Source organism: Eumetopias jubatus, unplaced genomic scaffold (assembly GCF_037043125.1).
Source record: "Eumetopias jubatus isolate StellerSeaLion01/CBP00866 unplaced genomic scaffold, mEumJub1_p1.0 scaffold_1, whole genome shotgun sequence".
NCBI lineage: Eukaryota > Metazoa > Chordata > Mammalia > Carnivora > Otariidae > Eumetopias > Eumetopias jubatus.
Window position 1 is genome coordinate 18139522 of NW_028274807.1, and position 72089 is coordinate 18211610.

At 40.5% G+C, this 72089-nt stretch overlaps 1 protein-coding gene and 1 pseudogene across 1 annotated transcript; one reads left to right on the plus strand and one right to left on the minus strand.

Moving 5' to 3' along the window:
• Positions 1–13129: 13129 nt before the first annotated feature.
• On the minus strand, positions 13130–14125 carry LOC148164984 (uncharacterized; annotated as a pseudogene).
• A 41-nt stretch (positions 14126–14166) lies between these two features.
• On the plus strand, positions 14167–54926 carry ADAMTS5 (ADAM metallopeptidase with thrombospondin type 1 motif 5). The gene is made up of 8 exons (XM_028114078.2): positions 14167–15264; positions 26007–26139; positions 36873–37040; positions 45370–45653; positions 46855–47038; positions 47409–47584; positions 49427–49602; positions 54359–54926. The coding sequence occupies exons 1-8, from the start codon at positions 14167–14169 to the stop codon at positions 54924–54926; spliced, it is 2787 nt and encodes a 928-aa protein (XP_027969879.1).
• The last annotated feature ends 17163 nt before the right edge of the window (positions 54927–72089 follow it).

Sequence of the window (72089 nt, forward strand, 5' to 3'; positions counted from 1 at the left end):
TGCTATCGTGACTGTCACATGGAAAGTGCTCAGTAAATATTTGGCCATTGGTACCACTTGGTAAAAAATGAAAGAATGTTCACAAAGGCAAGCAGTAAAGCTTTACATCATGTATCCTACATGATTTTTATTGATTATTGGTAAGGAATACTTGAGACCAGGAGTCAAAGAGAACCCGGGCAGAGGGAGGCCATCTGAAGTCTTAAGTATTGGTTCATGTCAGAAAACAGACATTCCCAATAACGTAACTGTGCGTGGCCTCCTGCCAGAGTTCTGAGGAGTTGGCAGAACACTGAGCATGTGACTTATCGTAAGTCAAATCAACGTAAGTGAGGAACCACCTGTTGTTTAAAACAAGTGCCTCATTGAACTTGTTAGAGCATGAGAAAACTCAGGGAAAAAGTGGTATCTCTGATGTAAAACGCATAGTCCTCCCTCTACTTTCTAAGAATGCCCTTTGCCACACCTGTATCTGGTCCAAGCAGCTCTTCTAAGCTTCCTCTTTGGAGAAGACTGGGAAGTGGGAGCTGGGGCTTCCTATGGCAACACTTTACCTGGGCTCTGCCTTCTTCACAACACTGTGGATCACTCTACAAAATAAAATAGGGAGGTATTCCCTTTAGCTTCATGTATAAACTATACTAGAAAGCCCTATCCTACCTACTTAGCCTGAGTGCTGTCCCACGTATAGGTATTCAAACTTTAATTTAGTTTCTTAAACCAAACACCATCACCATTCACAAAACCTGTTTATTTTTTCTTTTCCTTCAACTTAGCTAAGGGAAATTCTCTCTCTCTCTCCTCTTTCTCCTCTGTCTCTCTGTCTCGCTCTCTCCCTCTCCCTACCCCCCTTCTCTCCATTTTTTATTGACAAATAACTGATGTACATCCCTCTATAAGTTTAAGGTATACAGCATGATGGTCTGAGTCATGATTACTGTGAAATGATAACTATAAGAGGTTTAGTTACCAGCCATCATCTTGGATAGATGTAATAAAAAGAAAAGAAAAAAAGTTTTCTCCTTGTGATTAGAACTTTTAGGATTTAATCCCTATATATCATACAGCAGTGTTAGCGATGGTCCTTATGCTATACATTATATCCCTAGTACTTAGTTATCTTATAAAGGGAAGTTTGTACCTTTTGCCCACTTTCCTCCAATTCCCCCCCAATTGAAAAATTTTCGCTTTTTAACACTAAAGCTAAATCCTGCTTGGATATTGCCACACATTAGCTGACAATTTTCTCTTTCTTCTCTCCTCACTGTTAAAGCTCACTAATTCTATCTCCATTTGAACCTGAATCAGCCTTCCTTCTCTCTCTTTTTTTTAAATTTATACTTAATTTTTGTTTCACTAAAAAGCCTCTGCACTCCTTATAAACTCCCATTTCTTTCAGTGAGTGAGTAGAGGACCCCTGACCATCCTGGCACCCTGATCTTGGACATCCAGTTTCCAGAACTGTAAGAAATAAGTGTTTGTTGTTTACCAGACACCTGGTTTGTAGTATTTTTTTGTCATAGCAGCCAAAATGGACTAAGACAGAGGCACACTAGATGAATTAAATCTTCAATACCTTCTTCCAAGCCACTGTCTTCAGCTGTATGCAGAGTATATGGCTGTATTGTATATAGTTTTATTTTCTGTGTATTGAGATGTTCTGGCATCTTAACAAAAAATTTAAAAAAGCCTTCCGACTAGGGAGGCACTGGGCACTGCCCATCCCAGGACCTGCCTTTGATATGCAAGCTGACCAATCCAGAGCCATACCTCCTCTATCTAGCTCATGAACTACAGGAAACCGCCTTAATCAGCCCATGGCCGTGCATCAGGCAACCAGGGACCTCACCTGTGGCCCAAAGCCTGATGAAATTATCCAAGCTAGATAATCCTAAACTCTTTACCCTGCCTTGCCCTGCTGTGGAAACACCAGTAAAGGCCTCAGTGCTTGCCATCTTCCGCTTCTGGGTCCTGACCAACACCTGGTATTCCCTCAGCTTCCCCTGCGAGGCAAGCCATGCCTATCATTCTTGGGAGAACTGGATTGTTAAACTGTTTTCCAAAGGCATAGACCTCTCAGTGTCCTCAGTCAGAACCAGGCACAGATTATTAGTTTTCTATTTTAAAAAGATGTTTTTTATTTCCAATATTTCTAATTTGTTCCTTTTTATACCCCCTTCTTCTTCTTTTTTATTGTACTTTAATGCTGTTTTATAATATCCTATTCTTTCACGTGGAAATTATGTATTCATTTACCTCTCCACATATCCTCAGAAACTTTAAAGTATTAATCAGCTGGTTCCATGAAATTCATTTCACTCCTGAAATTATATTCCTATTTTGACTGTTGATTGTGTTGGCTGTACACTTCAACATTTGATTTCCGTGTCTGTGTCACCCACACGCTTAGATAAGGATGTGTTTGTTTGTTCTTCGCTTTTCTTCCATGCTCACCCATGCTGGCTTAATGATCATTAGTCGCAACACCCTGATATTGCATATTTCAGTGTTCTCACTAGAGGCGGCCCTGGGGGCATCACAGATAAATTCACTAGTGCACTAGGTTCTCTGGTTCCATTTCTGAGCTTAGATCCGTAACTAACCTTACTATATAGCTTACTACAAACCATTGATGCAAAGAGCAGGTATTTGCCATTTTCTTAAACCCAATGTCATGATCTAGGCATGCTAGAGAGAGGATTTAAGTTGCAGCTACAAGCAGCAAGACTGACTCCAGACCTCCGTGTACGATAGAGCACTTTGGTTTTGCCCTTAGTTCCTTACAGAACCAGAGTCCTAGTTTCCACTGCCCACCCGTCCCGGAGTCCATAAAGCCTATGCCTCTATGACTTGGAATTTATTTCTGATCCAAAGAAACATCTCTTACAAAATGCCTATTTCTCTTTTTCTATTTTACCTTATCCATCTTGGTTACATTTTTGAGCAAAGGGATGTAAACATGTGTAAGTATAAACTTAGTATTAGTTTATGTACTCAGACATGTAACTCACGTAAGTTTTGTGTACTGTCTTGATCATAAGTCTGAACACCTTGTTAAAGATAACACTCTCCGGCGCCTGGGTGGCTTAGTCGTTAAGCATCTGCTTTCGGCTCAGGTCATGGTCCCAGGGTCCTGGGATTGGGTCCCACATTGGGCTCCCTGCTCGGCGGGAAGCCTGCTTCTCCCTCTCCCACTCTCCCTGCTTGTGTTCCCTCTCTCGCTATCTCTCTCTCTCTGTTAACAAATAAATAAAATCTTTAAAATAAAATAAAATAAAATAAAGATAACACTCTCTAAATCAAAAAGAATACAGCATACTTTTTTCAAAGAAAAAGCATAATTGAGCAAATAGTAAGTTCTGGACTATGACTTCATCTCCACTAGCAGCAGCATAAATACTGGGCTCCCATACTGGACTAAGCTTTGTACAGAAGACTCAGCATCTGTTGGGTTTAGAGACATGGGAGAGTGATAAATTATCACAACCCTCCCTTTCTGAACAAGCTGAGAAATAGGCCATAGACCCTGCTAAGGATCAAAATATAATTGTCCCATGGGACACCCGGGTGGTGCAGTCTGTTAAGCATCCCACTCAGTTTCAGCTCAGTTCATGATCTCAGTGTCATGAGATCAAGCCCCAAGTCAGGCTTTGCACTCAGCGCGAGGTCTCCTTGGGATTCTCTCTCCCTCTCCCTCTGCTCCTCCTGCTCACATACTCTCTCTCTCAAATAAATAAATCTTAAATATATATAATATATATATTTACCATACACACACACACACTTGATTCTCCTTCCTTCTGACTTCCTTGTTTAGTCTTTTGGACCTACATTTAAAAAGAATTACAAACAAGATATTTACCAATCTTGCTCCACACAACTTTGAGCACAGAGAACTCTGCCCCATAAAAAAAAAAAAAAAAAGAAAAGAAAAAAAAAAAGTTCATCTAGGCTTGCTGACATTGACCGTATTAATTACTCCCAACAGGGAAATCGGACCAATCCAGATTGGGCAAACCAGTTTTCTTTTTCATTTACCTACTAGCTGATCCTCTCTTTTTGCCTGGGGAGAAGTCAGTAGAGATGTAGAGTAAGCAACAGTGTCCTTCGATTTATATCCGAGAGCAGCACATTTCTCAATTTAATGAGTGTGTGACATATGTGGAGAGCTTCTGAAGAAGCAGGTCCAACGGGTCTGGGGCAAGGCCTGAGATTCTGCATTTCTAAAAGCTCCCAAGGCATGAAGACACGGGTTTCAAGTACCAAGTTCCTGGAGCAGTGTTTTTCAAATCCTTTCGGGAGATCCCCAAGATCAAAATTATTTTTATACTAATATAAAGGCATTACACTGGAGTTTTCCAGAAGGTACATGACATATGATGTTACAGTGATTGAATACAGAAGAAGGTATGAGAATCCAAATATAGTCTATAGAGAGATTTGCAAAAATATAAAACAATATCACTCACTTAACTAAATGTTTTTCACTTTGGAGAATATAGTTATTTTTCAAAAAGAATATATTATCTAAATTAGCATTGAATAGTTTTATTATTGTTATTAGTAAATGAGTCAACAAATATTTATTTTTAAGGTCTCATTTCTATTATCATAACTATTAGTAGATATAACCACATATTGAGGACTGTTCATAAACCAAATATTTAGAGGTTCTCAGTAATTTTTAAAGGGATAGCAGGCTCCAAAATATCTGAGATTCACTGCTTTATAGAGGGTAGAAATTTATTTTCCCTGTTTCAGCACAAAAATTAAGAAAGAGAAAGCATCCTACTCCATCCTATGAAGAAAACATTGAGAACACACACATTTTCAAATCCTACCTTAGCACAAAGTACTTGTGGACATTTTTGAAGGAAAAAAAATAGAAGACTTTGGCCATGCCTTATACTCTTTTTAATGGAATGTCAATAAACATTCAAGGGTTCTTATTCAAGTCCCTGAAGGTTGGGAAATGACAGAACAGGAAAACAAGTGAGTCTTAATCCCAAAATATGCTACATTGCCACAAAAGTAGATGAGTCAGTTTATCCTTGGCCTCTTTAAATTCCCATGTTTTCTTACCCATCTCGTGGATGAGCATTTGGGAAGGTATTTTCCTTATTGCACATACTATTTCTTCTTACAAGCTTCTCTTCAAAACATCTGTGGGGCAATGAGTGAAATAATGCAGTTGTTGATGTCACATGTGGCAAAAAATACAATGATTCTGGAAGTTTCAAATCAACATTTTACTCCAGGCATGCTTAATCCAACTGCCAGTGTCTTGTCTTCACCACCTGTAGCTTCACAGAAAAGTTTGCACTCCCTCGCCTTTCCCTTCAACCTCACTTTATTGGTGATTCGCTGTGGTGTACTTTTTGCGCATGAAAACACATTTTGCCATCTTGCAACTACCTCCTTTTTTTATCCCTCCAGGCAGCAGAGGTGAAACTGTTCACACGGTAGATCTGAGCCACCACTGGATTCTCCCTTCAACTTTTTCCATCTTCTTTTCTGTCTTAAAGGACAGACTTACTTAGGTTCTTGTGACTCCTACCAACAACAATAACGGTTAACCTCCTTTGAACAAAAAGTTGTAGGTTTGTTTCATTGGTTTTGACTTCAAGCAACAGAGATGTATTCTCTCACGTTCTGGAAACTAGAAGTCCAAAATCAAAGTGTCAGCAAGGACACTATCTCTGGAGGCACTAGGGGAGAATCCCTCCTTGCCTCTTCCTGGCTTCTCCTGGTTCCTTGGCCTTCCCTGGTTTGAGCTGCTGTGTCTCTCCAGCCTCTGTGTCATCTCCACATGGCCATCTTCCCTCTGTGTGTGTGTGTGTGTGTGTGTGTGTGTGTGTGTGTGTATCTGTGATTTTTTAGGACTCCAGTCACTGGACTTAAGGCCTCACCTAATCCCAGTATGACCTCATTTTAATTAATTATATCTACAAAAATCCTATTTCCGGATAAGGTCACATTGTGAGGTTTTAGATGGTTCCTTTTGAAGAAACAAAGAGTCGTAGTTTTAGTTTTTGCTCAATCTCTTTACGTTAGTTACTTGCTACGTGATAATGAGTATTCGACATGAAATAAATAAGACACAGAGCCAAAAATGCCAGAGAGTTGTATAGGCTGACTACAATTCAGACTATGAATTGCTGTGTACTATATACATAAGTTCTTCAGGGAACTAGCCAGTGATTGGAAATGTGAATACCATATCCACTAATCCTAAGGGTCTGAAAGATTACATCATGTGGTGGGAAAGACAAGAGTCATTGAGCCCTCTCTCAAGTTCCGACAACCACCTGAATTCTCGTCTGGATTTAGGGGTCTAGAACGCAAAAGTGTCTATTAAGCTGAGTTAGAGTCATGGTTCTTTTCATGAACTATAATTCTTTCTCTCTTCCTTCAACTTAGGCCAAGATTGTAAAGAATAAACAAGAATTATTGTTATTATTATTATTATTATTATTATTATTTTGGCTTTGTCTCTCCTCACTTAAATCCTGTGGGATTAAATGAGATTGATTTAACTGAAATCAATTAAGCACAGGTCTGTTTTGGAGGTGCTGGAGACATGTGTAAATGAGGGTAGCAGTCCTCACGCGCTGTGACAGAGTGTGGCATGTGTCAGGAGGGACAAAAAGACAAGCACATTATCAACTTTAATACTGTCAGGAGTATAAACACAAGAGGACATGAATGAGAAAGACACATTGGTTGTTTTCCGAAAGTTCTGTAGGGTTTATCTGTGGAATATAGGTGAGAGGTTTTCTCTTGCTATTCCTGACGTTTCCCTCTGTGAATGCCTCCATCTTATTTAGTCTTAATCTGCACTGTTTTCCTTCTTCAACTTTTTTAAAAGAAAGCCACTTTATCTGCTAACAGATGAAATGAAATAATGATAATGCAATTAATGCTTTGGCAGAAATAAATGAAAATCTGAAATGCAGAAAACAAATGCTAGAGGTTATATAATTACTTGTAAATATGTGTTTAGTAATTCACATCCAACTACTGGTAATTAATTCTAAAGTTATGTGTCAAAAGAACCCTTTCAGATGCCATTCAACAGAGTCACCTGAAACATTTGGGCTTAAACTGACCTGGGCCATCAAAGATCCAATAACCTTTGTGGGCAGATCTGGTGAGTGATGTGGGAAACAAAGGCAAAAGAAAAATTGAATTTCCTTACCACTTACAGCCTAATGACAAGTCCTTGAAATAGGCAGAGTGACCTTCCTCTAGAAACTCAGCTGCCTTGATGTTAATATTTTGCTAAAGGCAGAAGACAATTCTGGTCTGACTGCCCCCCCCCCAGTCCTATAAGTCTACTTTAACATATAAAGATTCCTTTTGAAACTTCCTTTATCTTTAAACCCCCACAATATACGTGTTGGCAATCATCCCCCAAGCATATGGCCCACTGATATACATCTAAAGGGTCTCATGACTATGGTTTTATTAGACAGTAATAAATGACCTTTTCCCAACAATAGCTAGCTCCCTCAAGGTCCTGGAAAACTTGCTTCCAAACTCCTTAGAGACTTACACTATCCCTAAGCCCCTCCCAACTTGAAAGTCTATAATGGGCCCCTCCTCACTACCCCAGTGCAGCTCTTTCTGCCCACAGGTCCTGTCCCCGGGCTTTAATAAAATCACCTTTTTGCACCAAAGATGTCTCAAGAATTCTTTTTTGGCCGTCAGCTTCAAACCTTAACATCTTTTCTACATCAGTGAGGACTTCCTCTAGGGGATGATTTTGAACACAGATTTGAGTCTTATGAGTGACAACTTCATCCTTTCCTACCCAGATCTGTTCTCTAAAAAATTGATGTCCCGCATGCCTGAAGGACAAGAGGAATCTTGGTTTTATCACATACCTGGACTGGAAAGGGGGTGCATGGATTGGAAGAGGATCCCAGAAGGAGAAAAAGAGAGAAGCAAAAGCAAGAGTCTGGCTTTGGGGAAGAATGCCGGAAAATGCGGTCAAAGATGAGTTCCTTGAACTAGAAATCAATCAAACTCTTACTTCCCTGTCTTTTCCGCTGTCTCAAGCTCATCTGCTCATATTTTCAAAGATCAGACATAGCAATCGTGCTGGGATTCTGGGGTGTTCCAGCTACTGGTGAAAGGAAGTTTCCCACAGGCTCAAGTCTGGTTGGCTGGAAAGAGAAAAGGGAGAGAGTTGGTGGTGATTGACATGCAAGAAGGATCCTCCCTGGGACTTAGAATCACATCTTCATTCAGGCAGTAAGTACTGGTGGCATTCTTGCTTGGTGCTTCCAAAATGATTCTGGGGATGGGAAGTGGAGTATAGGAAGAGCGACACCTCGTAAGTAAAAACTTCAATGCTTTTACCTGAACCCCTGTCTTCATGGAGGATCATCTGCTCTTCCATCTGTTAGTGTCTGACTGGGAAAGTTGTGTGTTAGAGAGATACGTATTAGTCCATGGACAGTCATGAAAAAATGATACTGGGTATCTCTCTTAAACCACCGAAGAGACTTGCAGTGACCTCAGCATCGTGGGTGGGAGGTAAGCTTATTGACTACACGTTTCCTGTTTCTATTTCCTGCCTGCCCAGGGGGGAGTGAGGCAGTAACCAATCAATTTTGTTTAGATTAACGGGTCAGTGTCTTACTTTACTGACCAGAATAAGGCAAAAACATTAACGCAGAGAGATTGAATAGAGACTGTGATATCACTCCAGAGCTTGAGTAAGGTGTTGTTAACCATGAAACCTTAACTTAAAAAAACAATTAATTGTTGCTATGAAACAACAACTCCTACCTACTGCAATTACTACTCATTATGGAATTCGAAATCTTTGCTTGAATTTGCCATCATGAAGGAAAAAATAAAAAACTCAAGTGTTTCAAATTACGTTAGGCTGGAAATTCCTGATTTTCCATGTGTTTCCAGTAAGGTTTGATTTCGAGATGATTTCCGGAAAATAAAAGGGGAAAAAAAAAAGAACCTGGGTAACTCATAAAAGCAAGTAATATGCGCATAATTGTGTGAGAAAGGCTAAAACAACATTTCACAGCTGGTCAGCATAAAGACTTGTCGGTTTTACTTTACAGATAACACCTGTATGTCTTAAATAATACACATGTACATTATTCATTTGAAGATTTTTATACAGTATAAACTTTCTGTATATAAGAAAAATAAAAATCTATCTTTTCAAAAATTTGTTTTTCATAATATTAAGTAAAACTGACTCTGAAGTGTATGCTATCCATCACAACAGAGAGAATGCTGTGTAATACATCCTAGGCAGATAGCAGAGACAATAGTTTTAATCAGGAATTGAAGCAAATTTCGCTACCAAAAAAAAAAAAATTATCTACTACGCCTGTCTCAAGAAAGTTTTCTTTGCAAAAGGCAAAGAGAAGTTGGTGTGATACCCCCCTCTTACTATTCCAGCTTTATTCTCAGGACTTTCTATGCATGGGTCAGTGTAGCCTAGAGGGGAAACTGAGTTAGGGGTGACTGTGTGTGCGTGCATGCATATGTTGATGTGTATTATGTGTCCAATGTGTGCGAGATTGTGGATTGGCGCGTCCAGGTGCATGTTAGACCATTGTGGGAAATAAGATTTGTAGAAGGAGGTAAAGGGTTGGGAAAGGAGAGAAGAACTGATCAGGTAGAGTTTCATCCTCTAAAAATTTAGGATTCATATCAAAGCTAACATAGTAAATACACTCCTTTCCATATTCCCTACTAGTACTCTTTGGTTTTGTTTTGCTTTGTGGTGAGAACATTTAACACAGAAATGTACCCTCAATACATTTTTAAGTGTACAATACAGTACTGTAAAATGTAGGCACGATGTCGATGATGTACAGCAGATCTCTAGAACTTATTCATGTGGCAGAACTGAAACTCTGTACTCTTTGAACAGCAATTCCCCATTTTCCCCTCTCCCTGGGCTCTGGCAGCCACCAATCTGCTCTCCACTTCTATGAGTTTGACGATTTTATAGGCGATAACATGGATGAACGTGGAGAACATTCTGCTAAGAGAAATGAGCCTGTCACAAAGAAACCAATACAGCATAATTGCACTGCACGAGGTGACTAAAATAACCTCTAGTTCTGAAGCAAGTCTTCTGAGAACTAGAACTTGCAAAGCTGAGTAGCGCCTGAGAGAGGGCTGGCCCGGTGTCTTTAAGGCATTCCTAAAGGGCCTTAACCCCCAGGGGGTGGGGGGAAGTTTCTGCTCCCTGCACCCACCACCAGACCTCAGAGGGAGATGATACTAAGGAAGCTCAAAAGTCAGCAAGGCCAGGGGTAGGGATCTTGATGCGGGAAAGGAAAATTATTGCACGGAGTTGAGAGGCTGTGATTCTCCTCCATGGGAGGTAAGGACCAGGTGTTTGGTTAGAGTGCAATGTTTTATTATCAGTTATTTCCTCAGTAAAATTATAGATGGGGAGGGGGAGGAAATGACACTTTAACAAATGAAAATTTGAGCAAACACTACTTAGGAGGATACACAAACCCTATGGACTGAAGCTGTCCTGGAAATACATCGCTCAGAGCACCTGTAGTTCTTCTTTTGCTCTTTTCCCTCCCTATTTGCATTTTCCAGCTTGCACTCCCAAGTATCTCCTGGTAGGATTGGTTCCATCTCTGAACTGTGAGCTGCTCTGAACGTTAGTCATGGCTTATTCATGTTTATGTGCCTCCAGAGAACTTCACACAGCAGGGCCGCCAGCCCTCAACAGATATTTGTTGAACTGGATAGATTTTAAGAGGTGTCGTAGATTGAACACCAATGGAGAGAGTAAAGTCTTCAGGATTCAGGAGAACTGGCCGCTAGTGGACTTTTTATCCGTGGGCAATCACTTTGGTCTCTATTCTTAGCTTCTTATTGGTAGATGGAGGAAGTTGCCTTACATGATCTCCAAGATAACTTCCTACTCTAACTGTCTGGCATAGAAAGTCTCGTTTCCTTTTCGGAAATGTAAAACTATATATCAGGTGTGATCACATCCTCCATAAATGCAGGAAAAAGTTCTCATGAAAAATGTACAAATACAACTGTTTTTTGGAATAATGAAAGACTGAAGTGGCAATTAGTCCACCTAAACACGACTGCTAATATATTTTAGCTTTCTACTGTAAAAAGAAAATAAAAACTTGGACGACTCTCATCCAGTGCAAATTACTTCCTTGGACTGACAAGACATTCATTGTTCTGGAACACAGCACTTCATCCTAATCCACTAGGGTAATATTTGAAAAGTATTACCAAATGAACTTCCTAAAGTATCCAAGTTACTCTCACAGAAAAATAAAAATTATACCCAAGGAGAAATTTTCTGAATATGTAAGAATTGACTCATTATATTTATAAGCTGTTTATGTGCCTTTCTTTGTGAATATGTGGTTCTAATAAGTATTTAGTACTTGATACTCATGATTGGAGCTTTATCTTCTTCTGTCCTGTTCTCCAATATAGTTCTAAACATTTGAATAATCTGAGTATAAATGTCATTATGTAATTAAATTTAGAGGCATAAAATCCAGAGGCATGATTCACTGAAAAATATAGTGGTTTTTGAAAAAGGAGAAAAACTTTCACTAAGAAGAAAATTCATCTGGAGTTTGCTCGCCATAGACATAAGGACCACAAGGCTTTAAGGTTACTGGAAGGACACAGAAGACTACTGGAATCTAGGTTCTCCTTCTTTAAATCCTCATCCTGAACATCTCTGGTTCCTCACAACATTCAACCAGTAGAACCAGCTTTGGGCAACTGACCACTTGGACACTGAGGGATTGTGGAATAAGAAGGGGATGATGGCCTTAAGCAACAGCAATTTCCTGCCAAGTCTGGAGGTAGTTCAGAATCCACTAGGGGTTGTTGGGTGGTCCCCAGTCTCAACAATCATTTCATTTATGCAAGTGAACTAATTCTCAGGATATGCTTCACTCTGCCTCCCAGATGACTGACTCCAGAGGGTTCTCTAGGCACTGGCCATTAGGCTTCATTGCTGGACAATTCTGAGATTCCCACCTGGGCTCACCACCACCCTGAGAACCTCGAATCACCCCAGGACCCTCTGATTCTCTCCCTGAAATAGTGATCAGGTCTTTTAGCAAGGATCTGGGAAAAACCACCTGCAGCTTAGGGTCCACAGAGGCACCCCTGCTCTCCTCCGCATCTCTGTAAATTAAAGGTAAGAAAGACAGAACTGTGCTAATCATTCCGGATTCACTTTTACTGATGTAATCACTAATTAGCCCTGAAGAATGAAGGAGGGTGGGAGGTCCTCCTGCAGTGACAATGCCACTCACCTACTAATAAGCACCGACCGGAACCCCCTGTGCCCCAGTCTTCTTCTTTTTTTTTTTTTTCTCCTAACAGGAATTTCTGAGAATGATAGTAAATCAAGGTCTGGAGCGATGAGTGGTTGTTTTCGGGTATCTAATTCTCCTTTAAGCAGGAGGAAGAACAGAAAGTGTAGGCACAAATTTTGCAAATCTTAGGGGAAAAAAAAGCTCAATTTTCTGCCACAGTTAACACTTTCTCGCCCTGCCTTCTTAAAGTAAAGCGAAGGAAGTTCCAATCACCCGGGATTAAGGGACAGATTGCGGGCACCGATGAAAGGCGCGCGGAGAAAGGGAGAGCCCTGGGCTCGCACACAAAGGAGCGGAGTTCCCAGGCGGCTGGCGGCCCTGCCCGGGGCACCGAAGCACTCAGGGCGCAGGGGCGCGCCAGGAAGCGCCTGCGGCTCCCCGGCTGCCCGGCCCCTCTGCTGGTGGCTGGGAGAAGTTAGTCACCCGGGGCCCGAACCCGACGAGCGTCCCAGCGCGCAGAGGCCGGGAAATGAGGAGGGAGGAAACCCGGTACCCGGGCGGCTGGAAGGAGGCGAGAAGAGCGCGGGGCGAGGGGGCGCACGGGAAGCTCAAAGCCCTCGGCTGGTAGATGGAGTTGCAAGGTCTTCGAGACCCGAGCGCAGGGGCGTGCGAAGAGGAAAAACTTGCGGCAGGAACTTCCTACCGAGGGGAAAGAAAAGCAGGAGAGAAGGAGGCAGGGAGAGACTTGAAATGTCTCAGTAACTTTAAAAACACACCAAAACACCCCTTGCAAGAGATGAGGTAAGCCGGGGTTAACCAACCCCGATTGGTTGTGAAATATCAGACAAACCCGGAGCCACTGTGGCTTTAAATGAGGCCAAGTTAATCTGTTTTTCTTACCCCAATACTTTTTTTTTTTTTTTCCCCTCGCCCTCGCTCCCTCCCTCGTCCCTCCTTCCACCTCGCCGGGTCCTTCTCGGTCTCCCTTTCCTAGATCACCCCCCTCGCCCGCCCTCCCCCATCTGATTAGGCGCGGACCGGGAAGGGCGGGAGGAGTGGGGGAAGCTCTCCCTTTAAGAGGCAGCTTGCAGTGACGAATTGTTGAAATTGCCATTGCAGGATGGCATGCCGCTATAAATTCATTGTTCCACCTCCTCGCATCTTCACAGCGCTCGCGCTGCTCTCGGCGCTCGCAGCGGCCGACTGGGGATGACCGCGGTCAGGAAGACACTGCATCCGAAGGAGCACGGACGCGCCGCTTCACTGGCTCCCCGCAGGCCGCCCCTTGCATTTTTTGTTTTAATTTTTATGGCTTTTTTTCTCTCTTTCTTCCCGTCCTCCTGGTTCCAGTAGAGTCAAGGAAACCCACAAAATAAGAAAGGAAGTGGGCTCCGGAGCTTGGAACCCCCGCCGCCGGCGGGTCCAGAACAGCAAGGGGCGGGAGGCAGCGCGCACCAGTTGCCCGCCTGGTGCGCTGCACCATCCTTACTTTTCTTCGTGCCGCGATAGTGGCTGCACTTGGGGTTGGATTTAGGTTGTTGTTGTTGTTGTTTTCCCCCTTTCCTCGTATTTGCGGAACCTCCACAACCCGGCTTTTCTCTTAATTTTTTCCCTTTTTTCCGGAGCACAAATCCAAACATTTTCCAAACCAACAAAGAAAAGTTCGCACGCTGGCACTGAGGCTGGGACAGGCTGGCGCTGCCGCCGGGTCCCCCTCCTTCCGACACTTGACTCAACCTTGCAAGCAAGTGTGTGTGTGCCCCCACCTCCCGCCCCGGTAACTTCCATAGCGAATAACAAATACCCATAAAGTCCCCGTCGCGCAGCCCCTCCCTGCGGGCAGCGCACTATGCTGCTCGGGTGGGCGTCCCTGCTGCTGTGCGCGCTCCGCCTGCCCCAGGTCGCGGTCGGCCGCGACGCGGCACCTGCCCAGGATAAAGCCGGGCAGCCTTGGGCTGCTGCAGCTGCCGCCCAGCCCCGCCAGCGGCAGGGGGAGGAGGCGCAGGAGCGGGCCGAGCCTCCGGGTCACCCGCACCCCCTGGCGCCGCAGCGCAGGAGCAGCGGGCTGGTGCAGAACATCGACCAGATCTACTCCGGCGGCGGCAAGGTGGGCTACCTCGTCTACGCGGGCGGCCGGAGGTTCCTGCTGGACCTGGAGCGGGATGGTTCGGTGGGCGCCGCTGGCTTTGTGCCTTCAGGAAGCGGGCCGAGGGAGACCCGGCGCCACGGGGACCACTGCTTCTACCGCGGTACGGTGGACGGCAGCCCCCGCTCCCTGGCGGTCTTTGACCTCTGCGGTGGTCTCGACGGCTTCTTCGCGGTTAAGCACGCGCGCTACACCCTGAAGCCGCTGTTGCGCGGGCCCTCGGCCGAGGCCGGGCGAGTGTACGGGGATGGGTCCTCGCGGATCCTGCACGTCTATACCCGCGAGGGCTTCAGCTTTGAGGCCTTGCCACCGCGCACTAGCTGCGAGACTCCCGCGTCCCCGCCGGGGCCTCGCGAGCGCCCCCCGGCGCACAGCAGCCCAGACGGACGCTGGGCGCTGGCCCCGCAGTTCCTGGACCAGTCGGCTCCCTCCTCCGACGGAGGCCAGGGACCCCAGACGTGGTGGCGGCGGCGGCGCCGCTCCATCTCCCGGGCCCGCCAGGTGGAGCTTCTCCTGGTGGCTGACGCGTCCATGGCGCGCATGTATGGTCGGGGCCTGCAGCATTACCTGCTGACCCTGGCCTCCATCGCCAACAGGCTGTACAGCCACGCCAGCATCGAGAACCACATCCGCCTGGCCGTGGTGAAGGTGGTGGTGCTGGGTGACAAAGACAAGAGCCTGGAGGTGAGCAAGAACGCGGCCACCACGCTCAAGAACTTTTGCAAGTGGCAGCACCAGCACAACCAGCTGGGGGATGACCACGAGGAGCACTATGACGCGGCCATCCTGTTTACGAGAGAGGTAAGTCCAACCTGCGTGGGTGGTCCAGGAGCTGGTGCAAGGAGGTAGGTGGAGGTCCAGTCTTGCTCACGGCCTCGCTTCTCCCACAGACCTCCTGCCTCTAAGGATGTGCTTCACTGCTCCTTGCAGGAAACCCAGCCAGCCTTCAGCCCTGCTCCGTAGTCAGGGTCTCCCAGCAGCAATTCCTGCCTTCAATGATTAGCACTGCACTGACAATCCATCAATCAGGCAGGCTGTTTCTAGTCTGAGACATGGTGTCCTAGATGCGTAAATGGATAAGAAGGGACTGGAATGTTTGGGAAAATGTACATAGCTAAATGGGAAGAGGGGGAAAGCAAGTTTGTCTTTGGAATGGGAGCTCTCTCTCTCTCTCTCTCTCTCTCTCTCTCTCTCTCTCTCTCTCCCCTCCCCCTCCCCCTTCCTTTCTTTCTTGTTTTGGTGGGGGAGTTCCTCTACTTGCCAGTGAACCTCAATATACAACTTTGTCCAACCTAATGGGAAGGGTTTTGTTGGTTCATCCATTGTAGTCACTTTGATCCACACCTTTCCTTTGTAAAGGTCCATACCTTCTTCCTTGAATCACTTCTGTGACATAAGTTGAGGAAAGACTTTCCAAAGGAAGGACTCTTTTTCCCAATCTGGCTTTTTAATGGAGTTCTTACATGTCCACCTGGTGGAATTTCAGTTTCCGGGAAGGAAGGAATTCAGGAGGGCAGGGAGGCAGGGAGGATATGGAAACTAATCCTGTCAGGTTCCTTAGCAACTCCTCTGCCTAGCCCAATAATGCACCACAAGCACTGCCGGTCCCTCCAGAGCTGCCAGGGAAGGGTCACATCCAGCTTGCATGTTTGGGGTTTGGATGAATATGTTTCTGAAGCCCCAGTGTGGAAAGATCTGGGCAAAGAGTCAAGACATGAGGAAGGAATGTTTGCCCAGGATTTCCCTCTTTTAAGGAAGATGGTTACAGGCAGGGAAAAAAACTGATCTTTATAGGCCCAGAGGTTCTGGGAGAAACACAGTATCTATTTGCTCAATCATTCCATCACCGCGCTAAGTGTGACTTTCAGACACAGAGTCTGGGCTGGTTTGGAGCCTTGGCTTGCTCAGAGCTCTGAGCCTACTTCATGACTCTCCTCTGATTGGCAGCTTTAAGTCATGCCTCTTGGAAACCTGGTAAGAGCTGCCTTTTAAAGCTCATTCTTTATTTTATTATTATTATTATTATTATTATTTGTAGTGTTTGGGATCCACCCAGGGTAGCTGAAGGATTCCGAAATTTTGAAGTGTCATGCAAAAGCGTGGTATGAAATGGGGCACCCAGAGCTAGGATAGGAAATGCACTGATGGCTTGTAGAAAGCTTCAGAATCACACAGCCCCACTACCTAATTCTCTGTTTTTACTGAGGCACTGCTGGTATGAAGGAAAAGTGTCGATAAATTTGGAATGGAGAAACACTTGTGGTCCATGGGGTGGTTACATAAATGTAAACCACATGTAAACAAGGGTGCCAGAGGGCAACAGTTTAGGAAGAAGCTGCCAGCCCACGATGCTGGGCACGATGGAAAATCTGCCTTCTCATTAAGTGATCTAAAAACCATCCTTTAATTTCTCTGCGCTACATAAATCTTTGACACGGACGAACATTTGTTTTTTAGCCTTTCATATGAAGTGGAGTTCTCCTGTAAAACTAGCCCTTTCTTCTTTGGTTTCCAAGTCTTTTTCTTTTCTTTCTTTTTTTTTTTTTTTTTTTTGGTAAGCAGTTTTCCACGTCTGGATTTCTTGCTTTGCTGCATCACAAGAAGCTGCCAAGAAGAAGGCTTCAGAGAGTTTGTGGAAGAAAGTTCTCTAAAGACAGAGGAAAAAATACTTTTGTAAGCACACTACTCCAAAGAGTAGGTCATTTTAATAGTTCAGTTTCATTTTTGAATACAAATGCACATTCTGCAACTCTTAAGACAAATAAAAATTCATAGAAGACCCCATTCCTGCCTACCTCCTGCCCCATCATTTTCCTTCTTCCCAGAAAAAAAGGAAAACTAGTCGGTGGTTCTGAATGATCTGTCTGCTGCTTTTTCTGGATTTGTGTTTTATTTGGATAGTTAGCAATTCTTATTTTCCAAGTTTTGAAACATATCAGTACATTTTAAGTAGATAAAAGCAAGGGAGAAAGAAATCAACGGTCTATCTTAATGTTAATAAGTATTATAATAACATACATTTTCCAAACTAGTCTGCACATGGAAAATATTTTACATGGGCCTTCCCTGGCCTCCCTGCCAAGCAGAAGGATACTTTTGGTAAAGCAAATCTCGTTTAGCTTGTGGTTGGCCCTCTGGTATATAAATCTAACTTGAAGGGAACCAAATATTTGAAAAAGCATGTGTATGGTGAACATATATACTTAATTTAAAAGAATGCTGTTAATTAGGGGGCTGAGAAAAATATTACAAGACCCTTTCGCAGCACTCATTAAGAGTACTTCAAAATGTAAAGTTAAGCTCCATCTAATACTTCAGACTGTGGAAAATGAGAGGACTAGAGCAGAAATAATCTGAGCTCTTCTACCATAGAAATCAGATATCTTAAGACCTAAAAAAAATGTTCATGACTATTTTTTTCTTCAATGAGAAATACCCTGAGTTGGCACCAGGATCCTACTTTTACAACTCTGTTTTGAATGTAAGAAGTACGTTGCTTAGCAGCCAGACGCCAAGCCATCAAATCCATGTTTTGATGGGCTCTGAGCACTGTTCAAATTTTGTGTCCAGATGTCTTCTCTTAAATTGCTTGTTTTTTGGGCATGAAGCAAACGTGTGAGGATATGTTTTCCACCCCTATTTACTAGCCCAGGCCACCTTGAACGTTGTGTCTGGGAGTCAGCAGAATAGTGCTAGTAATTCTTTTATCAAACTAACACACTTCACCGAACCCCAGCACTCTAATTAGAGAAACTTAGCACCAGCCAATTTTCTGGAATAGGAGCCGTTTTCATTCTGAAATAGCACTCATGCTGGAATTCACACCACTTCTGCCATCAAACAGTAGAAATCTGATCTCCTCGGGATTTAATTTTGCTTTCCAGAATCCTTTCCTTGTCCCTGGCTTCCTCTTTTATTTTAAAATAGGTTCTTCAAAGACATACTCTTAAACCCACTTTGGAGATCACGCATTCTTCTTTAGAAACAAAAGCCCTACCTGGCGGATGATAAAATCGGAGATTGTTTAACGTCCCCTCATCCCAAACCTCACATGAATCAAAAGCATTGGACTGAAAATGAACCAGCTACAGACTATGCAAAATACAAGGTCTACTCACTTTCATTAACTATGACTGTGCCAGTTAAAAGGCAATTGTCTCTAACACCTCTCTTTATGGTCTGCCTCTCTTTATGTTCTGGGCCCCACAGAGAGCATTTCTCCTCTACCCGCCAGCGCTTTGTTAGGTTGTGACAATAGAGAGCCCTGAAGGGGGAGACCAGAAGCTAGGAGGAAGAAGAAGGATGTACCGCTTATTTGCTTGCTGACTAGATCGACTAATCCAATTGCATATTTGAGTTCAAATCCCATTTAAAGTCTGAAGTGAACTCTTAGCCAGTATTCCTAGCCTATAGATCGATCCCAATCAATAAAAATCTAAATAACTCAGAAATGGGAAGACTGGGAGCAGATTAAACAGCTCTAGTTGACATTTTAAAAACACATGTGAATTGCAAGCTGCTAAGAGAATAGATCTTAAAGGTTCTCATCACAAAAAAAAAATTGTAACTATGCATAGTGATGGATATTAAAGAGACTTATCGTGGTGATCATTTCACCACATAGACATATATCAAATCATCATGTTGTACCTAAAACCCATATAATAAGTCAATTATACCTCAATGGATAAATAAATAAATAAATAAATAAATAAAGTGAAGAATATTCTGAAAAATCTAATGTCCGTTACAGACAATATACCACAACACACAGGAGGATGTACGTCATGATCGTCTCTCTCTCTCTCTCTCTCTCTCTCTCACACACACTTTTGGTGCATAGCTAGGACTGCCCCCTATGTGTGAGGCACTCGTTTATGCCGCTGAAGGCAGCAAGACAGAATATACCTGTTCCCTGCACCGGGGCTCGTCACTAGGGGAAAGGAAGCAGATGCACGCACGAGTCTCTCTAATGTTTGGAAAACTGGGGTAAATGTTGTGACTAAGTTGTAAACAAAGTCTGTGAAAAGAGAGGGGAGGAGTAATCAATTCTACCAATGGATCTTTATATAGGCTTCACTACAGATGTACAATTGAATTGGCACTCAAAGCTTTTATTTGGATTCAACCAGCTTTTATTGAGCATTTCTTAGGTGCTATCCATAATCATAAACCACTTTACAATTAATCCAGTCTATTATCTGCACCCATACTATCATCATAATTGGACAGATAAGGACATTCATGAAAAGAGATAGTCTGCTAAGAGTAATGACTGCCAAATGGCAGAGAGAGAATGTAGTCTTGTCTAGTGCTCTCTAAACAAAATATTATATCTAATTTATTCAGACAGAATAATAAACAGAGAGGGATTCAGAAATTTGAAATGTGACCCCTTTCATAAGAATCTGTTCCAGGAAACAGGCAAGGAAATGGATAATTGTTATATAGCATGATGATTTTTATGATACATGTGGTCGTTAGATATCATGGAAAGACATTAGAAGGTTGACTAACCTGTCTGGGTTCAATTTGGAAGAAGGTCTAGGAGTTAGCCAGGCCCATAAGGAGGGCATAGGCTTGCAGACATGCCCAGCTATCCTGTGCAATGGCCCAGAGGCAACATGTGAAATGTAGGGGGTTAGGAGTGTTAGCTAGACAATATGAGGACAGAAGGGTGACAAGTACAGTCTAGAGAAGATGATAGCAACTAGATTATAGAAGAAATTGTGTGGAGAGAGAGGAGTTCTCTTCTTTTAAGGACACTAATCCTATTGGATCAGGGCCCCACCCTTAATGATCTCATTTAATCTTCACTAGCTTCTTAAGGGTAAGTTTTCAGCATATGAATCAAGTTTTGGTGGGGGAGACACAAGTCAGTCCAAAGCACCCTGCTTAAGAGTTTAAATTGTAAATTAAATCCAGTGGGAATCTATGGAAAGAAAACAGCAGTGACCAGAAGTATGTTCCAGAATGAGCCTTCCAACATGAGTCGTTGAATTCAACCCAGGGGGAGCCTTTGCAGGCTATTTGAGTAACCTCCAGGAAGAGACTTGAGATGGTCAAAATTAAAGCATTAGCATGAGAAATTGAGAAGCAGGGACCAAATCAAGAAATTTTAAAATGAGGTGGATGTGAGTTCATTAAGCATTTCCAGCAAAAGGAATGTTTGGGCTAAGATTTGGCACCAAAGAGTTGATAAGATATGCAGGAAAGAGTGCACAAGAGGGGTCATAACTGTGCAGTGAAGGCTGACAGGAAGCCTGGCTTGCATTGTGCAAGGTTGAATGCATGGTGCAGGCTAATCAGATCGGGGCTCTAGAACGCAACTGACTGCAGCATACAGGCAGGGGAGTTATAGGAGACAAAGGGACCACTTAAAAGCCTCAGATGACAGTGCAAGCAGGAAGGAATAATGGAAGGAAACGAGAAGGAGTAAACAGTTACCTGCGACATTTGGTAGATGGAATCAGTGACTTACAGTGGCGAATCAGATGTGGCAGGAGAGAGAGAGAGGTACAGGAAAAGATGTCCAGGTTTCTTATCCAACACTTGCATTTTCTTCTTTTTTGGAATATCTTTCTCAGCACACTTTGTGAGTTTTGTATGCTTCTCAATTATTGAGTCTTACCAAACACACCATAGAGATAAAGACCATGCCGTAGTATTTGTCTCAGTAAAGGAATTTACTTGGCCAGGCACAGATTATAAATGTAAAAGATAACAGTAATGTCAAGAAAAGCATGTGTGATGATTTACCAGTATCCTGGTGAAGGTGGTTCAGGAATTGGGATGTTTAGATATAGGTCTGAATTTTGACTTCCCCAGTCTCAAGCTTGCAACTTTGGACATTTACCACCCCTGAGCTTTAATTTCTCCAACTATAAATTGAAGTGTTTTCATTTAATACCAACACAGGTAGAACTGGAAAGATGTAGAGATCAACTGATCCAAATTCCTTATGTTAATGATGAGGGAACTTTGTCTCAAAGCGTGTAAACAACTTACGTAATGACTCTTACTAATAGCGTTAGAATTAAAAAGTGATCTACTTTGTATTCACTGTGTCTAATCGGCTTCCATTCCTGTTCTCCAAAATGATTCTTCCAGGCATCTCCACTCAGCAATCCCTAACTCGCTGCCTCCCTCTCGCCCTTCTTACTTCATGTTTACAGACAAAATGTCCCATCTTGGAACTCTGGGCCCAGACTGTCTTTCCAGCTTCCCCTGATTGCCTTCCACCCAACAAATCCTGTATTCTCCAGTCATGACAAACTTTCTGTCATTCTCCCAAAATAGAACCTACCTTTTACCATCCCCTGATGTATTGATCAGTCTTTCCTAGTTAGGATCCCTTCCTCTAAAACTGTCAGACTTCTATTCATCCCTCGATATCTAGTTACCTCCTTCGAGATATTTTATTGATTCACTCAGGGAGAGCTTGTCGGTTCCTCTTCTGCAGTCCCTCAAAAATCTGTTCATAATAGCATGTCATAATCTGCTTCCCTCTTGGCATATCTGTTCTGCTCACTAGACCGTGATGTTTCTTAAGGTCAAGATCAGATCATATTTATTTATCACAGTGTCAGCAGATTGTGGGTACACATTAACTGTGTTAGGAATAAGTGAATCTGGATCCCTTGGTCCCTAATCCAGCTGGGCTCTGTATGTTCGATATTACCTGGTTGTATTCAGAAGCATGGATAGAGATTGTATGATATGGGTCATTATAATAATCAGACTAATAGACCGGATTAATATAGTTTCTCTTGAGATCTAAATCAAGACCTCTGTGATCGGGGATTGCTGTATAGGTAGCCAGAAAGATAGATGACACCTCAAGAATTGGATGCACAAGATAAATGTAAAATATGGTGTGTAAGTGTATGTGTTTTTTGTTTTTATATTTTTATGCAATCCCAGTTTTTTAAAATATTTTATTTACTTATTTGAGAGAAAGAGTGAGAGAGAGGGAACAGGAGCAGAGTGAGGGGCAGAGAGTGAAGCAGATTCCCCACTGAGCAGGGAGCCTGATGAGGGGCTCATGACCTGAGCAGAAGGCAGACACTTAACTGACTGAACCATTGTATGTTTGTATAATACATATAACTTAAATATGTAACACACCAGATTAATTCTTCTATCACTAATCCCTCTTCATAGGAGTTGGGAAGAGAGACAGACATCTAAGACTAGTTAAACCCTCTTCTGTGTCCTTCTCTTGAATTCCATGCTTTACCATGCTTACGAGATGGGAATATCTATGGAAACAGAAGTTGCTGTTATTTAACTTCAGATTCCATTGTACAAGGTATTCTTGATTAATTTGGACTTCTATTGTTGCAGTTGTGATGACATCTGCTCTTCTCCCCTTGTGTTTCTTTTGGCTCCTTCCCTCAGTGTGTTTATGCTGCTTGAAAGACCAGCCTACCAGTCAAGGCTAGAAATCCTACAGCCTCTATTACTCATTCTACTCTGTGCATTCTCATGTGTGCTTGGTTCATTTTCCCCACCCAGTACTGACCACTGGGATTTGCTAAGTTGCACAGTCTTCTGGGCAACTGCTTCTCATGGTAGCATACTTCACTGGATCCCTGCCCCCTACTCCATCCAAAAGAATAGATCTGGGTGCTACGAGGCCTTCTAAATTACATGATGAATCACAGATATTGACATATTCATAGTCCTCTAAATGGCTACACCCGGTGAATGGTCACCATGTCAACGACCTCCTCGTCAAGTCTTCATTGGTCTTGCTGACCATCTCAGCTTTGTTTTTGAGTTACATACATACTTTTACAACCCTTCCATTTTACTGAATCTTCCTTTGCATTGCTATCTACACCATAGTGAGAAGATATTGATCTTGCATGAAAAGAACCATCTTTAACATAACAAAGATGTAACTTACCTTCTATCTACACTGACCAAGCAGAAAAACTGTAAGCACTTGTAATTTAATTAGCTTTTCTGTGGACAGTGTATGTGATTCACATTTTCCCAGTATTCACCTGCCTCCAGATCCATAAGATGGATGGATGGATGATAGATCAATAGATAGATAGATAGATAGATAGATAGATAGATAGATAGATAGATGCTATTGCCACTTTAGTTTCCTTACTCCTGTTCTGAATTAAAAAAAAATCCTACAAACTTTAAATAAGGTTTGCACCTGTAAATGTTGTTATAAATCTCCACCAGTAAATAGACATGAGTGTGATGTGCTGTATTCTTAATAATTCGATGCACAGGTTGAGTTTTAATCCATTGAAATGAACCTTGGATCGCAAAGAAATACAGACATTCATTGTAAATCTTGGGAATGAAACTATAACAGGGCTGTCAGGGTTTGAAATTCTGTGAATGAAATTGAGAGGTTGCCAGTTTACATAATTATTGTTACAAAAATATATAGAATATGGCCATGTCGTCAAGGGGTTTTTTTCAGTGTGGTTAAAAAAAAAACTGCTTCTGTTCACAATTTTGTCACATGCACACATTTCTATGGCAAAGGGCCAAATGCATTTAATGTAATTCAAGGGTAACAAGGACAGTTGATAGCCTCTAATGAGCAACTGCTACCAGCAACAGAGAGATACTAAGAATCCAGTTTAAACTCTATTCAGAACAGGAGGGCCATTTCCATTCACTGTGGTTCTTCATCTGAGCTTATAAATGACATATGGAATAAGAAGGGGAAACAATTCTTGCATTTTATTATTTGAAGATAACGAACCCCAAATCGTGAAGATAAACATAAATCTTGGTTTAAAAAAATGTGTGCAGAAATAACCTACGGTGTCTAGCAATGACAACTGAGTCTTTAGTCTTAAAGTTACTGAAATGATCGGAGAAAAACTGGATTAAAAACGTATTGTACTATATTATTATCTCAAAGACTGATTATTATGCGAAAGCGTGTTCCAATTTCAATTTTAAAAACTACTGATTTGTTCTCAACAGCTGTAATTTGAGATCCCACGGATGACATATGAGGATACACAGGAAACTTGGGGAAGCTATTGCTGGTTTGGTGACTTGATTCACCAAGGCTACTCGGCCGAGATTTCCACTGTCTGAAGCTATAATAACATGGTGGCAGCAATGTAATTCATCACAGCTGGGATCTCATAATACATAGAACACAATAAGGACCTGAAAATGTACTAGAGAGATCATAGGGTATATCTTTTAGATATTCTTTACCTTGGTTAGATTTGTATGCAGCAACATAGGGAAGAGTTAGAAGAGTATGTTGACATTGAGTAGGTGACATTGGTTATGTACTAATAACATCTTGCACTGACTTCGGAGAATCTGTTGAGATCTTGCTAGCATACTGCGTATTAAGGTGTGCAAGGTCTACATTGCATCTGACTGTATGTCACAATTCACCTCCATTAAGCAAATGTTCGTTGAGTTTGTAGCATAAGCCAGACATTGTGGTAGTTGGGGATACAAAGATGGTAGCTGTAATCTTTCATAATAATTGATGTTTTTTTAAAAAATTCTTTCCTTCGACGATTATTCACTTACGGCTTACTAGGATATTGTCTTGCTTTTTTGGATGTAAATGTACATGATGTTAATTAATTTTCATTGAAAACAGTAGTCAAGCATAAGAAGTTCTAATGTCTCTTAATGCTCAAATAGCATATAAGGGAAAGCTGTTCATTATAAATCTATCATGTCAAAAATTTTGGTTTATTTTTTCTCTTTATGCTTCATAACTTAAAATTATCTTGTGATGTCTCTTTCATCCAAATTGATCATTTTTAATGAACATTTTAAGGGGGTGTAATCATGTTTTTCTTTGAGAATCTCTTAAGAGCTCTACGACTTCTCACCAAAAAAATGCACACACTCACTTATACAAACACAATATACTCCATATATTTTCTGTGGATTGATCAAATTGAGAAATCTACATCTTCAATCTACATGAAATGCTATGAGTAAGAGCGTATACATTTTTGAAGACACAACCTATGAAATTACAGCTCCATTTGGAAATTGGGAGATGATCTTTCCAGGAATTACACTTTTGGATTACAATTTAGTTTCCCGTTTGAATTACTGATACACTGATATTTTGCCACAAATAGGTGGTTGCAGTTTGCCCCAGTGATGGAAAATAAATTATTAGGCCAGGCTTCTGATAAATTTAACATGAATTCAAGCCAGAATATTAGGGCTTTAGTAAGCCGGACTCTATGTGAAAGTGATCCCAGACAAATGTGCCTGCAGATACGCAGCAGAGCTTTGGGAAAGCTGCAGCGGCTGTTGTAAGGGACCAACCGCAATCCTAGGACATCTTTTTTAAATGTAATTGAGTCCCATCATCCTTCTGTGCCTCTGGGAGCCAGAGAAGCATAGAAGAGTCGATGCCGTTAGTTTATCTTTGGACCATTTCCAGAGCTGAACAGGTGATACCATAAACATAGCCCACTCTTGCCGTTTGGAGTGAGCAAGTGGCTCTACAAGGTGGCTCCTTCTGGATGTAAATTGATTTTAATGATTTCTTTCTTTCTCCCGGGCAGGATTTATGTGGGCATCATTCATGTGACACCCTGGGAATGGCAGACGTCGGGACCATATGTTCTCCGGAGCGCAGCTGTGCCGTGATTGAAGATGATGGCCTCCATGCAGCATTCACTGTGGCTCACGAAATTGGTATGCAGCGCCTTTTCCCTTCCCTCGCCAAATCAAACACTCCTAACAGCTGCAACAGGAACCAAAATACTTGGCAATTAATTCCAGATTTCTCCAGGTTCAGATGGACTGTTGGGGATTACATTTGTTTACATTTGCACTTTTAGGGTTAACTAGTTAGGGAGGAGGAAGGCAAAGCCAGGCACACAGTAGATGTTTCCTTTTTGACAGTGTCATTTGAGAGTTTAAAAGAAATTTGCTACTGATCCTGTCTTCTTAAGCATCCGGCCATGACTCTTAGATGGAATTTGTCACAGTTGATTATGGAATGCAGGGATGTCCCTCTTAAAAGTTACTCGAGGCTCTAGTGACTCATCCAGGGCTAATCAGTTTGCACAGAAATTTGTCAGGTTTATTCCATTGTGAGTGATCAGAGCTCCTGTCAAAGGTAAACAATAGCTCATGGTAAACAGTCCTGTCTCCTTTTTTAATAGCAAAGACAGTGAAACCAAGACCCTCAGGCAACAGGGTTTGTCTTCCAATGTCCCCTGATTTGTGTGTCCTAAGAAACACATCTGAATCTTACAATTAGAAATTTAGGACTGAGTTCGTTGTTGAAAAATATCCCACCAGTTAGGAAATGTGTTTCCCAGGCGATGACCCAGGCTCGGTGTATGAGTACTTTAGTACTTAGGTTTAGACATTAGAATCAGACACATTTGGGCTCAATTCTTGCTAGAATACTTTCTACTGGTCTTATTATTTAAACTCTCAAAGCTTGTTTTCATATCTGAAATACAGGAATAATGGTGCCGATTTCATGGAGTTATTTGAGGGACCAAATTGGGTAGGTTATAGATCCCGGTTGTTATTTAGACCCACATACACTTCTGTTTTTGCTTTTTAGTTAACTAGTTCATTTCATTTTAAATGTATGTGTCACCTTTTATCATCATCCTTTCGGGAGCAAAGTACGGTCTGATACCTTTTTTTGCTGTATTTCTATTAAACGGATTTAGTTTTTAACCTAAAACCATAATTTTTAAACAAAAATTAAAGCTTCTTTTTCACATTCCTGGTAGTAGTAGGCAGAGAACATTTCACAAGGGGTAGATTTCTAGCTGCTATGTTTTCTTTGGAAAGTTAAAATAACTTCAAAGCAAAGATGTCATTGTGTAAGGCAATTTACATGTTATTAATTAGACTTCTTTAGCCTCAAGATGGAGCCCCGTCTCTGCCTCAATGGTCTCTGTTTGGTCTCATGCAAGAGATTCAGACATCCAGTCTCAGTCTCTCATCTATAAAGTGGGCTAATAATGAGGTGTGACTCTCTGGTGTGCTGCTCTAGAAGACCTGGCATATCCTAAAAGCTTTTTTAAAACAATAAGCCACCTGAGCTTCTGGCCTGGGAATATGTTTTCACTTATCTCTCATTCATACCTATTAAACTGATAATAAAACAGCCAGATATAGATCCTTAGTATTTCTTACCCATCTATGTCGGTGCACGAGTCAGTGGAAGAAACACAAGAGCTGCCCAAGGCAACATTCAGAATGTGCAGTGGAAGCTAAGAAGAATTAGCCCAAATCCTTGAGAGGATTGTAATTGAGCAGAGATGATTTCAAAAGTACACCAGTAATTAATCACCATTATTCAGAGTGATGGACGTTCCAAAAGAAAGGTCCTGAATCCCTGGGTAGGCAGAGGCTGGTTCGTTTTGGACTGGGTAAGCAACACGGTTGATTTGTGGCATCATCCATCCATAAGATGATGAGCCCTAAATCCTGATCTCTCAGGAAGGGATTACAGAGGTCTTGAGGGAAGGGCTATCTTTTCCTTCAATCCTGCAGTGATCTGCTCTCACACATTGTTAGCATTGGGGAGGTTTCTCTGTAAGAATACCACTGTGGCAGTAAATGCAACTTCTCTCGGGCTGCACTGACTTTCAAGACAGCTGGGCTGGAATGAAGAACCTTCTAGCATCACCTTTCCCGGCCCTCCTGAATTCCTAAACCAGGGGTTGACACCGGCCGACCCAGCAGTCTGAGAGGTAGGAAGACGGTTGCTGATGAGAACAAATGTTTTATTAAAACGGTGTATGTACAGTAAGACCTTTTCCTAACAGTGCAGGATTGGACAGAGTTTTACAAGGGAACGATGCAGGAGAAATGCAGGCTTCTATGTGAAAAATCAAACCTGAATCTTTGATCCATGACTCTGCCCTGGGTCCCCTTTAATTTCTTGGTTGGGCCAGCTCTATTTAATTCTTTAGAATTCTTTATGAGCCGTTCTTCATTCAAACACTGCCTACTTAATTTGTCTTTCTGCATTACGTATAGCCGAATCAGAGAAATTTAAGGTCTGGGGGTGCGGGATATGGACTTAATTTCCCCTTCATAAGGGGATCTGGCTTTCATTTGCTTTATTTTCTAGTTGCTTTATTATTCTTTAATTTCACTTTTTGCCTAAATATTGTGAGCATGTGTTATAAAGTACGAGCCTTAAAGACATTAGAGACGATAACCTCGCAAAATATTTCCTAATCATCTGTCTATGATTACCGTCCTGCCTCTGCAGCGACTGTGATCTTTGGTAATGCTTCTGGCTGATCTGTTTCCAGCGCTTTATTTTTAGATTGTTGCATGAAACCATGGGTCTGAGCTAACGATGCTCTGGATTCTAATTCCACTCCATTCTTATGTAATTTCCTCTCTTCCCTTTTATTAGACACTTACCACTTCCCAGATTGGGAGGTTATATATACAGGCCACGGACGGTGACAAAGTGACCTCAGTCTTGCCCGAGTGCGTTGACTCTGCTTGAGCCCATTGCCAAATGTGCAATCTGCTTCGTGTACACAGCGCAAATATATGACTGTGCTCAAAATGTAAACAGTGGAGAAAATTTCCAGGCTGTTCCCGTAATTTTTCTACTTTATTTCTCCTATATGGAGTAAGAGGATATATTTGATTAAGAATAAGGCTTTTATCAAAGGACTTAAAGTCTCTCATGCAATGCCCCACTTTGCTTCTTTCGGCACATAGTGGTTTAAAATACAAAGTCATTGTATCTGAATCAAAACTTCCCTTTGGTCTTTTACCCCCTCTATCTGAAAAATGTCCTAACTTGCAAATGAACATGTAAGATAAATAGCAGCAAGTCTGAAGTACCTATCTTATACCTTTTTTATCCATCCTGGAAAAATCAGGATGGTTTCAAGGAACAATTCTGAAAAGTGACTCTTTTCCTAGACCACATATTAATTGTTTTCCTGCTAATTGTTTCTAAAAAAAAAAAAAAAAGATGGGGCGCCTGGGTGGCTCAGTCGTGAGCGTCTGCCTTCAGCTCAGTCATGATCCCAGGGTCCTGGGATCGAGCCCCGCATCGGGCTCCCTGCTCGGCGGGGAGCCTGCTTCTCCCTCTGCCGGCTGCTCCCCCTGCCTGTGCTCTTGCTCTCTCTCGTGCTCTCTCTGTCAAATAAATAAGATCTTAAAAAACAAACAAACAAACAAATAAATAAATAAATAAAAAGAGCTAGACTCTGAAGGTATATCATCAACTGATGCCGATACAGGCTTCTGGAAAAAAAGATTTTGATAAGTATAGACTACATAGGCAGTAATAATTTGTCTGCCCCCTTGCTCTTATGTATATGTAAACATTAACTAAACCATTAGGACATTTTAAAAAGTGGCTTTAAACCATCAAGAACACAGTCCCCATCCCTGTGCCTTGGGTGGAGTTAAGAAATGTGGTTATGGTCATTTTACAATCCAAGTGTGAACTATAGAAAGTTTTCAGATGAATGTAAGTTTACATTTTGAGTTTATATTTTTAACTTGTCAAACTTTTATTATTGGCTTGTAACAATAAAGATTTCACCTGCTGCCCACATGGTTCTTCAAAATAATAATTTTATTGATGTTGGGCCAGCTTCTAATATGCTAGGGGGAACAATCTGATTTTATTTAGACTAATGAAATCCATAATTTGCAAACTTGCTGAAGCTTGGCTTTATAGTAGTTAATTATAAAATGTGCTAAGTGATTCTCTCCACCATGAAAGACTCCAAAGTGCTTCCTAAGCTAAAGTCAGGCAACTTAGAAAGTCGAGCTTGGGTGGCTCAGTCGAAGCATCTGACTTTGGCTCTGGTCATGATCTCGGGGTCCTGGGATTGGATCAAGACCTGCATCGGGCTCCCCGCTCAGTGGGGAGTCTGCTTCTCCCTCTCCCTCTGCCCCTTCCCCCCTTAACTGCCCCCCCGCTCTCTCTCTCTCACTCGTGTTTTCTCTCTAAAATAAATACATAAAATCTTCAAAAATAAAAAAAAGTCAAGGCCAAATATTCAGCCGGAGGCTAAGGATGTGGCTGAGAGGCAACCCCATGGCTGCCCATATTTTGCTGTGGTTAGGAGTTCTCTGGTTGTGCTGATCCGTGTGTGACTGTACTCCCATGGATGATTAGATTAAACAAGGCTGGGTCTTGAAAAGATGCAGAGGCCCTAGAAACACTGTAGACCGAAGCCAATGCCCAGAATCAGATGTCAGGACTGGCTGTGAGATGTGAAGTGAAAGGAAACTAGGATTAAACTTGGTATTTACCCCCAAACCTAAAGCTTTAATCAACATGAGCTGAGCCTTTTTTTTTTTTTTTTCTGTCTAGCCTGGAGCCATGTTACACTGTGTCTTTCTTGGCCCCCAGATGAAAGGTGGGAATGGGTCTATACTAATATGTCCAGCAGCACTGAGAAATGTAGTGTTTAGTGTCAGTTCTGTATTTTTTAAATCCTATCCCAATTTCCATTCCTCTTGCGGAGGCCAAGAGATTGTCTGCCACACGTGTGGAAATCCAAGTTAAAGGTTGCATAAAAAGTAAATATATTACAAACGTAATGCATGATATTTTTTCCTCTAATGAGCAGTCAATTAACCCTTCTCTCCCAAATCGAGAGTGTCTAGTAATATCAAAATTTGTCAAAGCTACTTGAGATTAGAGTACCTGTAAGTAAAAGTATAACAAAGCCAGGATATCAGTGAGAACAATAAAGTTAGCTCACAATCCCTGGGCCTTTTGATATTTGTCAAGCACATTTTCTAAGCACTTTGCATCTTTTATGTCATTCAGTCCTCACAAAATGCTATGGGGTCAGTACTCTCAATGAGACACCCAAGAGAGGAAAAAACTGACACACAGAGATACAAGTGTTAGTAAGAAGTTTCTAAACCTATCTGAGGTCAACAACTAGTATACTGCTAGGGTAAGATTTGAACCCAATTCACCTAGCTCTAAAGCCCAAGATCTTCCTGCTACCCTATAATAGTTTGTTAGTGTTCATTTTCCAGGAGATAATCCTGAATTTGATTCAAAAGGAGATAGACACAGCTAGCTATAAGGTGAAAAATTAAGTTTTCTTCCTTCCAGTTTATATAACTGATACAACATTTACTTACCATTTATGTTTAATGTTTTGAAATGGGAGTTTAAGGATTTTATCACTTCTACATAAGGATTTGCGTTTGAATAGATATGCATGATCCAATATTTGGAGCTTCTGGTTCTCTTCTTCAAGGATTCTGGATTCTGATCCCATGTGAGCTGTTGGCTCCCTCTTCAACCCCTGGCAAGACCTTCTTACACCTCAATAATCCCAGCTGGAAAATTAGGTAAAATAAAAACATGACTTCATTAAGAAACAGATGCTTCATCTGAGCAGTGCTTTCTTAAGTAAACACATTACAGAGCTTCTTGTGACTATTTTTTTAGGATGTAGTGCTGTGTCCGTTTGTTCATTGGTCAGTTTGGGGTCAAGAGACAAGAGTTTGAAATTTTGTTTAATTTTCAGACCAAAGTTTAGAAAAACAAGCAAATTTCCTTCCTGAGGTTAATGTGATAAGTCAGCCCTCATGGTATAGTAATACTTGAGCTGAATAAGGAGCTGGACCAGTATTTTCCTTTATAGTAATGTGTCTTCACCTGGTATACATGATCTCAGATTTTCTAACGTGATTCATTTGTGAATTTAAGGAGGCAAGATACTTTTTAAGTCTATATTGTGAATATCAGAGATGAAGTGTGTTTAATGAAATGTCACCCATTGACCTTTAAAAGGACGATTATCATACTAGAGAAATTACCGGGTGACTAATTATTTGCTAATTCCGAGATAACGATATAATTCAGACTCTTACCCTATAGATTTTGCTTTGACATAATTTACTGTGAAACTCATGTCCTTAATGTAATCCAAAGAAATTCCTTCCTGATGTCATTTTGTGTGATGGGCACTCATTAGCAAGGCTGTTGTATTTGTGATATGATTTAATATCTGTTAAGAATAGATCAGTATTTTCTCCAAAAGTGCAATTTACACCTTGATTTTTAATAATGATTTCAAAAAGCAAGATAGAGTTCTGAGGTCTGCATCACATGGGAAAATACTGGATTACACAGTTTCATTATTCTCTGAGTTTCCCTGACTCCTGCAATACCTTTTATTTTCTTACTGTGTATGTAAACACAAATGCCATTAACAAGTGCACCCACCACTCGAGTGCCTTTGTTCCTTCATTGCCTCAGGATTTGAGGTGAGAAGTTTCCAATTACATCAATCAAGAATTAAAGATTGACTAAGATAGCATCCTGAGCAAGATTGCTTAAAGCAAACTGCTCTTCAATCTTTTGCATGTGACTAATTACAAAATACTAATACCTGCAAATAAAAATATGAGTACAAATACAAATACTAATTCTTCCAAATGCAAATACTAATTGTTCCTTAGAGCGAGACCTTGGGGCCTCTACTTGAAACCCTGACAGGAAATTGTCGCCTTAAATCTAGTATTGGAGGGAGAGATGAACCATGAGAGACTATAACAAACAGGGTTTTGGAGGGGAGGGGGGAGAGGGGATTGGTTCACCCGGTGATGGGTATTAAGGAGGGCATGCACTACACGGAGCACTGGGTGTTATACGAAAACAATGGATCGTGGATCACCACATCAAAAACTAATGATGTACTGTATGGTGACTAACAGAACATAATAAAATTTAAAGAAAAATCTAGTATCTGCATTGTCTCTTCTCAGGAGGGGTTTTACTATCTGAGCTTGGCTGAGCTCCTTCAAAACTCTTACCTTCAAAACTGCTCTGACTCCCCTTCACTCTTCTTTTCTACATGGATTCGAGAAAGAAATATCTGAATTGCCTTTCTCTGTGCGTTTCCTGACTCTGTCACCCCGCCTCCTCCAAGGACCTCACCCCTCAACTAACTCTGCTCTGTATTTTTCCAAAAACTCATCCTGAAATATATCTCGATAAAACAAGTTAGTTTAGGGGGTGTAAATATTGTCTCCAACAATTCATTATATTCTTCATGTACTGTCTTAATCTGCGGCACGCATTTGTGTAAATCCCATTTGTGCTAATCCCGCTAGAGCCTGCTTAGCGGAGAAACGCTTAGTCTCCCACCCACCCCTGTAATTTTAAACATCTCTGTGGGTGATTGATCAGCCAACTCTCACTGGAAAAGGCGGATGTCCTAGGAGATCGGTAACATCATGATACATTCTGATTAAGCCTTTCACAACACCTACTTGAACTGTATTACTGTCAGCGACAACATTATATTTTAAATTTCCTGGATTTTTCAGTTCATGAGCTTTTAGGATCGTGGTGTGTTTTCTCTAATGTGAGTGTCCTTTTAAAATAGCTTGTGGTTTTATATGTCCCTTGCCATTTCAGGGCTCAAAGATATGGGCATTTCAGACTGACATTAGATGTCTTAGCATCCTGACTGGGTGATCACATTTGAAAATAACCACCTCTTTTGCTGTCCCCAGCCCTTAGTATGGCTGTCACGTCTCTCCTGAAGAGCATCCAAACATTCCTCACATTGATCTTCCATTTTATTCCTGTCCAGCTCCTGAAGGGAAGTCACATGGGTTTCTCTCACTGTGCCCTGGTTCCAGCTACTGGAACCAGCTGCCTGTTTCCGTGGGTGCTTAAATGTTCTTCGCGTTGACCATGACTCCCGTTGTCCTTGAGAGAGCATGCCTCTCCCAGCCAGCTGACAGACTTTCTTCATGGAAAACAAAACATTCCTCCAAAGAGTCTGTCTCTCAGTTGACCCTTAGGCAGCCCATTCCTGACTCACTTTTGCAGATCTGACAAAATTCACATCTTCTTTTAGCTCTTGCTGAGGTGGAACTAGGATTTGTTCATTCTCAGAATGGCAATCTTTTCCAGTTGCCATATAAAAATTTCTTACATGCATCTTTGGCAGCAATTAAGTTACATTGATAAATTAGTACATTTAGGTAGTATAAAATTCATGATATTATGCCAAGTCACATGCCAAAAGATTCATAAAACTATACCAAAATATGTTTAAATAAACAGCTTTGCTTATATCATTGAAATCTATACAAAATTAGATGCCTCGCCATTCTGTATGAAAGAAAAAATTGAGGTACTCTGCCAGGTTTCTCAAAGCGAATCTGATGTTTGCTACATGGCCTGTATTTTAAATCAGAAATCTGAAACTTACCTTCCAAATGAAGTGAAAATCACTTGGATGCTATAATAAAAATTCATCTAGGAGCACCTGGTGGTTCAGTTGGTTAAGCATCTGCCTTCAGCTCAGGTCATGATTCCGGCCCTATGTCAGGCTCCCTGCTCTATAGGGAGTCTGTCTCTCCCTCTCTCTCTCTGTACCTCCCCCCTGCTCATGCTCTCTCTCTCTCAATCTCTCGCTCTCTCTCAAATAAATAAAATCTTAAAAATACTCATCTGGAAAGTGCTATTTTTTAGATACATTTGGAGGAAAAGACTGTTGCTTCATTAAATAAATATGAATATCTTATGAACTAGAGTGCAAAATCACATTTTTCTCATAAAACCTGGATTCAAATAAATGTTATGTGGCAGAGGTCGCCTTAGGCCACTTTCCCTCTCTCTTTTCTATGCCAGGGAAAAAAGCCCAAGTGCGAAATTTCCACACAAATCCCACAGTGTCAGCCGATAAAGGTTCAACGGTGGAAAAGTTCAAGAAGCATGGGATGCCTTCTCAACACGTGTTAGATGTACTAAGTAACTTTAAGCCATTTTGAACAGGGCATGATGAAAGGTTCTGTTTTTTTCTGAGCTGTGGGTTGCAGGAAAAAAATCAACATACCACCCAAAACTTGGACAAAGTCCTGCCAGTCTTTTGCATGTGATTTGGGACATACTTCACAAACTCTGATGCACATTTGTGCTACTGAGCAAATAAAATGTGAGAGCAGGAGGGTTCCCCATCGAAAACTTGCTAGGCTGGCAAATGCTATTGAAGTAAATAACTGCATAAATACCATAAAAATGTGGAGCTTTGGAAGGTCACCGAGCCCTAGCCACTTAAGTTCAGCCACAACAGCAAGCAGCTCCTCAGTGGACAATTTTGTTATGAGGTGTTGGTGATTTAACAAGTTGGCCAAAAGTAGTTGGAATGTGGCGTGAAAGATTTCATCTCGGTTGAGTTTTACTGTTGCATGCTGGACTTTCTTTTTTGGCAGAATGGCCAAAAGCCCCTGCTTTTGGCATACAGGAGCCTAAAGAGAATGCATTAATCACTTTTCTGTAGTATTTTATATACCCTTTTTAATGCTTTGTGTATGATTCTATAAAGCTTTATCCAAAAAAAAAAGAAAAAAAAGCAACTAAGTTCTACTTGTCTGCTTTTTTAGAGTCTCTACAAACTACTGTCCTGGAATTTTTTTTAATTGGCATTTCAGATTTACTGGTGAATGTCATTTTATCCTTAGACTGTATGAAAATTAATCTTATATGATAAAAAACAATTTTGATAATAAGAATGTGGTTAGGATACCTAGCTTGATAGACTGGAAATGCAGTGTGGGATTACAGAAACCATGTGTGGTGGGCCGAAGCAGAAACACCCGCCTCGCTGAGTGCTTTTGGACAATGACTTACCTTTCTAGTATTTGTTTTCTCTTCAAGCTCTAACACTCCATGATGGGCTTCTTAGGATTTTAGACATTTCTTCAATGTAAATGGGTATGTTTTCAAAATATGTTACTTATTTGTGGGATTAATCAACATGCAGAAATTTCCAAATGAAAGAATTGAAAGGGTGAAAGCAAGCTTACCTTTGCCTGGAATCGGCGAGTTCATTTCTCTTTCTTTTCCCCCCTAGTCATCTCTCGGATAGCTAGCTACCTATTAACTTGGCCAAGAAAATAGAAGTCACTGATATTCAAAAACCATCTATTAAGTGTTTGCAACTTGCAGAACATTGAGTTAAACACAGAGATTTCAACAGTGGATGGAGGAGATGCTCTCTGATCTCATGGGGCTCATGGTTGATCAGAGAAGGCGGAAAATTAGACAAGTAATCAAAATAATATGTAGTGAGGCTATGACATAATCCCACAGTTGCCTTGCAAATTCTGGATTCTAAATAAGGCCTGTTTCTACATGTCATTGAGCATGTGTGATCCAGATGGATTATGGGAACATCCACTCCGTAGTGTAATTTCTCAGTTTTCCCCTGAATGTTCACCCAAAGTGACTGCTCTGACTACACACAGCTTTAATTTCCCTGGGGGTCCAATCTGTGCATGAGAAGGCAGTTAAAATGGACTCATGTACAGTTTGGAGGGGGGGCCCGAGGTGGGAAACCAAGTGCTCATGTAATTGTCATGGAAAAGTAGAAATGCAAAATCACCCATGATTGCATTCCTTCTCTTCTCTGCTTTAGGACATCTCCTTGGCCTCTCCCATGATGATTCCAAATTCTGTGAAGAGAATTTTGGTTCCACCGAAGATAAGCGCTTAATGTCTTCCATCCTAACCAGCATCGATGCATCCAAGCCCTGGTCCAAGTGCACCTCAGCCACCATCACAGAATTCTTGGATGATGGCCACGGTACGTATCATTTAAGACAACACAGGCTCAGTAACAACACTTGGCAGGGGGGTGGGGGGGGTGGGATCATTACCAGTGCTACTTTATGACATCCTCACGAAGCAGCAGGCCCCCTGAGACAGTGGTTGTTTAGATAGGGTCAGGGAAGGAGCAGAGGGACGGTCTGTTGGTATAGAATGCCAACGTCCTTGGTGGTATTATAACTATGGTATTTTTGCTTTGGAATTGAGAAGTTCAAAAGAGAAGCAGTGTGGGAGACCACACAGAATGCCTAGCCAGTGCCCTGAAAGCCTGGCTTTTATTCCGCCTTTCACCACTAGCTTCCTGTGAGAATGTTGGCAGACATCTTGTTTCCCTGCTATTAATATGACTCTCAGAATTATTTGTTACATGCCTATTATAGGGGTGTGGTTAAAATGTAGGTGACAATTCTGTCGGATCCTCTTCATGGCAACAGAAAACCAGGAAAGGAAGCTCTTTAGATTTGCATTCACTGGAAGAATCTGGCTTTATCCTGACAGCAGATTCTCCTGAAAGGAGAGTGAAAACTGCAGAACAGAAAAAGAAAAATCAATCTGAATAGTGGGAAAACACTTTAAGAACTTCAAAAGAAAATCTTTGGCTTTGTCCACTAGATACAGTTCAAAAGCATAACCTACTTTATTAAATTCTGCAAATCGAGGATTAGTCCTGTAAATTATATAAAAATACCAAAGAAGTCGCGGTTTTTAGAAATAATAAATTCTGACCGTTAAGTAATCTTCAAAACAAGCTGTTGCTAATTTCCTAGCATCCCTTATGACTTGAAACTGCTAGAGGCACAGGAGGATAGATTCATTAGAATTGAAGTGGTTCAACTACACACACCATGTAGTTCAAGTTTCTCATGTTATAGAAATGGACATACTCTCATTCCTTTTTTTTCTCTCTTTCCAAAACTGGCGGTTGAACCGAATATGAACAGAAATTTTTGATCGTAATAATTGTCCATAAGATTATCTCATGTTGTATGGTTTAAAGTTGGCTAAAGGGAGTCTGTGATAGTTGTTTTTCCTAGTTCCACAAGGTTTATGGCCTAATATTTCATAATATCTTAGTGCGGTGGCCACCTTGAACTTTGGCTGCGTAATGTCAAAACAATTGTTGAATTCAACTCTTCTCAGACAAAAAAGAATTCTGTCACACAGTTCTTTGGTCTCTCGGAGGAAAAAATCCGTTCATTAACTCAGTTTTGCTACATTAGTGGTGAACTGGTAATGTTTTAACTACTTTAAACTTTTTTAAAATACCCTATTCCTGAAAACAATCCATGCCTAGCCTAGTTTACAATTTCCCTAAATATAAACTGTTCTCTGTTTATTGAAAGGACATCCCAATAGCTCAAAGATTTAGAAAAAAAAAATCTAAGAATCAATGTATTGGGCTCTTCCTTTAGACTAACAATAAGTGATAATTTTCTGTGTAGCTCGCTTTACAATGCTGATTTAATGCTGATAAAGTCCTGTAATGAATGTTTACCTAATTATCTCCCTGTCCACATTAATCAAGTCAAATATCTAATAAAAGCCCTTTTGGGTGGAGCCCTACTCTCCACTCCTAATACTGCTTTTGCTGCTTTTATTCAGGTTTTCTGAAAAAGAAACATTAATATTTTATTTCAGTATCACACATTACACATTCCAAAAGTTTGAGCTAAACTTTGAATCCCTAAATGAATGGATTTAGTTGCTAAGGCAGCAAATACTTATGGCTAAAATGGGACCAATTTTTTTTTTCCTGTGCAAGTATTAGGTCAACTAATTGCAATGCTGTGCAGAATTTTGTTCCTTATTGCCATAATTTTGGAATGATTCGTTTATTTCATGTTTGTGGAATTCATGATCTTACTTTTTGTGCAGTAAATGTGCTTTCAGTATTGTCTTCATTTCTTAGCATTACTTCTGTATTTAAGAGTCCACACTCAGCTTTTTAAAATTTTGCAACAAATTTGCATATTTTATACATCTCACTATATCCATTCCAGAGATCCTCATGGTAGATAACAACCAAAGAACATACATTTAGTAGACATAGATTTTATTCACTGGCACTAATACAATCTTTTCTGAGTTTCCCATGTACATGTTAAATAAGTTGATTAAATTAGCAAAATTCTTGGAACAACAAATTCTTAAGGAGCCTACTTATTAATTAACTCATTTCATCAAGGTTAGACTCTCTCACTTTTTTATATGTTGGTTAGGCAGTCTTGTGTTATAACAAACACACACACAAACACACACACACAGTGATTTTATCAGTAGCCTATAATGAATAAAGTCATTTCAGAATACGGAGAGCCAAACAAGGCAATAGAACCAAAGTTAGGGTTAGCAAAGCTCAATTATGCTCATTTCAAAACAGCACTCAGAGATACTGAAACAGTGGTACGCTTAAGCACTGTCATTTAAATGTGAATTCAAATAATTTAGTAACTTTTACCCTGCCACCAAAAAACTGACTTAAGTCAGTTTAAGTGAAAGTGTGGTGATAGGAACTAGTAAGCACGATTTTTGAGATGGTTGAGGCTCTGACATTTCATCTTCAGAGCTTAGGAGAGAACCGGGGAGAACATCAAAGTCCTAGAGGAAAGGAAAACAAACAAACACATCTTTCTTGGAAGACTGGACTGATACCAAAAAACCATATGATAAAACCCTTTTACTTTGCTGGTAGGAAATGACTCAGACTTCCATCCTGAGCCCATTCATTCAGAGTTAATAGAAATGGTTCTACTATTTTTCTGTACTAATTTTCTAGGCCATAACAATTTTAAGCAATGAAAGAGTCATGGCACGGGGGTCTGGGGGTGCACTTTAGACAGTGAGACAGAGAGCGAGGAGGGGTATCATTTGACAATAAGGGAGAAACCAGAAAAGCTGTCATGTGTAGCCCTGAATCATTGAAAGCTCAGAGGTCTGGCTCCTTTTCCCAAAGGGTCAAAAGTGGTATCACACCACCATGATCCCTGAAGGTATCTCTGTATTTCCACATGATACCATCATCGATACTCAGAAAAAAACGTGATTTGCAATTATTGAGGAAACTTAAATTGTGGCACTAATATAAAGACAGCAAAGCCATTGCTGTGGTGAAGGAAGATACTCTCACAAAACTTACAGAATTTTTCGATGGGACCTAAAGAGTACCTTATCTGGAAAATCCATTTATGGCTAATAGCTCATCTGTCTCCCGCTCACCTCTGGCGGCGCTAGAGAAATGACGTCTTAAAGCACAATTAAATTCAAATCATTTGATTTGTTTTTAAAATTATTAGCCATAAGTAGCTGGACATTTGTAGCACTCTCCCACTGCCAAATTTAAATTCATTAATATGGAGTGTTTCCTGATTTAGTTCCAAGAACTATGTAGCAATTCGGTTATGGTTGAAAAGTCCACGTGCACACACTAAAATAACTGTGCTTGCAGATTTGCGATTCAGAAAAGGAGAGCCATGTCTCAGGGGAAACATTGCCCCCCCCCCGCCCCCCCCGCCACCAGCCTTGCCAAGATACTTGTAGACATTCTGCAGTGTTTATACAAGTTAGTTCTAGGCAAGCTGGAGAGGCCTCAGAAATAAAGGTAAGAACTGGCAGGGAAATTGTGCAGTGAAAGCAGGTTATTGAATTTCCTTTCTCAAATGTTAATAACCTTGAAGCCAAGAAAGATAGCCACATCTGCTATATCCCTAAGTCCACGGTGCCACAATGAGAAGGGCCACCTCCCAAACAGGCACAGCCCAAGAACCCTCTTGACGCAGACTGCTAAGGAAAATCTAGAAACAACTTTGGAATATTAACGTGCAGCATGTTTAAAGAGCTAAGTTTACACCCATCCACTAAACACAGAACTCTGGAGATAAAATGCTATTAGAAACCCAGTTCCCTGAATCCTTTGTCTGTGGAGACTATAGGCTGGTAATAAATAAGATCTTAACATTCAGTTTTTAAGGTAGTACTCATTCACAGTAAATGTGCCTTTGGAAGAATCTGCAAATAAGACATATATTTTAAGGACGTGGTGACCTGTGTTTTTAAAAAAACTATGCTTCATCCTTTAACAAGGAGACGTTTCCATCTAATTTCCTTGGCATTACCTTTGCTAAAAGGGCCCTTAAAGCTTGTGACGGTTTCACAAACAGATCCCTCCCCCCCCCCCGCCCCCGATTGCTTTTGGTTCAGCAACCATGCTCTGTACATTTCAATGCCCTTAAATTTTCTCTGCTACCTGGCCCGTAATGCATCAGTTTCTCTTTTATGTTAGCCGTTCAAATAAAGACCTAAAGAACTTTGAGTTGCCAGGCCAGGGAGATATGTTTGGAAGTAAAAGGGGACAGTTTGCAATGGACGAGTTTCATTAGGAATAGAAATTGATTTCTGATATGCTGTGGATATTTGGGCCGATGCCTAATTTCGTGCATGTGTACTGGACAGGAAGAGAGGACAGAAATAACCATAGTGTTGGAAACAGAGAAGAAAATATGAAAAGACTAGAGAACAACTAACTTTGATCTGATAATTTTCATTAATCATGAAAATGAAGGACAAACAGTGCTGGCCGTCAGATACAAAAAAGGCAGCGATTTTTCTGTTCCATTTCCCGGAGGTCTGGCGTGACTTCCATCACCCTTAGTGCACTCTGTGGCCGTGGGGTGACTTCCGCTTTCTTTCCTTTGTTTCTCCATCACACATCATTGCCTTTTACTTTTTAATTTTTCACCTTTAAGCATTTAACTGAACACGGTAAAACAAATATGCATTATGGGCACACTTCTGTTGTCTTTCTTTTGGAAACTATCCATTTTTATACATAGGAAACGTTAAAACAAAAGAAAAGAAGGAAGCAGGGAGGAAAAGAAAAAACAAGTTGGCAATTTGTGAAAAAGAACAAGCAGGCAAAATGTAGGTAGCAAAGCCCAGATAGAAGTGAAAAATATGTGAACTAGATAGGAAGAAATGGTTGAAATTAAAGGCCAAGCAGATTAAGAAAAGTCAGTAGGAGACTGGCTGCTTTTAGAGCTCAATGCAAATGATACTGAAAGATTGACAGATCTGTCTCTTTCACTCTTCCCCCAAACTGTAACATTAAAAAAAAAAAAAAATGGACAATGTATATCCAGTTCACTATTAGATTTTAAATATTTCACACCATGAGATTCAGAATCGGGCTCTAGATTCATTTTTTTTTTTTATTTTTGTTCCATAGTACAACAATGGAAGGCATTCCATTTGCGAGAGACATCTATACCTATTTTATTGCAAAAGGACATAATTCAATGTATAGATGAAATTGATAGGCTGTATGTTTCAGGGTAAATAGAAACTAATGCAGCAACAAATCCTGATGAGAACATTGGAATAATAAGTTAATGGCAATTCTGAAATAAATCATTTGATTATTAGCAGGAAGTCATCCCCAGGTGACCTCTAAGGGAAAACCATAGAGCTGAGATACAGTATCTTTCAAAGCAAAGCAAATGTGTGATTCATTTTTAAAACTTACACTTTGGACCTGAGACTAATGTAACATCATGGGTCAGCTATAGTCAAATCAACAAAAGCAAAACAAAACTTATACTTTGGTATTAAGCTTTTTAAAGAGATGCCACATCTTGAAGTCTCCTTGTTATAAGTTGATTTCAAATTGAATTCAACATTTCTTTCTGCTCATCATGTCCTAATGAGGTAGAATGTGGTCAGTGACTATAAGTCCACAAAGCGGTGGTGAGTTATTTTGGCTCGAAACAAACAAGGTGGACCCATGCCGCGTGCACCCACACAAGTTAGAAACTTCTTGGCAAATCCTTAAGTGACGCAGTCTTAATGGTTCTGTGCTTTTTAGTAAAAGTTTCTTAAAACAGCACTTGTGAAGAATTGGAGAGCATTCTTGCTGTCTCAGAGATTTGTTGACAGTCTTGTAACATCAGCAATCTGTCAAGCCTTCCCTGGTTTATAGAGTCTTCTTTTTTTTTATTTTATGTAACAGTGAGATAACACTTCTCACGGAGTTCTCGGTGCTTCATCTTACCGTCTCCTAAACAAAGCTTAGTGAAGGTTTACTGTCATTCTTTCCTATTGACTCGATGTTGTTTTTCTTTTAACTTGATGTTTTTCTCCCAAAGTTCCCTTTGGCTGGATACTTACTTTTAATGCTTTTTCTGGCTTGCCTTCAGAAGCTTTACCTCTTCAAAGATTCTGGCTCAGAAATTAAATAGGAACTCTGCTCTGTATTCATTTTCATATAATGCTTCCATCACAGATTGACAAGTTCTAAGGCATTCACTTTGAAGAAACTTGAATATAGTTGTGAAAATGTTTGCAGTATACTTAAAACATGCTGACTATTCCATGTCTCAGTGGAAAGTAGGATTGAAATGTGATTTTCTTTTGTTAGGTAAAGAGAATGACTCTAATATATCTAAAATTGTTGAATACGTTGAGCATAGTATCAACTGTGATTGTTTTGTATTTTTCTGGTCACCCTCTATATCTCTTATTTTTACCCTTATAGTGTCACAATGAGAAGAGAAACATTTCACAGAGCTTGAAAATCAGTTAGAGAGACGTTAACTGACTTGGTCAAGAACACTCAGCCACTTAGGGTTTCACCAGAATTAGACTTTAGACTGGGTGTTTCTGCCATTAGGCACGGTATCCACCCTTTAAAGGATCCCTCCACACACCTTCCCGGTCAGCAATAAAACAAGAGATCTATCCACATGCAGAGCAGAAGCGAGATGGTATATGATGAGGAAAGCAGGCTCTGAGCATAAACCCCTAATAGCTCTGTGACCTTGGCTCAGTGACCTGTTTTTTCATTTCTCAGTTTCCTTATTTGTAAAATAAGGAAAGTACTAGAATCTGCTCTGTAGAGTTCTTGTGAGGATTAAATAAGTGAATACATTTAAGAAAGGGAGAATAGTGTAAATGTGTAACAAATATTTGTTATTTTTAGTACTCTGAATAGTTAATGAGCAAATCCCAAAATCCCAAATAAACAAAAATGGGCAGAAACTGATGGGCAATGTGCATGCTCCCATAGGCTCAGAGAAAATTCATGGTGTTAACCACAGGTCAGGGATTCTTAGGGAAGCTTTTGAGGGGAGGGGAGGCACGTACCATCTTCTGAATTTGCATTGCCCGCATGCGTGCTCACTTCTATTGATCCCCCCAAACTCACTCCTTTATACCCCCCGTATTATGTAAGGAGAACACCAACTTATTGGTGTGACATACTTCGAGCACCCAACAACTACTAGTTGCATTAAAGAACAGACCCAAACAGCGACAAAGAAGAAGGATTAAAAGATGAGCTTCATCCCCCAAAGATAATGTCTTTTCTTTGCCCACTGCTCCTTTACTCTGTGACTCTTGAATTCTTTACTATATTTCACATAAGTCTAGAGGAAATGTTTCTCCACTTTATTGGGAGACCCTGGGGGGTGGGGGTGGATCTGGGTCATTTTTGTGTTTTCCCAATATCTAGTGTGTTTCCTAGAACATTGTAGGTGTGACCAAATGCTTATTGAGGGCAAGAAGGAATGAGGTCTGGCCTTGTTATTATTTATGGAATTAATGGGGAGGAGACTTGGGTGGGCACATGAGGAAGAGAAAAGCTGAAAGTGAAGAAGCCTATAAATAGAGCACATGGATAAACTGTTTCTTAGAGTTGTAAATGCTTATTTACTATTATTGTTGTTGCTGTTGTTGTTATGACCATTATATAATTTCCTGGAGGTCCATCCCGATTTCTCCTAGTCCCTCAGCACAATGGCTATTTTCATAACTAATTATTACAAAATAATTTTGTTTGATCATCCCACTGCCATCATTAGCTATGCCCCAGAGCACATAGCCCATTGAAAATCCCAGAGGCGGGGCACCTGGGTGGCTCAGTCGTTAAGCGTCTTCCTTCGGCTCAGGTCAAGATCCCAGGATCCCGGGATCGAGACCCGCATGGGGCTCCCTGCTCAGCAGGAAGCCTGCTTCTCCCTCTCCCACTCCCCCTGCTTGTGTTCCCTCTCTTGCTGTGTCTCTCTCTGTCAAATAAATCAAATCTTAAAAAAAAAAAAAAAGAAAAGAAAGAAAAGAAAATCACGGAGGGGGTTGGTGAACGCAAAGAGGTGCTGCCCTCTGTCCGGAGGAGGAGTCCCTCCTCCAGGGCTTCAGCCTGCAGATCTGTGGGTGCATGACGCTCCCACAGCACCTGGAGCACTGCATTTTCAGATCCACGATTTTCTTAATTTGAAACCGAAACACGGAACAGTGGTCCATCTCGGTTATTCTTCTAGGTAACTGTTTGCTAGATCTACCACGCAAGCAGATCCTGGGCCCCGAAGAACTGCCAGGACAGATGTACGACGCCACGCAGCAGTGCAACCTGACCTTTGGGCCCGAGTACTCCGTGTGCCCCGGCATGGACGTCTGCGCCCGCCTCTGGTGCGCCGTCGTGCGCCAGGGCCAGATGGTGTGTCTCACCAAGAAACTGCCAGCTGTGGAGGGGACACCATGTGGGAAAGGGAGGATCTGCCTACAGGGCAAGTGTGTGGACAAAACCAAGAAAAAATATTATTCAGTAAGTGATTTGCTTGTCACGCCATGCCTGGCGACACGGGATCTGAGGTCCATTCCTATGACATATGTGGGTACCATCTCAGAAAGGCTTTCTTTCCTGGTTCAAATATGTTTCCTCGAGAGGCCCAAGCAAAGCATTTGCTGGCTCTCCTCTGAGTTTCAAAGTCCCGAGGAGAGCACTGACACAGGGCACAATGCTCATGTCTTTCAAGACTACCGCATGGGGCGCCTGGGTGGCTCAGACAAGGTTAAGCGTCTGCCTTCGGCTCGTGTCGTGATCCCGGGGTCCTGGGATCAAGCCCCGCATAGGGCTCCCTGCTCAGCTGGGAACCTGTTTCTCCCTCTGCCTGCCGCTCCCCGTCCTTGTGCTCTCTGTGTCAAATAAAAAATAAAAAAATCTTTAAAAAAAAAAGATTACCCCACAACTGTGCACTCTCGGATACTCTGACAGCAGCCCCAGGAAGTTCTTCACCCAGTCCTTCAGCAAAGGAGTTTATAATATTCTTCCCTCTGGAAGTCTCTCCGCTTCCTGCTACCATGTTTCCAGAATGATAGACCTAGAGTCTTTTATTCCCCCGTGGCGTGGGCGCTCGTGATGTTTGCCTGGGGGGGGTGGGTGCACTTCAATATCTGTCACATTCCCTCTCTACGGAAAAGGACTCTGGTCTAATGAGGACTGAAGCCCAACTCAGGTCAAATACATTTATGCATGTGAGGGAGGGTCTGTCTGATGGGATGTGTGATATCAACAAAACGATGCACAACATCAGTGCCAAACAGGGAGAAAAAAAACGTAAATAGAACCAACTCTTCCAGGCATCATGCGAAATCTTTAGCATCATATATTTTGTCAAAGGTGAAGGATCAGAGTTGACAGAAAGTTAGCTATGGTTCAAGTGGTTAACAGAAATGCACCGTGTCAGAAAGCGCAGAGAAACCTGTGTGCTCAGTACTGCCAGGGAAACATTCAGATCCTGGTGCCGGGGGACAGCAGGGAGCAGAAGAGATGACTCGCTTAGAATTGGAATTACACAATAATTCCAGAATGTCCAATATCTGTAGCCATGTTCAATTCAGTGAAAATTTATATCTGTGATGGGGTTGTCACTAAGACATTGAATGCGGGTGATTTCCAAATGTGCATTTTGAAAGTTCTTTTTTTCTCCCTTCTGTGTTAAAATGTCTTCTGTTTTCTATTTCAGACATCAAGCCATGGCAACTGGGGATCCTGGGGGTCCTGGGGCCAGTGTTCTCGCTCATGTGGGGGAGGAGTACAGTTTGCCCATCGGCACTGCAATAACCCCGCACCTAGAAACAGTGGCCGTTACTGCACGGGGAAGAGAGCCATCTACCGCTCCTGCAACGTCATGCCCTGCCCACCGAACGGTACGCAGCTCCCAAGTGTCAGCAACCACCTTGTGCCACGTGTAATTTGTATTCTAGCAGTAATAAATAAAGGAGGCTGGAGAAATAACCTATTAATCTCGTACTACACAGTTCCACCAGTGTGCAAATCAATAACAAATACATGAGTGATTTTTTTCAACTATTATTAAAAACAATTAGGTATTTAGAGAGTAGGAAGAAAATAATAGTTGCTTTCAACTCCTGTGTACAGATAAATTCCAATGCTGGCGTGTAAAGAGGCTCTGAAAAATAAAGTTCGCATCTTCCTGTTAAAATTACTTAAAATGCACAAGACTCTGTCTAAGTTTCAGAATAGACAAAGTAATAACATGACACGTTTGTTTTTTAGGTAAATCTTTTCGTCACGAGCAGTGTGAGGCCAAAAATGGGTATCAGTCTGACGCAAAAGGAGTCAAAACATTTGTGGAATGGGTTCCCAAATATGCAGGCGTCCTGCTGGGGGACGTGTGCAAACTGACCTGCAGAGCTAAGGGCACCGGTTACTACGTGGTGTTTTCTCCAAAGGTAATTGCACACCAACTGTCCAGAAACAGTAGACTTCTTTGCGGGAAATTATTTGGTAGAATAAAGCCTAGAGATACCAAATATTAACAGTCATTGTTTATTGGCTGACTAGATTTTGGAGGGTTTTATTTTCATCTCTGTAGTGTCTATATTTGCAAACCTTATACAAAGAACAAAAATTATGCTGTAAACAAAACAAGTAAATGTTTTAAAAGCTATTTTTTGAAAAGTTGTAACTCTCTGTCAGGGAAGGTGAGGTGTGACCTTCACTTCAAAATTGCCGTGAAAACAACTAGAATTTCCTTGGTACATTTGTACGGGAAACTAAAAGCAAGAAAACTTTCTACTTTTGTATCATTTAATTAAGAATTCCTGTGGTGATTTATGAAGATAGGTTTCAAGATCATCATCTCTGATCCAAACCTTTAAATGACTTGCACCCTTAATATGAATCAATGTCCCTATAGTTATAGACGTTACAATATATGCACATGAAATTATCCCTGATTTTTCACAGGAGAGCATTTTCTAAATTACTAACAGTTTTATTTCTCACAATCAGTGTTATGCAGCAATTTAAAATACTGTTTATCTAATTTGTAAGCCGGTGCTATATTTCAAGTCACCTCTGAAAGGGACCTTCGGATTTGTATGAAATATGCCTGAAAAATAAGTTAACGTCCAACTTACATAGTTTTTAAAATACTTTATCTTTTTATTGCAAGCTAATACATTTTCACTTAAAAGATGTGACAAAGAATAAGAGCAGAAATATCACCTGCCAGTGCCACCATCTGGAGAGCTATGAGCCAGTTGAAGTACACCCTACTTTAGTTCACACACATACACACTCAAATACTTACATATGAAAAGAATTGTATACAAAACACCTCAGTTTATTTACATATACGACTACATATGTTACTTATATATACTCACATGCACAAACCACAGGGTCCATCTATGTATATGCACTCTTTTATAACTAGCTTTTTAAGTATATAGTGATTCCTTTATTCAAAATATATTCCATGTCTCCCAGTAAGTACTTCCCTCTGACTTCCCCAGACTCTCTACACTAATTTGTTGGTCTCTATTTCAGCATCTGACAGTTCAGCCCGTGATAGGGAATGCTTTCCAGCCATTAAGAAGGTTTTGAACGTCAAGTTCAGGTTCTCAAATGTATTACTATCTAAGTTATGCCACAAAGAGGGATCTCAGAGATCTTGAGCCTGCTTATTTTCTGCTCTCCACACAAGTGACAAGTCCCCCAGGCTAAGTGAAATGATTGTTTCTATCAATGTACAAAGGCAAGAGCATACCAGGGGACTGTGCTCTGCATGCAGAAAGCAAGATGAATACCTTGGGTCTCCTGGCATATTTGGAATTAAGCTCAAGAGAGAAAGGGCATAACCCAGATTTATCTCAGATCTGCTACTGCCAAGACGTCAAGGATTTTTCAGTTAGATACTCTGGGGCAGGGGCACCTGGGTGGCTCAGATGATTAGGCGTCTGCCTTCAGCTCAGGTCATGATCCCAGGGTTCTGGGATCGAGCCCCGTATTGGGATCCCAGTTCAGTGGGGAGACTGCTTCTCTCTCTCTTTCACTGCTCCCCCTGCTTGTGCTCTCTCGATCTGTCAAAAAAATAAATTAAAAAAAAAATCTTAAAAAAATGAAAAAGATACTCAGGGCACTATGGTTTGGGGTTGGTCGTCTATTTTTCGATGCACTATCCCAGTCAAACACAAAACTCCACAAATTAGAACTTGCTGTTTTACCATGGAAACCAAGTACCTGTGCACAGGTATCTTCCCACCGCTAATGGGGTCCTTGTTATTCAGGTGACGGATGGGACTGAATGCAGGCCATACAGTAACTCCGTCTGTGTCCGGGGCAAGTGCGTCCGCACTGGCTGTGACGGTATCATCGGCTCGAAGCTGCAGTACGACAAGTGTGCCGTGTGTGGGGGAGACAACTCCAGTTGCACAAAGGTGGTTGGAACTTTCAATAAAAAAAGGTAAGGTGATAAATCGTTGCCCTGACAGGAATCAAACAAAGCTTTAGACTTGCACAACCGAAGAAGGGGCCTCGTGTCACATCATAAGCTGTCTGTGGGAAGTGGTCCAGCATGGCCCCAGTAACCTATCATACATTGAGAACCAAGGTGGAGCGGCGGGGGGGGAGAAAGTTCTGTTTGCAGAGTGCAAACACCCAGCCCCTCTGGAAGCAGATACACTGCAATGGCTCTGAGGTCAGGATTTTGCAGCGTGCAAACACTGAAAAGAAAAAGGCTGTGACTGGGGCGCCTGGGGGGCTCAGCCAGTTAAGCATCTGCCTTCGGCTCAGGTCATGATCTTGAGGTCCTGGGATTGAGCCCTAGCGGGTAGCCTGCTTCTCTCTTTGTGCACACTCTCTCTTTCTCTCTCTGAAATAAATAAATAAAAATCTTAAAAAAAAAAAAAAAGAAAAGAAAAAAGGCTGTGACATCCCTGCTAGCAATCTCTGGCAGATCTATTATTCCTGAAACATCATTTAGGGAAGGATAGCCGGTTTCCATCATAATTATTTCGTTTTACAGACAAATTTTCACCAGGCTGTATTTTTCTTGAGGAGACATCTCTCATTGCAAAACGTAAGTTAGTGGCAGGGGTGTAGACAATAATATTTTATAGTGACCTCTCCTGGTTTACTCTATAAAGAATCATAGAAGTATATTTAAGTATATATTATAAAGAAGTAATGTCTGCTTCCTCTTATGGGCTTTGATTATGCTTTCGTTTTAAATATGTAAGTTTATAAAGTACCAGTTTCTGGAATTAAATATTTTTTAAGGTTTATTTATTTATTTTAGATAGAGGGAGAGAGTGCACAAGCGCAAGTGAGGGGAGGGGCAAAGGGAGAGAAGTTTCAGACGCCCCACGGAGCCGGACCCAGGGCTCCACATGGGGTGCGATCCCATGACCCATGAGATCATGCCCTGAGTCAAAACCAAGAATTGGCCACTTAACTGAATGAGCCACCCAGGCACCCCTGGCATTAAATATTATGTTATCAGTGAGGATGAGGGAGCCAGCTAAAGTGTCTGCTGGAATGCAGGATTGTCTTTTTTCTTCACCAAACCACTCTTATGCTGAGTGGTATTGGTCCAGCGCCCCCGTATTCTTGATGTATGTGCTATGTTGTCTTTAACTGGAGGGTAATATGCAAACCATATTAACAATAAGGATTTATTAAGACAATCACATGCCATGTTATTGTGGAAAACTGGAAATTATCCTTGATATCATAAAAAAATTGTATGGCTGAAGAATTTATTCTGAGTTTAAATACGCATTACTAATCCTATTTGCTAGTGATTTAGTAATTATTTTTTTTAAGATTTTATTTATTTATTTGACAGAGAGAGAGAGAGAGAGAGTACAAGTAGGCAGAGTGGCAGGCAGAGGGAGAGGGAGAAGCAGGCTCTCCGCTGAGCAGGGAGCCTGATGCGAGGCTCGATCCCAGGACCCCTAGGATCACGACCCGAGCGGAAGGCAGCCGCTTAACCGACTGAGCCACCCAGGCGCCCCTGATTTAGTAATTAGTCATCCAGTTGTATTGAGCTATCTTTATAAAATACCCTGCATGTCGATCATATACTGCATTTTTATATATTGCAAAGGTGCAAGACACCTTAGAAATGATGAAGTCTGCCTTGTTGTTTTACAAATGACGAAATTTGGACTCTGAAAGTTTAGGGCTTATCTAATTTTGCATGGCTGATGAATGCCAAAGCAAAGGCTATACCTTAGGTTATAAGAAGAAAAAAAAAAAAAAAACAAGGAAAGAAGGAAGGAAGAGAAAGAAATTCAGGAATCAAATAGGAAATAAAATACCTGATGTACTGGGGCACCTGGGTGGCTCAGTTGGTTAAGCAGCTGCCTTCGGCTCAGGTCGTGATCCCAGGGTCCTGGGATCGAGCCCCACATCCGGCTCCCTGCTCAGCAGGAAGCCTGCTTCTCCCTCTCCCACTCCCCCTGCTTGTGTTCCCTCTCTCGCTGTGTCTCTCTCTGTCAAATAAATAAATAAAATCTTTAAAAAAAAAACCTTATGTACTAATAAAATGTGATGTTTATTCTTTCTACATAAACTTATAAGCCATAAAAAGTGGCTATTTATTTATTAAAAATAAATACTAAATTTGGCATTTTGTTTTTTCGATTGGCAACCAGTATCTGCACATGTGTTGTCCCATAAAAAGATGAAGGAATTCCTGATAGTGACAAGCGGTGGGCAACCTGATGGCTTGCAAACTGATTTGACCAAGATTATATTATGTGGTACAAATGATCTGTTTAACTTTTCCAACTAAATTACCTTGGCCTACTGTGACGTATAAAAAAGGACATTGATCTTGGAGCTGAAATCTTTGTAATCGAGATCTGTGTGATCTCACAAGAATCACTGTTTTTTTTTACTATCAGAATTCTTGAGAGTTGAATGGAATTAATAGTAATTTTCTTGCAAGTTAATATTGCTGTAAGGATCCAGTGAGATCATGCATGTTAAAATATTTCATTGGAGCGCCTGGGTGGCTCAGTTGGTTAAGCGACTGCCTTCGCCCAGGTCATAATCCTGGGGTCCTAGGATCGAGTCCCACATCGGGCTCCCTGCTCAGCGGGGAGTTTGCTTCTCCCTCTCATGCTCTCTGTCTCTCATTCTCTATCTCTCAAATAAATAAATAACAAAATCTTAAAAAAAATAAAATATTTCATCAAGTTCAAACCTCTTCACAAATATGACCCTACCTTAATTCACCCCTCTCTCAATGCTCTTCATCTCAGTACATGGCAACTCAGTCCTTCCATTGCTCAGTACCAGGAGAACAAGAGAATCATATTTTATCACGGCACTAAGAGATCAAGGCACCGGTCCTCCCACTGACCGTTGCCTTATGAAGCTCAGACTGAAGACCCCTGCAATGCTGACAATCCCAACGGATTCTCATGAATCTGAGACAGGCTCTCAGGAATAAGGATAGAAAAAAAAGCTCTCCTACCTGATTCCCTTAGCCTGCATTCTTTATTTGCTTTACACCATGATAAGTATCATTTAAACTCTGAATAGAAACAGAACATATTTTCATGTAACTGTCAGAAAGTATGACTGGCCGAGGTAAGGGGTTGGGGGATATCGGGAAAGGAGTAAACTAGGAGTAAGGGGCCATGGCTTTTGAGCCTAACACTGCCACTGGATCTAGAGTGCACTTGGTCAAATACTTTAATATACCTCCACTTCATATGTTTTCTGTGTAAGATGAGATACTCTCTCCAACATCCCTTCCAGTTTTGTTCAAAGCCACTGTAGGTTTGCATATGACCTCTTGCTGTTAGATATTAAAAAAAAAAAAAGTCCTGTAACAAATCCTCATCCAAAATGCCTTACAAAACTAAAAGTGATGAGTCACGTTGACTGGATAAGCAATATCATCAGTATTGTATCTTCTCTCTCCCAACTCGGTAAGAAACTCTGACAGCTGTGTAGCTGTCAGTCCTTGTCCGTCAGATGCTCAGTAGACAGTGGGCTTCCCCGGGGAGGAGCCTCCCCTCTAATTCAGAGGGAATGGCGGGGCACAGAAAATACACTTGGATTTTCAGGGTATGAATCAGTTGCCCTATCACCTCTAAACCTGAATAAGAATTTAACAGTAGGTAATTAAATTTCACACCCATCAAACTTCACAATTTATTTATTTATATTCAAATAACTAAGAAAGCAAAACATGCGATGACCTTATTATAAAATTGCTTATAGAGGCAAAGAGTTTCACAAATGACTCCTTACTGGTGTGGTCCCTTGGCACTTAATTAGTATTTCTGTCGTAGCCTTTTTCAAAAACTGTGATCAATACTAGAGGTATTGATGCCTTTGCCCATTTTCCTGAGGAGATGATGGCTCATTAGAGACCTACTTTATTTGTCACCCATCATATAAGCTCACTCAATCTATCATAATGTTCGTGGACATGATGTATCCGAGGAAATTTGCTATGGCATTAAAGATTCATTTTTTTTTTCTTTTGATGATACTGGTAAGCTATGGTTACCCACTTACAGAATTTTATATTTCATGTGTTGTCTGCTCAAGAAATCCAGTGTTCTAGTAGAAATAGAAGCAGAGCTTCTACTCTGTCTCTAGTTCAACAGTTAAATCCATGTTTCCCCAACTACTCTGCACATTTGGAACGACTCCCAAGGTCCTGCTGCCTCTGCCCCATCCTGACAGATGGGATTTAATTGGCCTGGGGTCTGGGGATTTAAATTTTTAAAAGATCTCCACATGGTTTTAATATGCAAATGAGTTTGAGACACATTAATTTAAAGCTTTCTATGAGATTGAGGGCAGATTTTTGTTTATGTTTACATATATCCCATTTTGTGCTGGAACGATAGGATTTGATAAGGATGTTGTAAGTTGGCATGCATTTTTTTAAAAAAGGCAGGTTGCTAACATCATCCTAATTTTGAACATCATAATAAAATGTATACAGTATCATAGTCTAATTGTAATTTTATTTTGTTAGAAGAAAACTAATCTTTGAAGCCAATTTTAAATGAATTTCTTAACTACATTAAAACTTTGTGTTAAGATTAAGTAAGACTTCTAGAGAATTTTGATTTGTTTATCCATTTATTAAGTGTTTACTTATTTTTTCCTTCTCTCTCTGTCTCTCTGTCTCTCTTTTCTCTCTCTCTCTCTCCCCATCTCTCCTCTGGGGACACTTCTGCTTCCAGTAAGGGTTACACTGACGTGGTGAGGATCCCCGAAGGCGCAACCCACATAAAAGTCCGACAGTTCAAAGCCAAAGACCAGTCTCGATTCACTGCCTACTTAGCCCTGAAGAAGAAAAATGGTGAGTACCTTATCAATGGGAAGTACATGATCTCCACCTCAGAAACCATCATCGACATCAATGGAACCGTCATGAACTACAGTGGTTGGAGCCACAGGGATGACTTCTTGCACGGGATGGGCTACTCAGCCACGAAGGAAATTCTCATAGTGCAGATTCTTGCAACCGATCCAACTAAAGCGTTAGATGTCCGTTACAGTTTTTTTGTTCCCAAGAAGTCCACCCCAAAAGTCAACTCTGTCACCGGCCATGGCAGCAATAAAGTGGGCTCACCCAGTCCACAGCTGCAGTGGGTGACAGGCCCATGGCTTGCCTGTTCTCGAACCTGTGACACGGGCTGGCACACCAGGACGGTGCAGTGCCAGGACGCCAACCGCAAGTTAGCAAAGGGATGCCTTCTCTCTCAGAGGCCTTCCGCGTTTAAGCAATGTTTGCTCAAGAAATGTTAGCCTGTGGTGATGATGTTCTGCAGAGATAACTGGGCGTCTCATCACAGAGCAGTCCTGGCCAATGGTGGTGATCCATCGTGGTGAACGAGAGATCTACGTAAAGCACAGAAAGTCGCACTTCGATGGCATTGTCAACTGGAGTCTAATTATGGGCAGAATCTGCTCTCGGTGACCAAAGGAAGATGTGCACTGTTCCGTGTGAACAGTGGTGACCTTGGAATCTAAGAAACACTTGGGAGTTATTGAACATCCCCTGGGCTACAAGAATGAAAAAACACTGATGAATGTAGAATCAGGGGACATTTGAAGATGGCAGAACACCAGTCTCCCCCTTGTCACCTACCTCTTCTAGAATGTCTTCAAAGGCATCATAATCATTATCATCCACAATACACAGTAGCTTATTTTTACTGTTTGTACATACATTCTCCCTTGATATGTCACTTTATATCACTTGGTTCTATTAAAAAATATGTGTGTGTATATACACACACACACACACACACACACATATTTCTATAAAAAATGTTTGACCAAAGTAGGTCTGCAGCTATTTCAACTTCTTCTGGTTTCCAGAAAGAGCTGTGGATGTTTTACTGGAAATTAAGAACTTGCTGCAGTTTTAATAAGATTTCGCATACTTTCAGACTACAGGAGATCAAATTTTAGTCAAAAACCATTTTGACAGCAAGCATCTTCTGAGAAATTCTAAGAAGAAAAAGGATCTCAGTGTATCTAGTCATTTAAATACATACACGGGTCCATTTCCTTAAACTTCTGACTGCCTGCATTTTTTTAGGCAGCCAGCCGAACTGATGCATAATTAGGATGTAGAAATAGTGTTTGCGTGTGTGTATGTTATGAGTATTCAAGAGTCTGAAAACTAGTTTCTCACCCTAAAAACTAGTTTCCTCATGTTAGAATTTAAGAGGAAAAAAAAACCGTATTTCACCATAGTCTCGATTTATATTTTCACACCAATTTCCCCGTTTGGAAGCTTTCATCTGATACCTTATATTGTGTAATATTCATACAAAACACACTGCAGAGAGTTTTCTGTTCGCATCCAAAACCTTCAACACTGGTATACCTCTTACCAGCAAGCCTTTAAAATGTGTTTGTTTTTGCTTGTCTGTTTAAGGGTTCTGTAAGACCTACAATGTTTTGTACTTCTTGTTGACTTAGTTTGATAGGAGTATTAAAGATCACTTTGTAGTTAGCCACATCTAGAAGTGGTTATCATTAATGTGGCTCATGCAAAAAAAAAAAAATAGTGGTTAGTATTAATAAGACTGTTTCCACACCTTACAGGCAATAATTCTTTGCATTTTCTTTTTAAATCCAAGTTTACTGATACTGTACTTAAGATTTTTCCCAATTGGAAAGCATTTGGTTGTACCCCTAAGTGTTTGAGTGATGAAATGTGATGATTTTTGAGAAGTTTGTCTCTTCTATTTCTGTAGTCTGTCTAGGTAGGTTGTTAAGTTTGGATATTAGATATGGAAAAGTTTTACAATCACATGCATAAAAATCCCTTTTTAAACAGTAAACTGCACCCCTCCACCCCATAGCTCAGAAAATCCAAGGTGTTCAATTTCATTGGAATTCCTTTTTCTTTATGAAATATTACAAAGCCAATTGTTTGTTATAAATTTTTATAATAATCATACCAAATGTGCCTACTCTTAAAGATTTGCATATAAAGATGTTAGGGGACCATTGTTTGAGTTCCCTTAAGCTCACAAGAGTTTATTTTTATTAGAAGATATTTTTAATATAAAAGAATTATGTAATTGATCTAGCTATATCATATTCATTTTAGTGGGCGAGGAGAATGGATGTCTCACTGTTTTACCAATTATTTGGTAAAACAAATAATTGTTCTACAAAACTGATAATCATCCTTTGGCTTTTCATAGACTATCTTTGCTTTAGACGTGGTCATTTTTCTTAATAAATTATTAATTAGGGAAATGAGGCCCATATAGAACTTTTGGCCTCCATACATTTGATGGAGGTCACCAGATAAAAGGCAGACGGAAGGAAGCTAGTCAAATCAGTCAGAAGAAAAATTTTAAATTACACCAACTATTTAACTATTCCGAGAGAATTAATAGTGAGGCCAACGTTACTTTTTCCCAATTTTTGAAATAATTTTTATCAATTAACTCAATTCTGATAAAGTTTATTTTTATCTTTTGTGGCTATATTCACAGCAACATTAAGAAATAACTGAAGGGCAAACATGCTTGTCTCCTACTCTGCTCCTCTCTACTGTATTCATAGAGGTTTTTAGCATGACCTATCATTATTTTCCCGCATATAAAGAAGTTTTACACTTCTCAATGAAACAAGTCTAGAGAGCTTAAAAGGAATAAACCACTATTCCATGCTTTTAAGGAGTTTTCTTTAGTTTTTTCATATGAGTATCAATAGCTTGACTGAGGAATGTATGTCTATCTAAACTCCTGAGAAAAACTATAAAGACTAGAAACTGAAATTCAGAGAAATGGAGTGTTCAGTAGATACAAAGAATGATAAAGGGAAAATCCTCCATAATGAAATCTAGTTCAGTCCAGTTGGATGTTGGACTATTCATTTCACCTTTACAGACTTGCATCGTGAAAAGAAGTCTGAGATTCATGATGCTGAGGCTCCTTCCTTGGGAAAAAAAAAAAAAAAAGTTTGTCTGAAAATGCTCAGGTTAGTAAGAATCTAATCCCACAAAACGAAACACTCCAGATTAAGTTTCACTGAAAAAAGGGAGCCCAGAGGAAAACAGCATTTCTTTCTTCTGGAACAGAAAAGGCCAAATTAAGCCCTGCCTTGTTGTTTAAAGGTTTAAGGGTGTTATTTTGATCTATTCAGTCAATTCAACTTCCTTTGCCTTCCTGTGGAAACAGTTTTATCCCATTAAACTAAGAATTAAGGGATTTATCACAAACAAAAATAAAGTTGCAGCACTGAAAAAAAAGTAATTTATTGTTTTTGCGACTGGTATGTGAATTTGTGTGATAAAAATATTTATTCTTATTTAACAAAAATATGTGCAAATTCTATATTTAAAATGTTTTGCTGTTGTCCTACTTTTAATTTATGCTTCATGTTTGTGTATAAAGTACACTTTGTGAGTTTACATAATATACAGCACTGGTTGCTTTCGTATTTTTTTACAGAAGGCTTTCTGCGTGAAACAGGCATATATGTTTATATTCTCCACGTATCCTTATTCTGATAATATACTTTTCCTTTCTAAGGAAGTTTTAAATTTAATCTTTCTTAACTAGTAGTGTTCATTACTTGTAGTTACATTAATCAGTCTTTTGGGTTTCATTAATACTAATTTTTCTAAGTCACAGATAAGAAAAACACTTATTCAAGCAACTAAGGTCTAATTCTAAACTTGATATATAGATAGCCTGGAAGCTTCCCATAGAAGCTAAGACACAGTTGAAAATCAGGTCCATTCATTTCACTGATAAACCGGGACAAGGAGCTGTTGATGTATTATATGAAATTTGTATACATACAACTTCCCAAGAGACACTGATGATAATAAAACCAAATATTGTCCTTTGCTGCTTTAAAAACACTCTTTAAAAGTTAAAATCATTTAGTCTCTAGTACTGGTAGGATTCGATAGTGAGAGTAAACAAATTGAATTTAAGTTTTTCAAATATTAGTAGTCATGGATAGTTCTGTGACTATGGGGTCTCCATTTGATAGAGTGTGACTTTGTACTACTACTAATGAATTTCATAGAGTGCAAATAGGACTTGGGACAAGCAGGGACACCTTTGATCACATCAGCTTGCCTCTGACTAGGATTTCAGTCTGGTCACAGCAAAAAGGCAAAGCACCCTTGGATATACAATTGACCAGATCAATCTCTGGTTCTGACATTCCCCCCCTTGACTCCTTCCTTAGTAACAAGGTCATTGTAATGGTTTATGTGAGCACAACAACCAGATTCAGTGAAGTCCAGAACCCGTGTATGACTTAAGAGTTCACTTTTTTTGTGAAGTAAGATTGAAATTTATAATGGCCAAATTTTGCTAATAGTTTATGGCTGAGGATTGGTGACTATTACTAATCTATTTATAATTAAACTTGAGGTGATAAAAAATCCCTTATATTTTTTAACATTTCAAAGTTAGTGAATGAATAACCATGAGTACAGAAATGATTATCCAAATTTATCATAGAACCAAGGTCAGGGTCAAGGTAATCTATTACTTAGAAACACAAAAAGGAACTTGTATATTTTCTCTATTTATCATTTTTCTTATTTGCCAACAACCTGTAGTTTTAGACTGTCAAACAGGTAGATCAATTTAGCTAATTAGTCCACTGAAAAAAAAATCTTCCTAATAATCTCCCTGCCAGCATGAACTAGAGAAATACTTCTCAAGTTATAGGATCACGAAACATATCAGTCTATAATGTATAATTATCTTCTAGTCCATTAACATATGGGAACATATTGAAATAAGAACCGATTGCATTAGTGAGACAAAAATGCAAATATACCTTATGTTCAGATCACAAAAGTATTCGATCTGCCAGATGTCTTTCTGGTGCAGTGATACCATAATTCTCAATGAAGATTTTGTGGGAGAAAAAATAAAAACATGTTGTTAGAAGTTGTTGGTTTTAAAAGAGACTAAGCCTGAAATGTACATATTAGTTAACCCAGTTAATTGCACCTTCTTAATATAGTAGCACTTTAGCAATAACTTGGCTACCTGTGGTTCTGATCCTGGAGCTCCACCAACTGGTCCATGTGGACTGCTAGAGGTCAAATGAAAAACCAAATGGCCCACCATCTTAAGGCATGGCCACATCAGAGTGATCCAAAGTCTAACACTGTGAGGAAAACTGTGATTTGTAAATAAAGCAGCATTCTTTTTTCTTTTTTCATTTTCTTTTAGCACATCCAATGAACAACTGTAATTTTTATCAAGGTGCTAATATCTTCAGCGATCAACTGTCAAGTGTGGGATTTGTGAGTTACTATTTTATTCTACATGATTTTTCAATTTGCAAAAGAGAACTCAGTTTTGGGTCAAGGCAGGGCACAACTTGATACTCAGTGTTTGGGAAGTTGCATCTAATGGTCAGTCTGATTAGCAGGGTTCAATGACATAGGCTATGGGTACATCAAGGATGTTTAAGGTGACATCAAAACTTGAAGAGTGTCAGGCTAAAGAACAGACTGTCAGAGGAGTCCTGTTTCATCACTTACTAAGCCATCGGTGTTCCTTTCAAACCTGCCTTTCAAACAAACTTGTTTGTTTCCTATATACAAACTTGTGTGTATATTTAGCCTGACTTTTTTTAGCTTTGCGATATTTTATGTCCATGGTAAACACTTGGCTACTACTTCTTGGTCTTTTCCTTAGCAATCCACAGCATATTAGAAGCACTTCAACCCAGACTGAGTATAGGAGAATAGAAGAATAGAATAGGAGATCATGTTTTGTGTGACTTTGTGAGACTAGACTTTTGATTAAGAAAAATACATTGTCTCTGGATGGTGTTTTTGGGTTACACGCTCAGGCATGATATAAACGTAGGAGTTGACAAATACTGCTTACATTTTAGTATGATGTACGAGCAGAAATCATACGCATTCTTTGTAAATAGACCCCAGGTAACTAAACAGTTTGCAGAAATGTATTTAATTTGATGTAACCAGTGGCACAAATATTTGATTCCTATAGTAGAGTCTGTGAGTTAAGACAGGTGATCAACCTAAGTGGGTACAACTGCCATTTTTAAACCTTGAAACATGCTTTCAAGGTAGAGTAAAATATTGAAGATTGACATGTTGTTGTATATAAGCAGTAAAATGTAAACTGCTTACTATCTTCAACTTTTCAGAAGTGATGATATTTTTCCATAAATGTTAATGCATTTGAAAAACCAAAATCTTGGAAAACTAAGACGGGTCTTGTTTAAAATGTCTCTTCAGTTTTGGCAAATTTTGAACCTGAATTGACTATTGAAAGCATTACTGTGTCTTGTAGCCTGCATTCCACGACAGCTCTGTTATTCAGGAAAACTACTTGAACTGAGTCGTTTGGGACGTATACTGTAATATTTTTCATTAAGGAACAATATCCTATTTTGTAAAGCATTTCCCTATGTGTGACTTTAAACTGTAAAATTAAACATTGGCTTTGTGGTTTCAGTGGGCATAATAAATGTTAATTGTAAACTAGGTTAAAGTATGTACTGCATATAATATGTTTTAGAGTTGGAAGCTATTGTCCATTTATTTCTAATTTTCCCGTAACAACAGTAGGACCAAGCCAGGACTTAAGGAAGCCCTAGGCTCTCTGTAATTTCTACCATTCTTCTTCCATTTGGCATAGACAATTCATACTTCTTCTACAATGGTTACAGGACTTTGGACTTTCTGTTTTAAGTTCTTCTTACCAGACTATCACCCCCTAAAGTCTGTCTAGTGTTGAAACTCTGGTGTTAAATTAGGAACAGCAAGCATCACAATCTACCTGCTTCATTTTTACTTTTTTAAAGATAAACTTATGCCACATAAAAAGTGAGTCAATACTAATGCATGCATGGAAATTCAAAAGGAATTGGCATTCATTCACTAGAAAAGCCTATTCATTTGGTAACAAATTTATGGCATTAAGGTTCCTAAGGACATTGATTCCTTCTAAACCTGAAATCTTTACTGTTTAGTATACATTCAAACATGGAATTTCTCCCTCATATCAAATAATATTTCAGAACTCTTGTGCTTTAAATTCCCTTCTTAGTAGGATATATAGATTTTAAAGAAGTAATTCTAAACACCTAAACTTTTAAAAGGTGGTATAGAAACTTAGTCATCATCATAATACTGCTAAGATTGGTTGACCATATCTTTGGGTCATGCCCTGTATTAGACATCTCACAAACTTTCCCCCACGTGTTTCTCCCCATGACCAGTATGAGGTTGGTCTTAAGATCCCGATATTGCAGATGACGATCACGTTGTATAACTGTTAATGATGACCTAGCCGTTAGCAAGTGTCAGGCATTGTGATAAGAACTTTAGGTATTTATTATCAATTTCTAGCTTCTTGAAGCACTGAGAGTCTTCAGTCCTCATGGAATGTGAGTCTGAGGGAGCAACTGTGTGGTGAATGGAGGACTGTGTGAGATTGGAGACATGTGGGGAGTGTTTCGATGGCCCAATGTGTGGTAGGCCCCCTGAGTAAATGCAAGAGCAGTCCTGAAATTCCAATAAAAACAGCAAGGAAACTATGGAGAATCAGAGAAGCAGCGAGAAGAGAGGCAAGTGCTCAGAGTGTACAAAGGACTGTTGTTTAAGAAGAGAGGAGAAGAATTCGACTTAGAAAACTAGCAAATTGCTGGGAAGAATTTTTTTTTAAAAATCAGTATTTAACCTTGCAAACTCCTTCACAGCTCATAACGAGCTGGTTCAGACAAGGTCAAAGGCATAAAAATGGTCCTGAGGGGAGCCTTGAGATTAGGAGGAGAGTGAACAGAATGGTTAGAAATGGCACTACAGACACTGGAAAGGTCCAAATCATCTGTAATTCCTAGATTCCGTGAGAATCTTTCTTGATGTTTTATTGTTTTAGCTGTTCAATTAAACTCATGTTTTCCCACAGAATGAATGATCACCTGTCTAAATGCAGACACAAGCAAGGGGCTGTAACTTCTTTTCCTCTGTTCCCCCGTCATGTCAATCTCACAGGTGAAAAGAATCAAATCTCAGGATGATCAACTATCCGGGCTGTTCCTGGAAATGGAGAAAGATACGAAGCAGGCCCAGGACCTCATCTGACATGAATTCATAACCTTTGCTGTAATACTGATTTCTCTTTTCACTTCTAGATGCCCATAGCATCTTGTCTCCCTATTTCAGCCTTCATCAGTGTTTGCCTTGAATTGGAGTTACAGACCTTTTGTTGTGGTTGTTCATTACTGAAAGCATCTCAATCTTGGGGAGCAGGAAAGTGTATTCCTTAATCACTTGGAAGTAGACTCATTCCAAAAACAGCGGCTGAACTAGTTTTAGGTTAACCGAATTTTTCATCTACAAAAGCATTGGGGGCTGTTAACTTACTCATCTTTTACGTATGTCTGGTACCTACCAGGCATTGTAAGAATGTACCTAGATTGTTCCTTTGCTCTTGAGCCTCTTTATTATCTCTTTGCCTCTTCAAAGGTGTTTGTTTTCTTTCGCTTCCTTGGATCTTCATTGCATTGTTTTAGGCGCGGTTTCAAGATGAGAGCTCAGACTTTAGAGCTGGGTAGGACTGGGCAGAAGATAAGACGCAAGAGTCTACACAGGTGGAACCCAGAGGAGGTGCCTGGAGCCGTAACCGCAGTGGGCGTGCCAGATAGGATATTAGTGTCCAGGAACAAGCAACAAAGTTCCCTTCCCTCCACCAGATTATGCAAGAACAGCTGCTTCTTAGCTGCTCCACCGCTATCCCCCTAGTCCAAGCCACCAACGTTTTCTACCCTGAACAACGACAAATGCCTCCTAATCAGGCCTCCTGCTTCCTATGGTGCAGACTGATCACAGAAAATCAGGAGTCAGATCAGTTAGCTTCTTTGCTAAAAATTCTCTGACATCTTCCTACCTTATCCGAAGTACAAAACAGTCACCTTTCCATGGCCTTCAAAGTCCTCAGGGATCCGTTGCCTACCTTCTACCTGACTTTCCCTCCTAGTTCCCTCACCCTGGTGCATCGCTCCAGCTGCTGTTCCTTACCGTACCAAGCATGAACTCCATCCAGAGCCTTTCACCTAAAACATTCTGCCCCAGAGAAACACTTGTTTCTTCCCTCCCTTCAAGTCTCTGCTTAATTGATACCTCTCAGAGAGGCCATCCCTGACCACCCTAAGTCAAATAGAACCATTCCTCCTTCATTTTTCCTCATGGCCTTTATCAACACTTGAAATTGCATTATGTAATCATTGCATATGTCTGGTATTATTATACATACATTTATATGTGTACATACTTTGAGGGCACTCTTTGTTCTTTTCACGGCCATATCATCACTTCTAGGAAGATGCCTGGCATATAATAAGTACTCAATAAGTCCTTGTTGAATGGAGGAATGAAGAATGGATGAATAGATGGCAATCCAGGTCAATAATCATCATCGGGGGGCTTCAGGAAACTGTCAGTGGAGTCGAAGTGAGTGGGCAAAATACGGTAATGGAAATATTTTAAACAGGTCACACTGACATTATAGACAAAAGGAAAGCCAATTTTGGCCAGGGAAACAGAGAAGCCAGGGTAGATGGGTGGTAGCAAGCACTCAGCTCCTTGATTCTGAGACAGATCTTTAATTCCTGAGATGATAGGTTGTAGAAAGAAGAATACTAAAGATATCCCTCCATAATTCCCATCCCTTGTTTATTCAATCAAACACTAATGCAGGTACTGATGTGAAAGTATTTTGCAGACAGAATTAATGCTACCAACCCACAAACCTTAAAGTCGGGTGACTATTCTGGATTCACTGGAGGGCCTGCTGTAATCACCAGTCGAGGAACTGCAGAGTCTAGAAGCTGAGAACAACCCACACAGGGACTTCAGTTCTACCACTGTGGGGCATGGGATTCAAGCAACAACATGAAGAAGCTGGCGATCAGATTCACCCCTAGAGTCCCCAGAAAGGGGTATATCCCTGCAATACCTTAATTCCAACCTGGTAATGTCCAGAGCAGAGACTCACTGGAGCCAGGCTGAGCCTCAACATCTATAAAACTGGGAGATAATACATTGGTGTTGTTTTAAGCTGCTAAATGTGTGGCAATTCTTATGGTACCTATAGAAAATGAAAACGCAGGTGAAAACAAGGAGGGATCCCAATCTAGAATAGAATATTAGAAAGACTATCAGATTAGACCCTTAAGCAGAAGGAATAAGGTTACGGCCCAGTTACTGGGGCTACAGTACAAAGGCGAAACACAAGACAAACACAGAATCTGAGTTACTAGAACTGGCACAGACGAAGGCATGGGATGAGACGCCCATTTAAGCTAAGTTTGATATGGAGTCACTTGGGCTGCTGGACGAGAGATCCATATGTACACCCTGACTCGGGGACAGGATTAGTGAAAAGCTTGGTGTGAAGTAAGAATCACAGTGATAAGAACAAGCAAAAACAGGCTGAAAAGGGACAGGAGCTGATGGACGGGAAAATGTATCACCTGAAACAATGTTTTCCAAAATGCAGCTAACAAATCCTTTGTTGCAGTATATAAATGAAGAGAGGTTTTTGTCAAATAAGTTAAAAATTTAACAAGGATGTTTTGATTCTATATTGCTATTAACAAGCCATCCCAAAACTTAGTGGCTTAAGACAGCGGTTTATTGAACCTCATGATTCTGTGAGTCAGGGCTCTGTGGAACAACATGTCTGCTCCACAGGTCAACTGGGGTCATTTGGTGAGAAGCATCTGGTGGCTGGACTGGAGTGGAGTGGCCAAGACTGGTTCCCTCACACCCTCACATGCCTAGTGTCTTGGCAGGGACAGTCAGAGGGTCAATGTCAGCCCTGCCCTTCGCCTTTTATGTAATCTCAAGCCTTTTCCTGTGCTATCTTCATCAAGTTATGGTCCGTTTTCTTACAAGGTGGCTCTGGGTTCCAAAAACAGGTGTTTCCAGAGAACCAAGTGGAATCTACAGGGTTTCTCACGGCTGAGACCTGGAAATCTCAAAACATTCTGTTTTAACACAACTAATTAAAAATCCCACTATGTGTGAACTGGCCACACTTAGAGATCTTTTCTTGATTCTTCCAAAAGTTGATACCATACAATATGCCATTTTTTGTAGTTTGGCTAATCAGCCTTTTAAAGTTATTTTTTCTTGCTAACATGTCATTTCTACACACATAAAAATGGAGGTTTTCATTTCAGAAACAACACTGTTTAGAATTGCAAAGGCATAATAGTTAACAATTAAGTGGAAATCATTACCCTTTATATTTATTTTTGTATAAAACAAGCAAGCTACAGACAATAAGTCACACAGTCTTGTAATTAACTTGGTGTACCAGCCCTGACTCTGGGGAATCTCCTTGGTTGGGTGGGGAAGATGAATTGATTTTTATTGTTATTTGTTTTGATTTTGTTTTCACAATCTGCATGCCTTTCCCTAAAATAACATTTCAGCATGTCTAAAAATTGTTGCCATTCTATGGACCACAAGTGCCTGACTTAAGAAGGCCCAAAATTTAATGTTGTAAAGAAAGGCTTTAGTATCAATCGTCCATGTGGGGTTGAACACATAATAAATCTTTTTTTCCAAAACATATTAAGCCAGATGTATATAATAGCAAAATAAATTGTTCAATCACCTACAAGTCATTTCACGAACAAGTAAAACCCTTCTACTTTACCTTAAAAGGATGAGGACTCAGAAAATGTGTCATTTAAGAGATACAAATAGCATCTAATACAACTCTATTTAATGTAATGGTCAAGTTCAAATTCCTTTAAAGTGATGGACCTTGCTTCTAATCCTACCAGTTCTTCTGCCATTGGTCCTACGGGGGCCAGTCAGATTATGGATGAATCAATATATAAATCCATCAACCAAGATTATAAAAGTGTGCACTGCTGAGAATGGATCAGGAGCTTTTAGAAAGGACACTTGTGTATTATATCTTTCTCCTAGTGAAAGAACAAAACCATTTAATATTGGAGTAGAGTGTTTCGGGAGCCAATTTTTTATGCCTATAATCCAATAAAGATAGATTCCTAACACTTTTTTATTTTTAATTTCAGCATTGACTCCTCTCCAGTATGTGAGCTCAGTGACAGAATTTGACATGAAACCCAGGCCTGTTACTGAAGGTGTTTTTGTTTGTTTGTTTGTTTTTAACTTTAGGATCATAGAAAGAAACGAAAATCTCCCAACAAAGTTTCCTTTCTGGTTGTCCTATTTTCCTGAAAATAATCCTCCTCTCAAAGTACTTTTCCTTTGATCTTCCATTTATCCTTTTTTCGGTTAAATCTATATTGTATAAGAAGCTTAAATTTCTTGAACCAAATAATACTTTAATAACCTGACTAAATCTGAGGTTTACTTAATAAATGCACACGCACACAAAATATTATGTACAATTTCTAGAGAATTCATGGACTTCCAGTAGCTCAACAAGTAATTCCAATGTAACAGAAAGAAAAATATGTATGTTCTAAATGACAATTTTCTAATAAACAACTTGCAAGTGAAAATTTTGCTCCTAAGTTTAGAGCATATTTAGTTCACATTGGTAATTTTTAAAAACATATGTACTGATCACTTATGTAATGTGATCTGTAATAATATTGGAGTATGTTAGCAAATAACACAGAGTTCCAGGATTCAAGGACGTAAAGCCAGGGAGATGCATATGGAAGTGACAGAGAAATCGTATTGTAGTAGAATTGTTTCTATAATACAGTTAAAAACAGTGTCTTTTGGGACACCTGGGTGGCTCAGTGGGTTAAGCATCTGCCTTGGGCTCAGGTCACGATCTCAGCGTCTTGGGATGGAGTCCCGCATCAGGCTCCTTGCTCAGCGGGGAGCCTACTTCTCCCTCAGCCCGTTGCTACCCCTGCTTGTGCTCTCTCTCTGTCAAATAAATAAATAAAATCTAAAAAAAAAAACAAAAAACAATGTCATTCATGCAATATAATCGCCAAGAAAAGAGCTAGACTCCTGAAGCTCATTGATAGAACTCTATACCTAGCGATCCTCTTTCTCTTCTGCATGTTGCAGATGCTGTTAATGCTAACATCCCTACCACCCTCCTTCCTGTGTCCATATTAACCATGGTGGGGCAGATGGTCAGGGAGAGACTGGGTCCTTGAGCAGTTTAACCAATGCCAACAGTCAACCGTCTGTGAAATTCTCGTTCAATGGGAACTTTTTAAAGGTTTTAAGTCCTTACTAGATTTTCTTTTTCTTGCAGACGAAAGCATTTTTACTTGATTCGAGTTTTTATTTTAATCCTGGAAATCCTAATTTAGGAATTATATCAGCAGACTGAAACTCCATTACGGAAAGAAATGGGAAAGATGAATGAACTTAAAACTATGTTCTACTTTGTATGATGAAAAAAGTTGGAAAGGGACTTTAGAACAACATAGTATATGTTTTCATATAGTTTACAGGCTAATAATGGGGAGGAAAAATTATGATTATTTTATATAACCAGGAGGGTAGATTTAAAACCAGTAAGTTGGTCAAAATAAGGACCACTGTAGAAAAACGTCTCTACCATTCTTACATCCTAATTTTTCTTCCAAACACAGTTGATTCAGAAGTACCATAACTATGAAGGTTCATTTTTACCTCTCCCCTCCCCCCATGAAAGTCTTCTAAAAGTGTCAATGAATGCTGTGTGGATGTACTATTTTTAAGTATGTTTAATAAATATTTGTCTTAATCTCTTTCATCCTATAGATTGTTGTACACTTCTTGCATTCATTCATTATGCAATGCTGCCCATTGTGAAAACTTATTTTTATTTTTTCCCAAGTACAGTGGTTCTCATTCAGGGGAAATTTTGCCCTCCATAGGATATTTTGCAATATTTGGAGATATTTTTGATTGTCACAATGCGGGGAGGGGAGATGCTACTGGCTTCTAATGAATAGAATCAAGGGATGCTGCAATGTACAGGATAGCCCCCACTCCATGACAAAGAATTATCCCATTCAAAATGTCAGTAGTGTTGGGGTTGAAAAACACTGCTTTAGGGATGCCTGGGTGGCTCAGTTGGTTAAGCGATTGCCTTCGGCTCAGGTCATGATCCTGGAGTTCTAGGTTTGAGTCCCACATCAGTCTCCCTGCTCAGTGGAGAGTCTGCTTCTCCCTCTGACCCTCCCCCCCATGCTCTCTCTCTCCCATTCTCTCTCTCTCAAATAAATAAAATCTTAAAAAGAAACAACACTGCTTTAGTGGATCCCTCCCGTCTCACTCTGCCTGTGTGATCTCAGGGGACTACTTCTTACCTTCTAATGAGATGTGAGTCAACATGCCTGTGACTCTTTTCTCCTTGCTACTATAGAAGTTGGAGAAGCAGGGGCTGGGCCCAGTGCTTCATTCTTGGAACATTGGCACTTGGTGTGTATTTCTTCACGTAAGAACCAAATAATCTCAGGTAGGTTAGGAGCCTGGGCATTGTCAGGACAATCGATGGATTATGCAGGTGAATATGGATGGCATAGACTGATGACAGACAATTGCTATAAATCACTGTTAGTCTTACTTCCAGGCACATGCAACTGATTGCAAGAAATGTACAGAAACCAGCCCCGGCCCGTCCATTTTAGAAACTTAGTCTTGTGCCCAAAGCCAGGTCTGCACATTTTCTGAATGAGCTAAGTGGAATATTTTCCATATAACCAAATGAAAAGAATTGAGAAGAATGAAAGTTTTGTTCCTTCAAGGGTAATTTTACACAATATTTTATTTTAGGTGAAAATAGTATTTATTTTTAAATAGTAAGGGCTGTAAGTGAGCATGTTTTAGTTTCTAGGCAATGTTTGAAGTACGAAAACTTTAGGAAATACAAAAACACGATAATACAACTGACAATCCCAAGTCAGTTTTCAATGTGAGCCACTAACTATAGATTGTTGTTTTTTTTTTTTTTTTGGTTTGTTTGTTTTTAAGATTTTATTTATTTATTTGACACAGAGAGAGAGAGCACGCCAAACAAGCAGGGGCAGCAGCAGAGGGAGAAGGAGGAGAAGCAGACTCCTCGCTGAGCAGGGAGCCCGACGTGGGGCTCCATCCCAGGACTCTGGGATCATGACCTGAGCTGAAGGCAGATGCTTAGCAGACTGAGCCACCTATGGGACCCCAGATATTAGGGTTTTTTAAGAATCTTTTTTAAGGATGAAAGCTGTATATAGGCTTGTATAGGAAGATTTATGCCAAAATATATATATTCTCAAACTTGACTGTTTAGAATAGCCCTAATGCTATTATGATTGACTAAAGAGGGGAGAAAATGGGGTTTTATTTTCTTTTTCTTTTTTTTTAAAACCACAATTTCCTAATTTTGAGAGGAAATCACCAGCAATACAAAAGCTGGAAATTTGGTCAAAACCAAAAAGAAACCAAAATACACAGTATCTTAAAGATGAAGAAGAATGTGAGACAGAGTGGGGGTGGGGCAGAGAGAAGGTCACAGGCATTGTGGTTAAGGGCAGGTAAGATCAGGGGATCAGGGGAGGACACACTATGCAATTCTGCTTACATTTTCATGAGGCTATTATTCATTTTCAGATATATACAGTGTACTTGCCACTGGATTCCATCAGCCAAACCAGAAAGATTCCTGAGGTTCTCGTTTATTTCTGCTGTCTAAAGCCATTACCTTCCACCTCTTAAAAGACTCAACACCACAGCTTTCAAGTCAAGGCCAAAGACGCTACATCTCTAGAAGCGAGTGTACCATTTGAAAAATGATTGCGCTTTGATGTGCTTTGTTTTTCTCTCGCAGAAATGATTTTCAACCATGAAGGCCAATCTTGGCTCAATTCACTACCTGATACACAGTGACTGGTATGCTCACACAAGTCATCAAAACTGAGCACCATCTCTAAAAACATGTTACCTTGGTTCTGAGTCACTGCGAATGTGATATAGATGGGGGTGACTAATTCTTTTCGTCAGTTCAAAGCCAAATTCTGGAAGGAGCGTGTTTTCCTGGATGTTTAACTAAATCTTCTTGGCTAAGTTTACCAGGCTAGAGCTACAAACTTCCAAAGCACTGTTGCATTTAGAAACATAGTGGGTTCTCATTTGTGGGGATTCCACACTTTGAAGAGTATTTACAGGTCCATTCTTCACGCCAGAGGGCCTGGCTCTGGAATCTAGAAAATGATGGATGGTGAGTACTCAGAGCATTTAAATCCCAACCAACTTTTCTAGCCACATATCTGATTATCATATCTGACCATGCTACTCTGTGTATCATTATGTGTATTTGAATGGGAAGTTAAAAAGAGGTATATTATTAAGCATGCCTAGTGTGCTAATCCAGAAATCTTACTAACTTCGATAATCAGTAAAAAATAATAAAGCTAGAATCCCGGTGTTTGGCCTACATTCTATAACATTAAATACCAGTTTAGGAGCTATACCTGGATCCCTTCTAGCACCCCTGACCCTGGTGTCTATGCCTTATGCCTAGATCTCTGGTCCTGAAACATTCTTCCGCTTGTCACCGTGGAAGCTTAGGTTTTGTTCATTCAACAAACCTGCTTCTGAATGTTCAATCTACAGCTCTCGGCAAGTTTTCAACCTCTCAGCCTTACTTGCCCTATCTGTGTAATGGGGAATTTGGCATGCCTATATAATGCATAGCACAGAGATATAGCTCCATAAACATTGGTCGTTCTTCATTTCTCCTTCCTAGTGTACCCACTTTCTCTTCGTGGAGCTCTACTTAAAATTGTCAATGTCTACAAAGTGCCAATTATTCAAAACAAAACTCCTAGTGCTGGCAGTCCAGGGCATATACAAGCCTAATTTTCCCACTTTTTCTCCCCCTTTACCTTTTTCTGCACCATAAGGTCACTCTCACTCATCTAATAAGAGTTGGCCCTCCACGCGTGTCCTAGCATTCAAGGATCCCATCCCTTCTGTAGGGGAGGACTCGACCCCATCATTTTGTTGCTGAAATTGTGCTCTTTTTCGAAGGGCCAATTTAACTGTCACTTCCTCCAGGAAGCTAGGAGAACCTCACTCCAAATGCATTCTTCCAAATTTAGAGACTGAAATTCACCCTTTGCCTTTTAAAATCAGAAGTCAAATAAACCAAGAACACACCAAGAACTTATTTAAATTCACAGTAAAGTCAACAAATGGAAGAGAAAACAAATACGCCTGAAAAAAAGAAACACCATTTGTTTCATTTTAGTTTAACCTTTTGTCACTCTAAAAGAAGAGCCTGTGTTTACATTAATTCTCTATGTAGATGAAATTCTTAGATCATTGAGGGGTCTGGTATACATCCTGTTTGCAAACTAAGATTTCTTCATGAATGGAGAATAAAATGTGCATACGCAGGCCTGAAACAGAAACCTTGCTTTGGGGCACTGCTATTAGTTTCAAACTTTATAATCGGCATCTCGGAAATGTTCCACTTT

Coding starts and splice junctions, on each gene's coding strand:
- ADAMTS5 (XM_028114078.2), top strand. CDS start 14,167: ATGCTGCTCGGGTGGGCGTCCCTGCTGCTGTGCGCGCTCCGCCTGCCC. Junction 47,585..49,426: donor ACGTGGTGTTTTCTCCAAAG/GTAATTGCACAC, acceptor CTTGTTATTCAG/GTGACGGATGGGACTGAATG. Junction 49,603..54,358: donor GGAACTTTCAATAAAAAAAG/GTAAGGTGATAA, acceptor TTCTGCTTCCAG/TAAGGGTTACACTGACGTGG.